We start from the raw sequence: 72,089 nt of genomic DNA, 5'->3' as shown, positions 1-72,089 counted from the left end.
GTTCCTCCTCCTATTGTAAATGACATGTCCTCCTTGGTGAAACACACTTTCTCATCTCTCCCTTTAGGCAATGGATGGTTCTTTCTTTCCTGCTCTTACTTCATGATGAACATAATACAACTTCTTTCTTTCTGCCTTACAAGATTAGTATATAGGTTACAAAATTTTTTTGAGGTCATACATTAGACACTGAGAGAAAGACCTTGTCTGCATCTCCACTGGATCTCCAAAATGGTGTATACCTACCTGTATGTACCTTAATGCGCTTGGTACACTCTCTTAATAGCCAGTGGAGTGATAAACTAACAGAATTTGTCCGCAGAGGTATATAATAAATGCTGAAAAACATGAAACCAGTATGTCTCCCTCATAAGACAAGACATGAATATTATCTTCATGAAACTAGAGGGGCAACCCTTCAAACTAGGAATCTCTTGGGAAGTATTCACTGTTTGGGTGATTTTCTCTATATCTACAGCCTTCTTCCACCCTGTGTTGGTGCATATTGTATCAAATTATAAGAAAGGATTCTAGTTCTCAAAAGTAGATACTTTTCAGGGCCCAGGGGGAGTGGCTCAGTGAGTTAAGTGCCTGCCATCTGCTCAAGTTGTGAACCTGGGGTCATGGGATCCAGTCGGGCATCAGGCTCCCTGCTCAGCAGGGAGTCTACTTCTCCCTCAGTCCTTCCCTCTGCTGTTCTCTCTCTCTTTCAAATAAATGAATCTTAAGAAAAAAAAAAAAAGAGTAGATACATTTTAACAAGTTTCATCCAAATACAAAAGAGCAGGATGCTAATTTACTCACTTACCATAAGACATATTATCATGAAGACCCAGGATTTGAAGTCCTCACCATCAGTAACTTTTCCTCCTCTCTTCTTTCACTATGAGGAATTACTATCATGTGCAAAACAAAAGAAAATGTTCTATAATTAACGGATAATTCTCTTCTCCAAGTATTCTGCAACCTTCTGTATCACACCGGGCAGAGAAAGCAGAGATCCCACCCAGAGTGTTTTGTTGTTCAGTGTTTGTTGAATTGATTTAATAAGCAGGACAACTCCTTCTCCTATTTTTTCAAAAAATTTTTTTGTAGTTGATCTTTCTGAATTGCAACTATTGTGCATTTTTTGAATAATCACTCATAAACATTGTTAGTGCTTGTAGCTATTTTCTTTACTCAAGCTAAAGGAATTTTGATGAGGAGGCCTTATTAGTGACTTCAGGAGTAAAGTGGGATAGACCACCAACTGTAGACTTGTGTACCGTGAGGGTTATAATTCTGCCTTTACGTGCATTTTGATACATTCCTTCATATTAGGATCTGACAATACACATACACTCATATATGTATATATGTAGCATTATTCAATAAAGGATAGTTACTAATACATATGCATTTACAATATATTCAAGATAATATAAATTATCAAATATAAGGCACACATTGCAGAAATTTCCAGCTGTAGCTAATACTTGCCTTTCAAGCATTATGTGTCACACCATTGCTCACCTTCACTCCCGGAATGTCTTTCCAACACCTGCTGATATTTTCATGTCAGTTTATGTTTCCCTAAATAGTAAAAGTAAGAGGACAGATGTCAAATGGGTAGAGAAATACATTAGCAATGAACTAAAAAGAAAAAATTACATTTATTTGGCTTCTATTCCATTCAATGTAGAGGCATCCATAGGAAAGCTAGTTAGAGTAGCTCCAGTATCTAGGGCAGAGTCAGAGACTCCAAAGACAGCTGTCACTCAGTCTATAAAGTCCTGAGAGATGCAAATCACAGCCAGGGGTTAAGAATCACTCCATCTTGATTGCATTGTACTCACAGATTGAATTTAAACGCTGTGCTGGAAGGAGGTAACTGGCCCAGGTGTTTTGATGAGCTCTTTTCTTCAAATCCTATTCTTGGCAAGGAGTCAGGACAATACAGATGAAATATTTGTGAAGGTATGAAGCCTGTTTGCCATGTTCTCTCCTGACGCTGCTGCTGGCTGGATTGTTTACCATGCTGTTGGAAACAAAACAAACAAAACAAAACACATTGAAACCAGAGAGGTTCTAAGTCTTTGCTGACTGTAAGGCATATAGATAGCACAGAACAACTGACATAGTGCTCAATATCTACATATAAAGTGGCATTAAAGCTCCAAGGTCTAGAATGTATGCAAGTTGTGTTGACTCTCTCTTCTTGCCCAACATGATTTATGTAGCTACCTCTTCAGTGCAGGAAACTTCCTCAAACTGCAACTGGTCCTGCATACTCAGTATTGCCCTTGTCATAATTCCAAGTTTTGATCTGGTTATTCACCCACCTCTGTCTAATGCCTTCTAAATTGCTTATTCAGAAGATTCCTGGATTTTCACTTGGTTGTGGGTCAATCAGAACGGAGTGGTTGATGCAAGTGTGTGAACGCCTGAGAGGGAGGCTGTGTCCCCAGGGGGCATGTGATAAGGAATGATAAATCTCCTTAAGCAGATTGAGCTAGAGATACTCCATGTTTTTTTATCTTATTTTTTCCTCACAGAAGACTCCGGAGATAAACTTCAGTTTCATCAGATTTATTGTTATGGTAGTTTTCAAACTTTCAAAATGCCATGATATTTTCCCAGGTCAAACATGTTCCTAGGGGAAACTTCTGAACATTCTGGTAAAATTATTATTAGAATAGTCCTAGTAGGCTGATCCCAGGAAACCCTACATAAAGAGCACAGGGCCTTCTTCATTCAAAATATTGCTTTAACTTTCTACTTAATTGACAGTGAACTGCATGAAGGACCAACCAGTTTCCCATGTGATTAGCAGCAAAATTTTCCTGAGAGGCCTAATTTCTGGCTTTTGAACACCTCAGATTCTACAAAACTCAATTCCCTAATGGAGAAAGGGAGTATCAGTGGGAATATGAAGGAAAAAGAAGGGGATTTGTTTTTCCATTTTGGGTATGATATTCACATTCAAAGCACTTTCTAACACATTTACTTTCAGAAATCTTCACATTTTCCTGAGGGGCAGGTAAGTGTTTTTATCCCAATTTTACAGATGAAAAACTTGAAACCCAAGGTTAAGTGACTTGCTTGCAGCAGCACTGGGAGCCAATGTCAAGATCAGGCTTCCAACATCAATGTTTGATTGCTTAGACCACTCGACCATGACTCTAAGTATAACACAAATGTTTGGAAAATGGTTTTAACTGCTCTTAAGAACATAAACATTCTGAACTGTGTTCTGGGTCAGAATACACTTTCCAGATGCCTGCCATGTTTCCAAACATGGAAATAGTAAAGGCAGAATGATGGCTGCTATATTTAACTAAGATGGCTATAAATGTAAATAAGTTGGTAGGTTAATTCATTCATTATTTATATTTTCATGCATCAATTCCACAAACATTTATTTAGCAACCAATAGCACAATTATGAGCTAAATCACAAACATATACACATGTAAATGTGACAAATGCATAACATCTACTTTTCCAGCTATTATGTATAGTAATTATTCAGTGTCATGTTATCTGGTGACTCGTATATGTTATTATATACATTCAAACATATACTATCTCATTTAAAAATTAAACAACATTGCATGATAGATGTTATTGCCCCAATTTTGTAAGTGAGGAAGCTCACAAGTTACACAGTAAGTCACTTATTAAGCTAATATTCCTACCTAGGTTGGTGTTGGAAAGAACACGGGCTTTTGTATCAGATAGACTTGAATTCCAATTCTAGTTTCACCACTTACTAAATAAGTTATAGTTGTATTATTTAAACTCTATGAGTTTAAGTTTCCTTGCTTTGAACATGGGAATGTTAATAACTAATATCACTGCCCAGCAATATAGGATTCTTGTGAGGACTAAGAAAAAGAAATGTGTTTTCAGTATCTAAAACTTTTTATTTTTTTCCCCAAGAAAGTGAAGGGTCCTCCTTCTAAAAATAACTTAAAAATACTCTGAATAAAACTATTTTAAAACATGTTAAAAATGTAAGCGATTAGGTCCCCTTTCATTCCTGAGAGCTTTCTCAGTATCCTAGCTTAATAAACTATTGCTTTACTCACTGTGCATTGTCTGAGAAATTTATTCTGCAACTCCACGAGACAAGAACCAAGCTCTCCCGTATCAGACCTGAGCTTTGATCTTTGTTGACTCATAAGGAAATGAGTGAATAGGTGACAAAATCTAGATCCTATACAAAGTGGACTGTCTAATAGGAAATCCTCTCACATACAATGGGGATGCTGAAAAGTTATATTTCATTGAAATAATGGACTAGATATGTTCCCCAATGAAAACAAGCAACAGAAAAAATATAGTATTTTGATAAAGAATGGGGGTTAAAATGTGACTGAGCATTTGAAATAAGTTCAACCATTAGTTTATGTTTACAACTTGGATGGTTCAAAAATTTCCAAGCTGAGAATTTAATTTAGAGTAACGTAAATTAGTAATGTCCCCCTAGAGCCAGTACAGACAAAGAAAAGCCAAATAGAACCAGAAAGACCAGATATGGATCTGTTAAATATATGCAATTTTTAAAAGTTGAACTTGAAAGTAGTTTCAACAAGAAACTGTAAATTATAGAGAAGTTGGCTGGAGAAATAACCAGTATAATTATTAGAAATAAACTAAAAACATAAATAAAGTTAAGATTTTTAAATTTAAATTTTGTTAACATACTTGAGCTGTAAATGTTAAGTAGGTTAGATCATCTTCTCACAGATAATAATTATAGATAATAATTATAAAATTTGGACAAAACATTTTAAAGCACTATTTGATTAAACTGGAAAGTAACCACAGTAGGCATGAAAGAAAAAATTAGGCAGGTGAGATTTACAACTCTGTGACTTTTACTTGAAGATGTAGATTTTTTTTCCATGGATTAGTAGTATCTGAGGATAGAATTTAAGACTTTCAGAGTAGTAAGAAAGTCAGAGGGAAATCTTAGAGGGGAATGAGCTACAAAGGGTTGAGCCTCAAATTTCACTTATAAAATCCACCTCAATCCTTTGCTGATTGCTAAATTATGCCTGGGATGACCCCTCAAAGCCCAACACAAAAGGCACCTGGAGAGTGCAAAGACATGAAAAAGATCAGAGCTGAAGGCCACTGCAGGTAAGACAGAGTTTAAATTTAAATCAAGTTAAATTAGTTACCTTGTAGAACAACAACCACAAAATTACTTTTAGAGAAAGTTAGAATAATGCAGAATCTCTAAAACGTGTATAATATGCCATTGAAAATCTAGATGAAGAGGAAGAAAGGACCAATCAATTCAAAGACAGAGTAGTAGTACTCATTCAATCGGAGCAGCAACAAAACAAAAGAATGAACAAAAGTGAAAATAGCTTAAGGGATGTCTGGGATACCAAGTTGACTAACATTTACATTATAGGGATCCCAAAAGATGAGGGAGAAAGAAAGAGGTAAGAAATTTAATTGAAGAGATAATAGTTGAAAATGTTTCAGGATTTCTTTTCCTTTAGTGCCCACAGATATGTTCCCCAATGAAACTTGGGGAACTTGGTCATGTAACTTTGAAGAATGAAGAGGTAGACTAGTTCACAGCAAAGCAAAGTTTATTAAGCGATATAGTACAAAACTCCCAAAGAGGGAGGGGACCCAAGAGGGTTTCTGTTTTAGTGTTTTAATCTAGGGTTTTTATTGGCTTGTTGGCAGGCTCTTTTAATCTGATTAACCTTCCATGCACCTGTTTCCCAATCAGATTTTTGTCTACTTGCTCATCTACCTATCAGGTAGTTGTTCAGGTGGGAAAGGGTGGAGGGCTCTTTCCAGGGTGGTGTAGGAAAGAGTCCCTTGTCCCTGCCTGCCTTTCTTCCAATTATGATTATCCTCCATTAAAAGGCCCTTTACCATGGAAAATAAACAGATGAGGGACTGCTAACTCATTCTGTGAGTCTAACATTTCTTGGTACCAAGGTCAAAGATACCACAAAAAAATAAAACTGTAGACTCCTAACTCATCCAGTCTGCTGTTGAACCCTTCTATTGTATGTTTCAGTTCAGTTATTGCATCTTCATCTCTGTGTCTTCTGTTTGGTATTTCTTTCTATTTTCTATTTTTTTTTAATTCTTGCCTGTTCATGTGTTGTTTTGCATTTAGTGATCATAATTTTTAATAACTTTTTTGGGTAAATTTCTTATCTCTGTTTCATTAAGGTCTTTTCTAAGGTTTTATGTTGTCCTTCTGTTTGGAACATAATCCTCTATTTCATCATTTCCTTTGGCTCTCTATATTGGTTTCTAAGCATTAGATAAAATAGCCACCTCTCCCAGTCCTGAAGGAATGGTAACATGTAGGAGATGAAACGTGCCATCAACCTTGCTCTAAGTCTTCCTTGTCTTTCAAACTTTTGTGATTGTCCAATCAGCCTACTTTATTTTTAATGTCTCTCCATGGTTATTGTGGCACACACAATACCATGTGTGCCAAGACATGTCAGTGTCAATGGGGCAAAGGATCTCAGTCAACAGCTAGATTCAGCATGATTGGAAGCCAGATCTTCAGGCAGTAGCATTTAAAGTATGTAAATATGCCTCTTTCAAAGGAAGACAAGAAGATCAGCATTTATGTCTAGTCAGCTAAGAATTCTTTCGTTGTTGTTGTTTGCTACTGTTCCATTGAAGCTATAAATGTAAGTGCAACTGGCCACCAGAGCCAGCTATCAGTTGATTTTCCCTGTGAGCAGGGCCCCAAAAGCTGGAGTCCCAGATATGTACACAATATCTTGTCTTAGAGACACTGGTAACCTGGGGTGGGACAGAGGAATAGCAGAAAGAGCCTGTTCTCTGAGATCTCCAGGGAGGGTTACACCTGGCCCTTGGATTTGTGCTCGATTATGTTTAATTTGTATGTAATTATGAGAGAAGTTAATAGGCCTTGTTCATAGAAAAACTGGGTGTTTCAGGCATTTGCCTCTTCCTTGTGTCCTGGGGTGTAGCCAGTTAAGAACTCTTTCTCCACTTGTTACAATCCCATGGGACCCAGGGATATAAGCCCCTCTGGCAGCCAGAGATAGGCAATTACATGGTGTCTCTGGGTGGCAAACACAAAGCCTGGGACACTTGATACCAATGCTCAACAAACAACTGGAGAAAAATGTAATATCCATAGGCATTAGAAAAAGGTAAAGCAAAATCATGAGATACAACTTCACACACACTGGGATGGCTATAAACAAATAACCAGAAAATTACAAGTGTTATGGATGTGAAAAAAATAGGAGCTCTTGCACACTGATGGAAATGTAAAATGGTTCAATCACTGTGGAAAACAGTTTGGTGCCTGCTTGGAAAGTTAGAATAGAGTGGAAGAAGAGATGAATAGATGGAGCCAACAGGATTTTTAGGGCAGTGAAGTTATTCTGTATGATATTATGATGGTAGATACATGTCACACACATTTCTCAGAATCCACAGATGTGAAATACCAAGAATGAACCCTAACGTAAACTATGAACTTGGGGTGATAACCATGTGTCACTATTGGTTGATTAATTGTACAAAGATACTGCCCTGGTGCAGAATGTTCACAGTTGGGGAAGCTACACATATGGGGGGATGGTGGGTGTATGGAGACTCTCCCTGAGCTTTCTGCTCAACTTTGCTATGACCTAAAAGTGCTACAAAAAATAAAGTCTATTTTAAAACGGTTAAACAAAATTACCATATGACCCAGTATTCTACTCCCAGATATATATCCAAAAGAAATGAAAACAAGTACTTAAACTCACACCTATACACAAATATTCATAGTAGCATTATTCTCAAGAGCTGAAGGTGGAAATTACCTAAATGCTCATCAGGGCATGAATGAGTAAACAAATTGTGGTGTGTACATATAATGGAATATTATCAATGAAAAAATGAAGTATCAATAGCATACCACAACATGGATGACCTTCAAAAACATGCTAAATGAAAGAAGCCAGACACAAAATGTCACATAATGTGTGATTCCAGTTGGAATGGAATATCCAGACTAGGTAAATTCTTAGGGACAGAAGGCAAATTGGTGATTATCAGGGGCTGGGGAGAGGGTGAAATTATGCTTATGGAGTTTTCTTTTTGAGCGGGAAAATTGTTTTAAAACTGGAAGAAGGTATTGATTGTATACAACACTGTGAATATACTTTATGCCACTGAATTGTACACTATAAAATGATTGCTTTTATTGTATGTGGATTTACATTTAAAAATAACTTATTATTTTTTGGTGACACAGTTGGTTAAGAATCTGACTCTTCGTTTTTGCTCATGTTGCAATCTAAGGGTCATGAGATGGAGCCCTATGTCAGGTTCCATAATGAGCATAGAGTTTGCTGGAGACTTTCCCTTATCCTCTGCCCCTCTCACCCATACTCTTTCTCTTTATCTCTCAAATAAATAAATAAATCTTTAAAAAAACTCATCATAGATTTGTTAGGCAAAAAAGAAGAAGAAAGAAAGGAAGAAAGAATGAAAGAAGGAAAGAAAGAAAGAAAGAAAAAGAAAGAAAGAAAGAAAAGAAAGAAAGAAAGAAAGAAAGAAACAGACAAGATGTGTCTGCTATTGAACAAATTATAGCTTGTCAAATCAGGAAATTTAGAGACATATTTTTAGACGATATGAATTTAAATGACATCCTCTTATACTTCATATGGGTTGTTTAAAAGAAATATTGAAATCATGCTTCTATTCTGCTTATTTACATCGAAAAATTGGAAATTATTAAGATGGAGTTTATTTACAAATAATTTTATAAATGCTGCAAAACTTATTTTAATTTGTTTGAGGCTAGCCTGATTTCTGGATTAGGGTAAGAAATTTTATAATTTTTTGTGAAATATGCTTTTTATAAGTGAATATTTTAAGCATACCTAATATTAAGATAAATCCTAGTTCGGTTCCATAGAAACTGCATCATTCAAATCATTTTATTATTACTAAACACAGGGATGATAGGCATAGTGAAAGTAATAATCATGTCAATTTTAGAAAAATGTTTCTCATTCCCTCGTTGCTTCTCAAAAGTTGACTATGTAATATAGGGCCTTACTGTATCAATATAAAACTTGATGTAGTACCAAATTCTGTCATGTTTCCATCTATGATAAACCCCCATGCAGTGATGCAATGTATATGTAAAGGTCTTATATCAGTTTATCTATTTCCAAGAATATTTTAATAATTAAATAAGATAACTTTTTTCCTATGCTAAAGTTCTGATAGGAAATTAATTAACAACATTTTCTTTCCTTGCTAGTTCATGTAAAATTTCCAAAAGAATACCAAACACTATTTCAATTTCCATGGTAAAACATTTGAGTTTATGTTGAATTAAATTGAGAATGGTTTGATGTTCATTTGACATTACTCAACTATTTCTTCTTATTTATAAAATAGCTCCTATTTGCTTTGTATTTCCTATATGCTAACCATTCTTAATATTTACATTGTTTTTACATAGAATCAAGGAAATTGGTTTTATTGTCCCTTTTTACTGATAAGAAAATTGAAGTCTAAAGAAGTTAATTAAATGTGCTCATGACCATAAAAGAGGTTTTTCAGGACTTAAAATCCATGCTTTTAAGTACCACATAATATAGCTTAATCTCTCATTAGCATATATATTTGAAGATTAAAAAGGAAGATTCTTCTGTCATTGAGAAGCTTTCAGCGTAGTTGGGGACATAATATTGATACCCATGTATTATTAGGTCATAGATGACCCTTATCATCCATGAGCCTTGATTTTCTTATTAGTAAAATATATTTAAATATTTAAATATCTTGTCAGCTCCTGGGGTACCTGAGTGGTTCAATTGGTTAAGTGTCTGCCTTCGACTCCAGTCATGATCCCAGGTTCCTGCATTGGGCTCCCTGCTCAATGGGAAGCCTGCTTCTCCTCTTCCTCTGCCACTCCCTCTACTTAGGCTTTCTTGCTTTCTTTCACTCACTCTCTCTCTCTCAAATAAATAAAATCTTTTTTAAAAAAAATCTTGTCTGCTTCATCCACAAATTTGTGTTTGCCAGTTTATGATACATCGCAAAATTAAAGCTATTGATTATTAATTTAAAAGGGACTAGAAGGCCATTCCTTTTAACTGAGATAAGTAATAAAATTATTCATTAAACATCTCCTGGTACCAGGCAATGTGCTAATATTAGCATCAATCTTCAAAATGATCATAGAAGGTAAGTATTAAAATATTAACTTATAGATACAACAACTACTAAGAGATGCGACGTAACTTGCTCTGAGTGGAAAAATAAATGGAGATGGTGATATTAAAAGTCATGTCTGTCTGGCCAAGATTCCCAAGCTCCTTCCACAGGCTTGTCTCCAATAGACCAAATATGCTTGAATCCGTGTTAGTCATTTTGGTGCTCTGTGTGCTCAGGCATTTACTGGGTTTCTTAAAGCCTCAGTTCCTGCATCTCTCTTAGCTGAATCTACTGCCATTTTATTGCAAATTAAAACCTGTCAAATAGAATGTTTGTTTGTTTGTTTATGATTTTATTTATTTATTTGAGACAGAGCATTAAAGACAGAAAACTTGTAGAGGGAAGGAGTAGAGGGAGAAGCAGACTCCTCACTGAACAGCGAGCCCAACATGGGACTCCATCCCAGGACTCTGAGATCATGACCTGAGCCGAAGGTAGATGTTTCAGTGACTGAGCCACCAAGGTGCACTCAAATACAATGTCCAAATTGTTTTTCTTTCACTGATAACAAAACATAGACTGGAGCAGTGAGATGTTGAAGATGGAGAAGTTAATTATAAGACTGTTGAAGTTACACATGAGCCTGAACTCAGGGGTGCGAATGTGAGCTCAGGGGCATGAATGTGAGATTGGGGCTATATTAGCAAATGACATGTAGAATATGAGAGAAGAAATGTACAACAAATACAACAAGATTCAGTCAAGTAAGAATTTGTATGGGGAATAAAAGAAAAATATGTTTTTAAGCTTAATCCCAAACCATTTTATTTAAGGAACGAGTTTAATGGTGAGAGGTCTGAAAGAAAATGTTAGGATGAAAAGAAATCTCAGTTTGAAACATGAAAGATCATTTCTAACTTCACAGAACTCACCAGTTTGTGGGGAAGACAGAATCAAGCAGTTAAGAGAATGTGATAATGCTGTTGTTGCAGAAAGGCTGGTTATGACGCCACTTCGTACGCTGCGTATCATCCCCCCTCAGCTGAGGAAAGGTCCATTAGCATGGTCCCTATTTGGTTACCCATTGGAACTGTGACCCACATGTAGGATGTGGGAGCCCACATACACAGATGATTCTAAGTAGACTGGGCCAATCAGCACCTCTTCTTCATTTTCAAGATTGCTTATTAAGTAATACATAATGGTTATCAGTGATGGGCTGATCATTAATGAGATGCAACCTCACCAAAGAATGGGTCTAGCATGACCAGCAAATGAAAACTGTAGAGATCTCATAGCTGATGACTTGCCTAACATGAGGTAATTTGCACACATTCAGGTTCATCCCTCGTGACTTGTGTGACTGCCAGATGAGCAACACTCAGCCTACCATGCTGGTCATGAGTGGGGCTGAAGTCTATTATATTCTGTGAGTTGTTGATTGAGCTCAAGGCTGCTGCTGCTGGTTAAGTAGAACAGGCATTGCAGACTCTTCTCATGGGTTTGCTGAAAAGCAATTATTGAAGATAGATTTATTTTCCATGATTAAAAAACTCAAATAGTCTGATCACACTTAATCATGAATGGATTGCTATCCATTCATCTCAATAATTTTCAGAATTTTTCATAAATTTAGTTTCAAGGGGGGGTGATGAACTTAATTCTCTGAGTTAAATGGGTATGGTGTCTGAATTAGGCTAGGGAATTTTGTTATACAAACTGTCAGTCTCAAGCACAAGGAAAATCAGCTCTCAAATCCTCCATTCCTCCATCTATAAAATATAAATGATACAAATAACTACCCTTAAAATTGTTATGTAGATTAAATGAGATACCATTAGTCAATGCCGAGCATAATGTCTAAAATGTAATAGGCTTTTTGATTAATCTATTTTTCTTCCCATCCCTTTTCCCACCGAAACTTAGTTAAGTCATAATCTCTTTTTCTTCTATTTATAAATTTTGTGGTAATTTTCCTTCTGAAACTAGTATTTCTTCTTTGAGGTACATAAGTAAAGAACACTTTTGTGTAGTCAAAAAAAAAAAAAAAAGGAGGGCAGTAGGTGAATAATCTGAATTGGAGACCCAGCTATGACACTTAGCAAGTTTATAGTCATATTTAAGGCAACCTATATAGCTCGATATGGGGAACAGTAATGCTTTCTTCACTGGGTTATTTGTGACTTCCCAGCTATGCAAGTTTTAGCAAGCAGAGAAAGGAAAGCACATGCAAACTCTCTGGTTCTTAAAGCACACCATTCTCATTTCCCTCATGAAAACAGGTTCAGTGGTGTGATATTACAGTGGGAATGTGCCTAAAAATCCCCTACTTTGATTTTTTTCATTTTTCAAATAAGGGAAATCACAGGAATTTAGCCATTTACTTGAAGTAATATAACATTTGCTTCAGAGGCTCTGACTACTCCAGAGCCCACCTCCTCTAATGTCCATGGAAGTGTTCATGTGACCTCTTCTTTCAGAGGGAAGAACAATGTGCCCAGTATTTACAACCCCGGAAATCAAGTCTATAGTGTTGGAAGATTTTTTTAAAAGATTTTATTATTATTTATTTATTCATGAGAAACAGAGACACAGAGAGGCAGAGACACAGGCAGAGGGAGAAGCAGGCTTCATGCAGGGAGCCTGACATGGGACTCGATCCCTGGTCTCCAGGATCATGCCCTGGGCAGAAGGTGGCACTAAACCGCTGAGCTACCCAGGCTATAGTGTTGGAATATTTAAGGAAGAAACATGTTTATTTTACATTTCTTTCTTGAAAATCATTGTTAACCTTTCCTATATACAAAAAGTGTATAATATAAATATGAATTAAACATTTTATAAAACAAATCCATGTAAGGACTACTACAATTAAGGAAAACTATGTTACCAGTGTAAGTCGACATGCCCTTATTTCTAATAAGTACTGCATATATAACCACTCTCTGAACTTATACATTTCTTGTTTAGTAAGTAATGGGTTCTTTGTTACCTATCCCTAAATGGCATATTATGTAACTTATTTTTTTTTTTAATTTGTAAGAATGGAATTATACTATACATATCTTCATTCAGATTACAGTATCTACTCACAATTATATATTAAAAATATATTCATAATGATACTAGTTTCTAAACCTTTTCTGTTGCAATGCTGTATTTAATTGTATAAAGGTAGTATGATTTATTTAGCTATTATTCTGTGAGTATACATTTGAGTAGTTTCCAAATTGTGCTGTCATGAATATCGTTGCTGTACACATTCTTCCGTACGTTTCCTGGTTCATGGGTGCAAGAGTTTTTCTAGCATATATTCTTGGAATAAAGTTGCTGTGACATAGGTAATGTACTTATTCAAAATGGTAACTTTGATATGCATTACTAGAAAGAATGAATTCATTCCTACTTATTTACAAGCTATTTAAATATCCTCTTTTGTTAAATGCCATCTGTTCTTTTGCTCATTTTTTTTCTGTCATGCTATTTGTCTTTTTCTTATGGATCTGTATGATATATATTATATATGTATGTGTGTATATGAGAGAGACAGTCTTATTCCAGAGGGTGGTGTTCTAAATAGTTATAGCCCAGAGATCTAGTCCATATCGTCGAAAGGTTTCAGGTACAACATATTGCTCATAAATGAAGATCAATGATGCCATTTTCATGTATGTGACTTCATATGAGAAATAATATTGTGACCTCATAGTAGGCAATATGCCTATACCAAAATTTTCCAGACCTTTTGAAATTAAGTGTGGCCACATGACTTGCTTTGAACAATGAATGACATGTAGAAACAATTTGTGTTACTTCACAGATGAAGTTTGAAGAACAAATGAATGATTTTCCATCCTTTATCCTTGCTGAAGGGATAGTGGTTGAATGTGTCAGGGTAAAACTCCTTCCTTCTTGATTTCTGAGTAACTATAGTGAGGAAATTCCCCGGACAACCCAAACTAATTATGCAAGAAATAAACTGTTGTTTTGTTAAACTAGTAAGATTTTGGAATTGATTGACTTATGTTTAAATTTTTGCCTTTTTTGTGGACTTGATATATAGTATTTCATTAAAATTAGAAAATTTGCTTTTCAAAAGACACCATTAAAAAAGCAATGTGAGCCACATAGTGGGGGAAAACATTGATAACATGTATATCAGAAAAACAATTTTTATCCAGGGGGTATAAATAACTCTTAGAAATAATAAGAGATGAATGACCTAGTATATTTTTTGAATGCCAGAATATTTGAACAGATGATTTATAATAAAAATACAAAAGACCATTTTAAACACATGAAAAGATTCATAACATTCATAAATAGAAATGTAAATTAGAAACATAATGAGATATCACCACACACACATTAGAATGGGTAAAATTAAAGAATAAAATGACCGTACCTCACATTGGCAAGGATGTGAAACAACTGGAATTCTCATAACTGCTGGTGGGAATGTAATATTTTATAACCATGTTAGAAAACAACTTGCAGTTTCTTAAAAAGCTAATAACATACCCATCAGAAGGTCATAGGAATAGCAATTCCACCCCTAGAGAGATACCTCAAATAAATGAAAACATATACATGCAAATACTTGTACATAAATGTTCATAGTGGCTTTCTTTATATTAGCATAACTGGAAAAAACTCAAATATCCATCAACATGTGAACGGATAAACAGACTGTGTTATATCCATACAATAGAAATATTACTAAGTAATATAAAGGGTAAAACTCGTGATACAGGCAGTAACATAGATGGGTTTAACAATCATTACACTATACTGAAAGAAACCAGGCCAACGAACAATATTTATTCAGTAATATTGTTTATAACGTCTAAGAGTAGCACAGTAATTTATAATGACACAAAGTACATCTATGGTTTCCTGAGTAGGAAAGGGAATGCCATTCTGGTTACAAAAAGGCATGAAGAACTTTTAGCAGCAATTGAAATGCATGCTATTTTGATTTTGGTGACTGATCCAAGGTTATACACATTTGTCAAAACTTACATATATTTTCAATTTCTTGTAATTTAATTATATCTAAAGTTACAAAGAAAACAAACAAAATATGTAAAATGTCTCATCTTTTAAGATATTGTTTGGAATTTCTTTGAATATTTAAATAAATCCAAGGTGTCTTAACATCATCAATGATATTAATTCTTCCTGTCCTGACTCATTCCTCTTCTTCTTCAACGTCTTTTAGAATTTTTATAATATTCTAATGAAATGGTTGCACACATTTGTTAATTTTTTTACAATGAATTCTTCCTATTATAAATTATATATTTAAATTTCTGCTTCTTTGCTTTTATTATTGGCATACATGGACTGTAGCAACTTGTACACGTGAATAGTAGTGCTATTTTAGATAAAAATAGCTATTACTGCAACTCTTTATATATTCTTTTGGCTTTTCTATGTGAACTATCTTATGAGAAAATAATGACATCTTTATGTAATCTACCTCACCATTCTTGTAGAACATTTTTCCTCTTTTGTTGTACAGGCTAGTGCTTCTAGTACAATATGGATGGATCTGTTACATCACCGCTTGTTATTCTTTTTCATAAGAATAGTTTCAATGTTTCACTGTTGAGAATAATGATTGATACAGACTTTCTGAAAATAAGCTTTATCAAATTAAGAAAGGTGTTTTATGTTTGTTTTTAAAGATTTTATTTATTTATTCATGAGAGACACACAGAGAGGCAGAGACATAGGCAGAGGGAGAAGCAGGCCCCATGCAGGGAGAGTGACATGGGACGCCATCCTGGGACTCCAGGATCACACCCTGGGCCGAAGGCAGGTGCTGAACCACTGAGCCACCCAGAGATCCAGTCTTTTATGTTTGTACAGCATTTGTTGTGTTTTATTTTCATCATGAATGATTGTGCAATTTTATCTAATATTACATTCTGCACCAATTCATATAATTATATAGGTTTCTCCTTTTTTTTTATAAGTGACAATGTATTTTAATACCAAAGAAACTTGCCTTTTTAACATAAGCTCTATTGATAATAATGTCTTATATTTTAAAACACTGTAAACTGAAAAATGGTTAGGATGGTAAATAATAGGTTATGCCTATTTTATGACAATCAAAAAAGTAGTTTGGTTACAACTAATATCTGCTATTTGAATGTTTTATAGGACTTCCCTATAAAAATACCTGTTCCTGATATATTTTTATATACATAATTTTATTAAGCAATAGAATAATTTAAAATTTCAATATTTTCTTGGTTAATTCTGCTCCTTGGTATTATTCTGTAAAGTTATTTATTTCTCCTGTTTTTAATTTTTTTACACAATGTTGTCATATCTCTACTATCTCTCTATTGAAATAGTGCCATCCTCAGAATATGTGCTGCCAAAACAAGCACTAAAGATTGCTGTCTTTAAATTTCTAATATTTATCTAAGTTTGTTCTTTGTTCTTGAACAATTCTGCCAGTGTTTTGTAAGTTTCTTTTAAGAACTAGCTTTGATTTTCCTGAATGTATTTAATACTTGTTTTCTATTTCTTTGTTTTCTGTTTCAACTTTCTTGTTCCTGATGTTATTTTCCCATTAAAAAAAAAAAATCGATTTTCCCTGCATTGATTTTCAGCGTTTCTTTTATCTCAATACAAGTTCTGAAAAGGCAAAATCCTGTAAGGTTAGAAGTATACTTTCAAACTCAAAAAACTTGCAGATATCCATAGTAACTTATGGTCCAGTGTGTTTTGAGCTTTCCCAACATATATAGAAAATTCAACTTACATTTTGTTATCCTTTTTATCAATTTCTTAATTGAATTCCTTGGCATCTGAAAGTATAATCTATTTGCTAAAAAAATCTCTATTATTTTCCTTTTTTCTTTTAGAGAAGATTGCAGACAGAGAGAGAGAGAGAATCTCAAGCAGATTCCTCGCTGAGCTTGGAGCCCAATACAGGGCTCTAGCTCACATCCTGAGATCATGAATGAGCCAAAACCAAGAATCGGAGGCTTAACTAACTGAGCCACTCAGGCACCCCACTACAAATGCTTTAAATTTATACAGAATTGTCATATACCTTAGAAGGATGTCAATTGTCATCTATTTTACTTTTTTTTTGAGAGTGATGTATATTTTTCACTTGTGGTGACAGTGTAATATACATTTGTTAGATAACATATGCTAATTGTCTTATTTAAATATTTTATTATTTATTTATAATATTTTATAATTTATAATTTTTTATAATATTTTATTCATGAGAGACACAGAGAGAGGGGCAGAGACATAGGCAGAGGGAGAACAGGTTCCCTGTGGGGAGCCCCATGCAGGACTCGATCCCAGGACCCTGGGATCTCGACCTGAGCCAAAGGTAGATTCTCAACCATTGAGCCACCCAGGTGCTCCTATTGATAAACTCCAGGTATATGATATTCAAGTGGTTAATACTTGTAAATAACTTCCCATATTATTCCTCTTAATTTTTGAATTTCTTTTACATATGTCACTATAATCAGCATTTGGCTTCATTTGCCTTTCTGAATCACACAGATTTCTATTTTCCTTATAACATTTAATATGCATATTAGTTGAAATATGAATTCACATATATACTCTTCCTTTTTTTTAATTGCAGATTTTCATGACTCCATTTTTTTTAGTCTGCTAATTTGTAAATCATGAACTGTGTTTCATTTTAGCAATTATATGTGGTTCATCAAATTCTAAAGTTAATCACCACCTTTATTTTTTTTCCCAACCAATAGAAGTGTCATAAAATAAAATGAATTATTTCCTTCTCATGTCGTATGATATGTGGAGTCTATCATTTTTTTTCTAATATAAGTGATTTAATAATTTTATATATTCTTTCATAATTATGTTTAAGCATTTATTTGGAAGACTTCAGCTTTCATTCTTTCTGCTGAAAAACTGAAGATATTAAAATGGGAATATATTTCTGCAACATGAGATTGATTTTTCGGACTCTACTTATTGCAGCTAAGGTAGCGTCAAACTTAGATTCTGATTTGTCTGAAAATGTGGGGTTTTTTTACATTCAATCTTGAAATATATTTTTACTGCCTATGAAATTCTAAATTAACATACTTTTCTATGTTGAATTAGATTATTCCACTCTCCTTTGAGTTCCACAATTGCTGGTATCTTTCATCAAGCCCTAATTCTAAAAATCCAAATTTCTTTGTTTATTTGTTTTTCTGGTTCCTCTCAAAATATTTCTTGTCCTTAATGTGTCTTGTAGAAATTGTGATCACTGGACTTTAAAACTTGTAGACCAGTGTATTTTTTTTTATCAGTTTTAAATATTTCTTAGGTATTTTTCTTTTTAAATTTCTAGTTCTCTTTTTTCAAGTCAGAATATAAATTTTACTATTTCTTATGTCTTTGTCATAAATTAAGCTACCATCTATTTTGTTATTAGTTTATTTAATGTTATATACATAATTTTAACCTATAATCTTTGTGAATCTGAGTTTGTAGTAGATTATTCTTGTTAATCCATATCTGAAATATTTTTTTTCTCTTCCAGAGTTAATGATTTTTAAATTATTTGCTCTTGTTCCTTGGGAAAAAGTCTGTGTTTAAAGAGAATTCTTTCATACAAGATTTCAGTTTATTTTTCTCAGGTGCCAGGGTTTAAACAAACCAAGTCCAAAAGATATTTTAGGTAACATATATAGTGTAGTTATGGCCCTATACATCTACACATCTGTAAATGCCAGCTCATAATAAAAAATATTCTTAGGGAAGAGTTTCACTTTTTAGCTCTCCATAAAGAATGAACGTCCAGATAGGCAATATAGTGCTTAGTCTTAGTTTCTGGTCTCCTATTGTATTCATTGCCTTATCGCATCTTAATTACACTTTAAAAAATTAGGTTACATATTATCCAATGTATTTAAGTATTTCCTGACAGAAGTTGTATCTCTACTTATTTGTACCATCAGACACAGCAGCCATATGTAATTATATGGGTCTGCTAAGGCTGCTGTAACAAAATACCACAGACTGGGTGGCTCAAATAACGTATATTTATTTTCTTACAGCTCTGGAGGCTAGAAGTCCAAGCTAAGGTACCAGAAGGTCTGGTTTCTTCTGTCCTTGGCTTAAAAATAGCCACCTTCTCAGTGTGCCCTCATATGTATTTTCCTCTCTGAGTATGCATCCCTGGTATCTGTTCTTCTCCCAAGGACACTACTCATATGGGATTAGAGGACCATGCATGCAACCTCATTTAACCTGAATTCCTCCTTAAAGGCCCTATCTCCAAATACAGTCAAATTGGTGGTTAGTGCTTCAACATGTAGATTTCGTGGATGAGACACAATTCAGTCCATAAGAGTAATTAAAATGTTTTTTACTGTAGTTCCCTCAGGCTTGGATTACTTCAATTATTATTACTCATGCTCACTTCCAAGTTAAGCATGTAAATAGTTTGGCAGTTGTCTCAATTTCATTAAAGATATTTTACTTTTATATTAAAAACTCTTAATGAATAAGGGAATATGGATATGTCATCAAATATTTACTGTCTGGAATGGTCAAAAGGTACCTTTTGTAAAAATATAAGATCGATTTCTTTGTTAATGCCACCTTAAGAAGTTTGTCAGTTTCACTGACAGCCTTGCCACCAAGTGATGCTAACCCTGTGTCCTCTAATCCCACATACAGTTTGTTGCTTGAATTTCAACAAGAGATTCAGGATTATAATTTTCCAAATGAGCCCACCCTCATAACCACTAAGTTTCAAGTTATATTTAATTAGAAAATATATCAGTGAATACAACTTTATCCCATATACTTTATATCCAAATTTGAGCAACAAAATATTCTTTGAAATCATAAACGTACTAAATACTTGAAGGAAAAGTTGAGAGTTATAGAAGTGAGAAGTCCCTGAAAATAAAGAAAGCCTCTGTAGTTTATTCTGAATTCTACCTTTTTGGTCAGACCCTCTTAGTTTGCACCTTCCCTAAACACTGATCTTACTTATGCTTTTACTTCTGAGTTGTTTAAATATCAGATACATATTAAAGCAGACTCTATTCCCTCATCACCAGTCTTGTTCTCTCACCAATCCATTTGAAGGCTCGATGGGATGGAACCTGCTAATAAAGAAAGAAACAAAATATGTGTCCTTCTAAGGCTGAGGGCACCAACTAGGTAGCACAAAATAATTCAACTTTCCCCATATCAGCCAAAACATTTATTTTCACCTTTCAACTCTGCCTTTGGAAAATTTGTCCTACATATTTCCCTCCCAACAGCCCTCTGATTGTCAAGGATTTTTTTTTTAAGATTTTCTTTATTTATTCATGAGAGACAGAGAGAGAGAGAGGCAGAGACATAGGCAGAGGGAGAAGAAGGCTCCCTGGCAGGAGCCTGATATGAGCCTGGATCCCAGGACCCTGGGATCATGACCTGAGCTGAAGGCAGACGCTCAATCACTGAGCCACCTTGGTGTCCCTGATTTCCAAGGATTTTAAGAATCAACTAACATATACTTAGTTTTGTCCCATGGTTAATTTCAATTAGCATTAGTTTTCAAGGCTGCATTTGGTTAACAAAAAAAAAAATTATGACAAACATCTCCACCTTTATTTTTACCATCACTTAATAGTCTCTGTCCATGAATAAATAATTCACTGCATGTGATGTTCTTTCTATTCATTTAATACAGTATCCAATCTACTATGTTGCTGTCTTAAGAATTAATGGTATGTACAAAGGATATCAAAGTAACTTTGTACACATTAGATACTCAATATAAAATATTACTTTATTTTATCCATGAGTTTTGTTTTGTTCATACTTCCATCTCCAGTACCTCAAGGAGTGACTGGCACATAGTGTGAACACGGGATATATTTTTTTGAATAAACAATAAATTGCAATTATTTTTAAGCCAATAATATTCTCTGTTTCTTTTTAAGGCCAAAAATCAAGGCTCACCTCCTCCATAAAAATTTTCTCATCAGTCTGGTTTCATATACAACTTAACATGTCATTGTAGATTCTATTTAATTTCCTTCTCGTTTTTTGTTTATAATAAACTTCTTTGAGTGCAAGTAATGTCTTTTATATTATAGATGTACTATATCATATACAGCACTTAACCAAGGACTGGGTATGTGGTAGATCCTCAAGAAAACAAAGCCTTGGAGTTAGAAGGAGATTTAGAGGTCATTATGCTAATAACCAACTAATGCAAACACACCACATGGATTTGAATATCTTTTTGCCCCCAGTCCCATGTTCTAGCTGGCCAAATAAAGCAAGAACTCATATGAGTCCCCTTAATCAGGACCAAAATTTGCATTCACTTCATCAGTGATGGTCAGACAAGGTTAGGCTCCATTGACACTGATAGATAGCTTGCAGGATGTTTGGACAGACCATGCATTAATCTGATTTCCCCTCCCATATTTAGCCTCAATGAAAGGAATTGTAAAAAGTTAGATAGCCACAGGATCCCCTGAAATCTGAAAGGCAATATGATATGAAAAATATGATATGACATATTTATTTCAAAATTATCTGAAAACCTTACATGCACCAATATTATTATTTTTCTTTTTCATCATATATGAAATCAGAAGATTCATAGAGAAATATGGAATGGAAATATTCATCTCCTTTTTGTGGCTTTCCTCCCTTGTGAGGCACCCTTCTACATGTCTAGCATGAGTAGTTACGTATAGTGCTTGGCTCTCCTGAGTACTTGCAAGTTGGTATTTTTGTGCCTTTCAGATCTTCCTCCTCATCCCCTACATAACCAGCACTAAATAAATTCATTTTATCTTTATTATTTACATAGTTCATATTTGCAAATTCATCTAATCACTAAAGTTTATTTGTAAACCCCAAATCAAAATTCAAGTTGCTTTTGCAGTCATTCCCAGATGTGCAGAGCCTCAAAAATTGGAGCTGTCCTATGAACATGTTCCCAAAGGAGGTCAAACCAGGTGATGCTCTGCCCATTTCAGCTCTTGCACTATTAAAACAAGTGTCCTTTTCTTAACGTATTTAGTGCTGTTCTTTTCCCAACATTTTTGTGCTTTTTGTTAATGATTTTGCTATTTAAAATGGCCTGCAAACTTACCTAGTATTGAATGCTGCCTCGTGTTCCTAAATATAAGAAAGCTGTGGTGTGCCTTATGGAAAAAAAATACATGTGTTAGGTCAATTTTCATGCTTTTAGTACTCATGGTAGTGAGTTCAATGCTAATTAATCACAGTATACATTAAATAAGATGTTTTAAAAATAAATAGATGTAAAACAAGATTGTGTTGATCAGTTGGTGAAAATGCATGCCCAGTGGCTCATAGGAATCCTGTCTTTTCCCTATGAGCAATGCTTCAGTTTTCATAATTCAGGGTGTGGCAAATTTGCAGAGCATAACTGGCACAGATAATCAGAATTGACCTTTTGTACTTTTGTTTCCTTTGACAAGTATGGTGGACACAGCTGGATGCCTTATGTGTCATTTACTTCTAAGTCTTCCTTTTTTAAATTTATTCCTTAATAACAAAACTGGAATATACACACATTCATATTGACCTCTAGAAACCCATTTTCTCAATGGATTTTACCATCTATGGTAAAATGCGACACAGTTCTGGTCAATGTGTATATTTGGTATAGGTGGTAATTCCTGGAGTGGTCTTCTTTGTCTTCCTCGACCCTTCCCACTTTCTATTTCTGGTTTGCATGAAACAGAACAGCTGGGGTTGGAAATGGCACAAACCATCCTGTAAATGAGAAGCAATGAGTGGAATGGTCAATTCTCACAATGAATCTTAGAGCAGAGCATTCAGCTGTCTGGAACTCAGCCTCTGTCTCTAATTTGATTGCTTCCTTTAGGGTATGTATTTGTGTAAGGCAAATGATTTTACATTTTTCACTGGACACGCTATTAGTGACGTATTCATCTGTCACTCTACTTCCTGAACACTCTTTTTTCCCCCTGAAATCTTGTACTATCCTTTTCCCTCTGTGTCTTCAAACCTACAAATATATGATATAAAGGTTGCCACCACTTTCCTCCTACACTGCAACTAGCCTTTGATATTTGGATAAATGGTTTTTCATTGCCTTGAGGAAATGATCTGAAGTTTTAGGCCATCTTAGAATCCTATTCTGCTATAGCACCTCAAAGCCTTACATTACACATGTATTTATCCTACTCCCTGGGAGTAGAAACCAAACGTGTAATATCTCTTCTTCCAAGTAGAAGGTATTTTAGAAAAAGCAGAGCTTTTCCCATAAATTAGGGGAAGTAAGGGCAACTTGCATTTATTAATTATTGCGATGTAGCAGGTCTTATTAATATACCAGGATATCTAATCTTGAAACAAAACAAAATAAAGCAAAATTTGTGAAGTATTACCTTGCCCATTTTGCAAGTAAGGACACCGAGCTAAAAAAAAAGAAAGAAAAAAGAAAAAGTAAAGAAAAGAAGAGAAAACCATATGCCAAAGTTCCCAGAGGTTGTATTAATTTTCTTATGTCTAACAAATCACTCAGAAAAGTAGTAACTTTAGAGGCACCTGGGGGCTCAGTGGGTTAATTATCCAACTCTTGGTTTTGAGTCAGGTTGTGATCTCAGGGGTTGTGATATGTAGCCCCCTTTTGGGCTCTACACTCAGTGCAGAGTCTGCTTGAGGCTGTCTCTCCCTCTCCTTCCACTACACCCCTCCTGCTTTCTCTTTCTCAAATAAATAAATTAATTTAAAAAATAAAAATAAAAGTAGTGACTTTCAATAATAATAATAATAATATATTATTATTATTATAATATTAATTATAATATAAAAACCAAAACATAATGGTTCACTTGCTGGATCTGGCAGGATAATGTCCTTACTCCTTTAGGCATTTTCACATATCAAATCTATAGGAAAATTTGCCATTTAGGTGGCAATCCTTTTATGAAGGTTGGTATATCTTCTGTCCATACTTTACACGTCAAATGTTCTACTTCCCTTAATTTTCTTGTGGTGATAGGACAGCATGATAAAATTGAAACAGGAAAATTTGGGACAAATAAATTAGATCTCTTTCAACTTTTACTGGTTATGCTAAAGGCATGTTTACTGGGAATTATGTTATTATAACACTGATTGGAATAAGATTAAAATTGATAATAGTTATTGATTTCTACTGTCACACCATTTATTTAATAAGAGTTTAAAAACTGCAACTCTGTTTTACATCTGTTATATGTTTCAAACATTTTTCCTCATAGAAAATACAGCTTATGAATTAAGTATTCTTGCTCCTATTATATGGGCAAAACTTTGAAATATTAAGGAATTCAGCTTACACAAGATAGTTGAAGCACAAAGCCGAGGATTTCAAAGCCAGAACCATTCTATTATATCCAAATGCTTCTCTCATCCATTGTTCATGCCCATATGGTCAGAGTAATTTTCTAAAGCAATTAATTCATTTTTCTTCATCATGTAAGCAAACTAGTACCTTGTTCATATGCCCTTACCAAAGACTAAGATAGTCCGCATAAAAGAATTTTCCAGATGGCTGAAAGTTGAAGTGCACAAAATTTATTTTAACCACTTTGGATAGAAGTCTTTCTCAGACATACTTCACACTTTCCTGACTCTTGAATGAGTATATGAAACCCACATAACCCTTTCTTGATTAGGTAGAGCTGACTGTAATTTCTACTCTTGCTCCAGCTTTTCATGCTGGGATACTATTAGGGGTAACCAAGGTATTTTTAAGATCGCTTATCCCCATATTTAGGGACTCCAGGTAAGTTTTTTATATGTTCCACACCTGGATAAAAATACAGAACAAAATGTTTTGTTTTCCTTTTGTTTTGAATGGCAGTCCCTTAATCTATCTCAGCATTATCCTCTCCTACACAGTCCCATATACACACCACAGAGTGGACTGGAAATATACCACACAAAGGCGATGCGGTTACTAGTAAGAGAAAGTATGAGGGGCACCTGGGTGGCTCAGTCAGTTAAGTATCTGCCTTCAACTCAGGTCATGATCCCAGGGTCCTGGGATCCAGCCCCTTCTCATCCAGCTCCCTATTCAGCAGTGAGTCTGCTTCTCCTTCTTCCTCTGCCCCTCCCCTGCTGGTTCTCTCTTTCAAATAAATAAATAAAATCTTTTTTTTTAATCTCTTTTTTTTTTAAAGAGTAAGTATTAAAATCTCTTCTACTGGAGAAGTGAAAGTGGGTTGGTACTAGCATATGAATTGATTACATCATCTATAATTTCTCAGATGCAATTTGCATATCCCTCATTGTTCTCTGCAGTATTTTCAGATGTGTTTGATACTTAAATAATCAGGCTTATATTGTAGTTAGTAATATCACTGTTGGACACCCATAATACGGAATATAAGACAAGTATTAAACATGCACTGGGCTTGTAAGGGACTGATTAACTTGTCCTCTGAGCATAAGGAAGGGGAATCATCATGTTTGCACATGACATTGTTCAATGCTCAAAACAATGTTCTGAATTAGTTAACTTGAGTTCCCAGCTTACATATGGATTTAAGGAAAGTGTTCAAGGACACAGAACCTGAATTCAACCAAAGCTTTCTTTGACTTCAAAACCTGTGCCCTTGTGAATTCACTATTATTTCTTCAATCAATATGATGGAGTAGAAAGCATTAAGTGAAAACAAAAGAAGCATGAGCCGTCTTGATTCTGAAGGGTTATCGGTTTTAAAGCTCATCAATAATTTGGCAACATTACGGTGGGAGATAAATGAGTTGGTAAAGTATCCGTTGATAGTAAGAGGCACCATAGATTTTAAAATATGTTAACATGAAAATACACCTCAGAAAATTTCACATTGTGGAAACATCATTGACATAAGACCATTATTTTTTTTAAAAGCGGTAATTAGAATAAAGCATGTATTCTATGACTTCAGAGCAGAGAATAAAGGAGGAATGAGTGCTTGGAGATGAGTTTAATTCGAGAGGCAATCCTGGAGTTAAGTAACTTTAGGACCAGAACTTGACAAAAGTCTGATAACAAATGGTTGTAAAGAGGAAATCAGAAAAACTCCACTCATTTTCACGTATGTGGTTATCTCCTACTCCTGTGTCAAGGCAAAGGGCAAGGTCAGAGGCTCTGGGGACTTTCTTATATTACTATGCCTCTCTTTTTGAGCTACAGGGACTTCAAAAATAATCTTTGGACTGTCCCCCTGATCAATTCAAGATGAGGACATGTGCTACGGGGATCATTGCTGGAAGGCAATGGAGCATGGATGAACATATGCATGTTTCCATCCCTCCCCCCACAGCAACACAGATACCTTTCTCAGACACTATCAGTAGAATTTCCAATTTGCTGTGCAGACAATAGAATCTCTAGAGTTAGTGAAGTTCAAACAGCTAGATGTTACACAGGTGGGATTATTTTAACAAGGCACAGTAAAGCCTGAAAAGATCTTCAGATACTTTCCAAATATACCCTGATGTGTGGGTAGAGGAAAAAAGCTTTACCAAAATAACAAAATGTGTCAAGCAAACTGAAACTTAGAATCAGCTGAGCAAATGGTAACTTTTAATTATCTGCTAGTTTTCCATGGTTCAAAACTAGTAATTTACCATTCTCTCTGATGACTTTCTGGAAACCAGTCCTTGTGGGGGATGTTTTCCTCTCTTTTTAGTAGAGATTTAGCAGCCAAGGTTTTGGACATGTATACTTGAACATGTGTGAAGTCCATACTTTAGTTTCTAAAAACAGATTTTCCAATCCTGGAGAGAGGAGATTTAACCATTCACCCTGCAACAGACCAGATGTTATTGTTTGTTTTAACTGATAGATCAAGAATAACAGCTGAGAAAGAAAAGAAGGAAGAAAAAGAAGGAAGAAAAAAGAAAGAAGACAGAAAAAGAAAGAAAGAAAGAAAGAAAGAAAGAAAGAAAGAAAGAAAGAAAGAAAAAGAAAGAAAGAAAGAGAAAGAAGAAAGAAAGAGAGAAAGAAAGAGGCAAAATGATGAACTTCTTTGTCATTGAGCCATGCTACGAAATGGTTGCAAAAAATAAAGATACTCTGAGGCATTATGGAGAATAGTAAATGCTTTATTCTGAGGTAGGAAAAATTTGCCAAAGTCAAGGCATCCACTTAGAAAGGCCAAAACAATCTGATTCATTTTATGGAAGTTTTAAGTCTTTTATTGTGTATAGGGGGGAAAAGTTAATATTTTAATTTAGAATCACTTTTACAGCTACTGCTAGCATAGATAAAAATTTATAGTTTCACAGCTGTAGAGTTTTTAGATTTAATTAGAGGAACTGTTCCCTTTATGCAACAACTTTCTCACGGAGGTAGGCTGTGCTGATTTGAATTAATGTGCTTTAAATAATTTTTACTGAGTTTCCTGCTGTGAATAGCTAAATAGAAGTTTTGTGGTGAGTGATTTTTAAAGGAGAATTTTCTCCCCCTTAACTGAGTTTGGGATATTTTCCTGCCCTTAGCAACAATAGTTGGTAAACAAACACTTCTTTATAAGGAGAGGAGAGGTCAATAGGACCCTGTTTATTAGTCAGTGCTTGGCTTTTTGAGATATGTGTGCCTTGTAATTGAAGACTAAGAGAGAAATTTCTTATGAGGCCTCACTTTTGAATTTATAAATCTCACAGATTAACTCTAAAAACAAAGGAAGGTAACAAAAATAGATGATTTGTGTTAACATGATAAATTTTGCAAAATAATCTGGAAATCCATAAATTAGAAGTGAAAGAGATGCCTACGAGGTGGAAGAGTCATGAAGTCAGAAACCCATTTGGAAATACCACTCAGTTTGTAAGAAAGCTGTTCTAATCATGGTGGATGGGGAGGATGGCCCAGGTTGTCTGTGCATGAGAACCCGTTAGACTCTTGAACTTTATAGAAACATCACTTTCAAATTCACATCTTTAAATGTGAAATGCAATTAGACAACCATGGTATACAATTTCTCTTGGTCAAACATTTCACATGTAAAATTGAATTTCTACCAAACAGTATGAGCAAGAGGGAATAGAGACATGTTTTGTAATTTGACATTACGGAAGATTTCTATTCTATTTTATTTTTTAAAGATTTTATTTATTCATCTGAGAGAGAACATGAGCAAATGGGAGGGGGGGGGGCAAAAGGAGAAGCAGACTCCCTGCTGAGCAGGGAGCCCAACACAGGGCTTGATCCCAGGACCCTGAGATCATGACCTGAGGTAACCAACCAAGCCACCCAGGCACAGAAAAATTTTTTTTTTAAACTGGGCTTTGTATTTTATTATGAAAGCCTTCTACATTGTTGTTCCTTTCTTTAGCATAATGATGCATGTCTGTCCATAGACATTCAAAAGTTCTATGGGACACGCAAAAGAAAAGCTATAATGTATTTCTGAGTTATTACAATCGATAAACTACTGCTCTGTATTACAGTATGGTATGCAATCTGGCCTTTATACTCTTATTTCACACTTCTAGTTAGTTACTGTATTTTCTATCAAGTCGATATATGGAGTTATCATCCACTATTTTAAGACCGTTTTAAGTAGAAATTAAAATGACTAATTTAAATGATTAAAAGTAAATCATTTTACTTTATTCCAGTTAACTGACACACTTATATATACTATAAAAAAAGAATTTTAAAAACAAAGTAAACATATGAATGTTTTATTATTGTTACACCAAGTCCGTCCCTCTTTATTTCAAACTCATTCTTTGTCCTAATTCACCAGCATCTTTCTCCTCAATCCTTTCTCTCAGCTAAGAGGGTCAGTTGTTACTTCTCTGAGAAAACAGAAACCTGACAGGAGAAATCCCACAAGTTTCCACTACCAGGTTCATCCACCTGCATGTACGAGGCCAATGTTCTCTGTCTTCTCGCCAATTATTATGTTTATCTTCATGTGTCTAAATAATACATTGGTATTGTTGCTGATTTGTAAGTTTTATTCACCAGTTTTCTTCCCAATATGAAAAGCTATATTTATATTTTCTGCCTCATTATACATATAGTTTATATTCATCCCCATACCTCCTAAGTGTCATATTGTTAATTGTGTAGAAAAGTAAATATACCAATTTTAATATTTTATGTCTATTATATTCTATTTACCACTGAGCTCAGAATTGAACTATGATTACATTCGCTTAATTTCATTTGTATTATGGTGGGTTCCTTTTATGCTGTTTCATCATTTAGATTTCTACATTCACAAATTCAACATGATTTCTCTGACAAATATCAGAATCTCCTCAAAAGACTTTCAGATGCTTCAAGTATCACATTCACATTGTCTTTCTGAAGAGATAAGCCCCATAACTTTTGACCTTCTTCAGCTATGCAGGATGTCATTTGCTCCTTGCCCATAGCAGGCTTGCAGAAATGTGGCCCGATGCTCTCCTGCAAGTATTCTCTCTAATGCCTATGTTGGATCTCCAGCTTCCAGAATCTCAGGTCTCCACGAATTTTATTAATTTTCTCCTCCCTTTTAAAGATTTTTGAATACTAACTCATTTAGTTATTCAATAACTCAATAGTTACTCAATAGTAACCCAATAACTTGCTAGAAAAGAATGCACTAGAGAGAGTTGTGGTTTTTTGTTTTGTATTGCATGTTAATTTTATGTTTATTAGAACTTCATATCTGATTACTTCTTCACTCATTAAATACTAATTCCCACTTTCCTCAGGTCCTGACAACTACCATTCTATTCTCTGCCTCTATGAATTTCATTACAACCTTTTGTAAGTGGAATTGTGCAATATTGGTTCTTTTCTGAGTGTCTTATTTCACTTGGGAAAATGTGTTCATGATTCAATCATGTAGTGTATGTCAGAATTATGTTTATGTATCTATGGATGGGCACTTAGGTTGTTTCTACTTTTTGGCTATATGGAATTATGCTGCTATGAATAAACATGGACAAATATCTATCAAGTCCCTTCTTTCATTTCTTTTGGGTACATTTCCAGAAGTGGACTTGCTAATCATATAGTAATTCCAAGGTTAAGTTCTTTTAGAAAGTGCCATACCAATTTCCATAGTGGTCACTCCATTTCACATTTCTGCCAGCAATGCCCAAGGGCTCTAATTTCTCTTATGAATGTTTATTTCTGCTTTTGTTTGTTTATATGTTCTTTGTTTCATAATAGCCATCCTAATGCACATGGAGTGGCCTCTCATTGAGGTTTAGATATGTATTTTCCTATTAATTAATGACTTTGAATATATTTTCATGAGGTTATTGTCAATTTATACATCTTTAAAGATATTTCTGTTGAGTTCTCTGGTAAAGGAAAATGTATGGGCAAATATAAAAAAATGTAACATTGTAGTTTTGATTGGTAACTCCGCTTTTATTACAAAACGTTTAAAAGATAACTGAATAAAAAGAATTATAAATTTATGTTCATGTGTACACAATATACAAAGATGCAATCTGTGACAATAACATAAGGAGACAGTATAAAGGTACTGAGCTTTTGTATGTGACTGAAATCAAGTTGATATCAATTTAGGATAGATAATTACAATTTTTGGGTGTCATATGTAATCTCCATCATAACCACAAAGAAAATATCTAAATATATATAAAATGAAATGAGGGGGAGATCAAAATATGTCACTACAGAAAATCAACTAAACACAGCTACTGTAATGTGACACGATAGTAATGAGGGACAGAAACATATAAGACATATAGCAAACAAAAAATGGCAGGGGTTTGTGTCAGTAATTACTTAGACATACATAGATTTAACTTCCCAAGCAAACGAACAACTGATTGGCAGAATAGATTTAAACACAAAAACAGGATCCAGGTATAAAGGGACTCACTTTAGACCTAAAGACATGCATATGTTGAAAATGGAAGAATGGAAAAAGATATTTCATGCAAATAATAGAAAACAGTAACCAAAAGAAAATTAGTATTCGTATATGAGGCTATACTAATAATTCGTATATGAGGCTATACTAATAATATCTGATAAAGTAGACTTTAGATCAAATACCCATGCAAAGACAAGATTTTATATAATGGTTAAAGAATCAATTCATCAAGAAGATACAGCACTTGTAAATTATATACGCACCATACCTTAAAATCCCAAAATATATGAAATGCGGACAAAATTAAAGGGAGAAATAGATATAGTTCCATAAAGTACTAGGAGACTTTAATGGCCCACATTGAATAATGATGATGATGATGATGATGATGATGATGATGATGATGTCTGGTAGAAAACCCAGACAAAAGATCAGTAAGGAAATAAAAGACTTGAGCAACTCTATAGACATTTTGGACCTAACAACTGTAGATAGAACATTCTGCCAAATAACTGCATAATTCACATTTTTCTAAGAGCATATAGAAACTCTCCAGGACAGCTCATATGTTAGGCTACTAGGTAAGCCATAATGCCTTTAAAAAGATTGAATTCATAAACTCTATTTCCAACCATAATGGAATGATAGTAGAAATCAGCATAAGAAAGAAAACTAGAACATTCCAAAAATGTAGAAATTGAATTACACACTCTTAAACAGCCAATGAATCAAAGAGGAAATCAAAGTGGAAACCAGTACACACCTTGAACCAAATGCAAATGAGAATACAACAGACCGAAACATATGAGATGAAGCAAAAGGAATGTCAAGAGAAGAGTTTATAGCTTACACTATAAAAAAATAAAGTTATGGGGGCACTTTGGTGGCTCAGAGGTTGAGTGTCTGCCTTCGGCCTAGGGCATGATCTCAGGATCTGGGATCCAGTCCCTTTTCAGGCTCCTTACAGAGAGCCTGCTTCTCCCTCTGCCTGTGTCTCTGTTTCTGTCTGTTTTGGTCTCTCTCTCATGAATAAATACATAAAGTATTAAACAAAATAAAGGAATAAAGGTCTCAAATCAAAAAGTACACTTTATACATTAGGGAACCGAAAAGGAACAAATTAAACCCCAAATTAGCAGAGGAAAGATAACAAAAAAATTATAGTGGAGATAAATAAAATAGAGTCTAGAAATCATAAAAACAAACAACAAAAGAACGGGTTGGAGAAGAGAGCAACAAAATGGGAAAATCATTAGCTAGGCTGACCAAGAAAATTCCTGAAGAGTCAAATAACTAAAATCAGAAGTGAAAGGGAGGGAGAGCCAAACTGATTTTACAGAAATGGAAAGGAATATAAAAGTGTAACATTTCAATGCTAACAAACTGAATAACAGATGAATGGGCAAATTTCTAGAAACATACAATCTGTCAAGACTGAGTCAAAGAAATAGAAAATCGGAGTAAACCTGTAATTAGTAGTAAGATGAGTCTAGTGATCAAATCTCTCCCAAGGAAGAAAAGCCTAGGACCAGAGTGCTGCATGGGTGCTTTTGTACCAAACATTGAAAGGAGAATTAGCCTTCATTCTAATCAAGCTCTTCAAAAAAAATAAAGGGAGGGAACCACTTTCAAATTCATTCATGAGACCAAGATTGCTCTGATAACAGAGCCAGACAAAGATGTTACAAGGTAAGAAAACAACAAAACCAATAACCCCTATGAATACTGAGGAAAAAACCCAAACAAAAGACTAATAAGTTGAATTCAACAACAAATTAAAAGGATTATGTACCATGCCCAAGTGATCTTCCTAGTATACCTTCTTGCTGACTAGATTCTTTCCCTTCATTTTTGAAGGAATACACTAGATTCTAGTGTTTTGAAATGATTGAAATCAATCTAATTTCTGTTAAAATTCCTAATGTGATTTTTTTAAAAAAGATTTGACTTATTTATTTGAGAGAGAGAACACCCACAAGCATGGGGGGAGTGGCAGAGGGTGAAGCAGACTCCCCACAGAGCAGGGAGTCCTAGCGGGGCTCCATCCCAGGACCCTGAGATCAGGACCTGCCAACGGCAGATGCTTAATCAACTGAGCCACATAGGTGCTCCCCAATATAATTGTTATTTAGTATTTATTTTTGTTTCCTTCTGAAAAGATTAACAGATTTTGTTGTTGTTGTTACCTAGTACTATAAAGTTGCAGAATACTCATCACTGGTGTGGGCCTGTTAATCAACCATATTGAATACTTTGCATATTTTTTTAGTCCAGAAACTTGTCAATCTTAAAATGTTTTAAGTAATGGGATTGATAACCCACTCTGCTCTTTGTTTCTGATCTTTCTTTCTGGAATGCTATCATATTGAATTATGATTTCCTGGATAATTAGATGATTTCTTTGAATGCATGTTTATTTGTTTACATAAATACCTATTCTTATCTTATCCCTTTTTCTCTCTTATTTTCCTTTTTTTTCATTTAGAATTTGTCCTCATTTTAAAGGACTTAAAGTTTTCATTTTACCCTGCTGTATTTTTAAATTTTAAAAAACATTTTCCTGTTTCTTGGATATTTCATTTTCTTATTCAGCTGTTCATTTTGCATAGCTTCATATTGTTTCTTATCTATTTAAAAATAGTAATTTTTTTAAAGGTCTTCTGCGACATGGAAATTGCATTTATTTTGTTTCTTTCACTTTTCACATTAGGGATTATTCATTATATATCTATCATGTTATACACATACAAACATGAGATAACTGACAGTGGGACATGTTCAGTATTACCATGTGGATTTGGGCTGGCCAGCATCATCAGAGGACATGTAATCTTTACACCTCCTGCAGGAAAGTGAAGGCATGATGTTGTGCCCAAGATTAGGTATCCGAGAAACCACCAAGGAGCCATCACCGATGCAAACACACGAGGGTTGATTTACAAGCTCGAGCTTGGGTCCAAGTATACCCGACACAGTGGAGCAGGGACTTGGACCCCAAGGTGGGTTCCAGCTTAGTTTTATGGGCTGGTCTAGGGGACCTCCAGAAGGGCTGGAGGAATTTCTCAAGTTCTGTTTGCATTCTGATGTGGGGCTTTCAAGGGCATCGGGCTCTGTTCTCATTCTAATATGGGGCTTTCTAGGGTGTTAAGCTGTAAGCTGTGTTTTTTTTTTTTTTTTCCTGTAACTGAAGTAATGTAAATTTCAGCTCTTATTCACTGGGGCCTGGGATGGCTGTACTTGTGCTAATGCTGAACTTAAAGTGGAATGGCCTTAATTTTCTCGGCCTCCACACATGACATCCATCCAAATTTTGAGGCTAACTGAAGGAGATGACTGAAGTTTTTGGTATGTCTTACATGCAGGTCTGTTTAGTCCTTCAGACTTTCAAAACATCTCTCCTACCCTGAACCATATATGGAGTTATATGTCTGGGCGAACTCCCAGAAAATGAACCTGTATCTGAATGGATCTGTTATTAAGTAACATTTCAACTAGGTCCCCTTCTTTTTGTTTTTTGATATTTCTAGCATCCTGTGTCAGAGTATTATTGCCTTTTCCAAAGAGTATGACACATAAATTGTTTCTCAGTTATCCCTACAGGTTCTATTTCTTTTCTTTTTTTTTTTTTTTTCAGGTTCCATTTCTTATGTGTCTGTTCAGTCTTTTACCACAGGTTCATTTACTTTTCAGATTAACTGTTGTTCCAGACCTGCTGCTTCCCTTTCATTTCTTATCTTTGTGTGATTATGTCTTTTAAAAAATTCCTTTATTGCCATGAGTGATGCCTGGGGAGACAATGATTATAGATAAATATTTTCTCTCTACAATCTCTAAACAAGAGACTTGCTTCTATTTTTTTCACTTATATATCCAAGAAGGCTTTCATCCCTGCAACTCCATCAAAATTTTTACTTGCACAACTCCACAAGGTTACCAAAGACTTTCACCTTGCCAAAACCAAGGGTTAATACAATGCCCTTCAAAGTAATGTGTTAGACTCATTTCTGAAGCGTGAATTTGGCACAACTTTGGGCCTGAAAGATGTGTAACACAAGAGCCCATTGTGGACAGTTGGAGTTCATTTATGAACACACAAAATTGCAAACATCAGATATATAATTTTTCAGAGTTGTGCAATAGAAAGAAAAAGCCAAAGTCATTCAATTTTATAACCAATTTTAAGAGCCCATTATTTCAGATAAGTTGCTATCTATTAATGACACACAGATGTGAACATTTCTGAAATTCAAAACCTTGAGGAGAAACACCTATAAAAATATAAAATTAGATAGTATCATAGAAACCTGGAAAATATGTCAAAAAAATCAAAATTCAGGAAGAATTTATCATTATCTGGAAGTTAAAGAAAACTTCCTTAAGATGATTCTGGGGGTGAGTCTTAAAACAAGAGAAGCCACATGTTGGGTATACCAGAAGGAAAGAAAGCACATCTGCATTAGCAGCAACTCTAAAGAGGGAGCACTTGTGGCACCATTGTGTGAGAATCACACAAATTACCTCGTGAGCTGACATCATGCAAAGGGATCCTAATACTCAATGGGGCAATTTATTAATCTTATATGACCTTTAAAAATGCTATGTCAAAACCTTGAAAACTTTACTGTTGGTTTTACATGTAAAGGGGGATTTAGAAAAAATTAAAACTAATATTCATTTAGTGCATTGATTTAAAACAGAAACATTGAGAATTAAACAGTTTATTTCTTCATAAAATCTTTATAAATAGTACTTGCCTTTTTCTAGTCATATAACTTAGGATCCAGAATAAGCATCTTTTCTGTGCCTGTGCAAATTGTTATACTTTCAATGTTTGGATCAGCTTCCAGATTTTTATCCTTCCTTCTTTAATTTTGTGAAATAACTCTGAGAGTTCCTTCGATGTGAAGTTTTTTGGCATCACCACTTTCTTTGAGATATCTTCAACCTTTTAATTATAATCACTTTCCTCACTTCTGTTGATAAATACATTTCACTAAACTCCTCTAGCTAAATCTCTAGAATCTTTCAATAATTTTATGGTTAGCTATTTCTTCTATAATGGATTTTATGTTTGTTTCAAATTTCTGTTCTAGTATTACCACTTTTTTTTTTTCTGAACTCTCATCATTACTGGTCAATTTTTCTTTCAGTGATATATTTCCATAAAATATCCCATGAGGCTATCACTGAGAGACAAAGAGGCAACACAACAACGTGCTTTGTTGTACATGTATTAACTGAGGAACAGATGTGCAGCAACCAATCACCACAGACTTTAAAAGATGTTATATGGCTGGTCACTGACTGCGATGTAGGTCTGTTATTTACATAGTGATTTAGGGACTAAAGAGCTCGCAGCAGTTTGTACTTCACCTGCTTACTGTTATTATGTAATAGTACGATGTAATTGAAATTTGAACTGTGTAGTTGGGAATTGATGTTATTTAAATAAAGTGTTGTGGAGAAAATTCATGCCCGTTAGTACTGTATCAAGGGCAGACTGCCTGTAAGAATAGTCAAATGAATGGGATAGAAGTCTGGTACAGAATAGAAGAGGTGAGGGAGGGTGTACTTACAGAAGTACCAGCCCTCTGCTTATTGGGTCACTGCTCTAACCACTTAGAGTAGCTCTTGCTCTTAACATGTGGATACACATCCTCTCATGGACCTTTGGATATTCACTTTATACAATATTCTGGTAGATATAATCTACAGTATTTCATAACTTTTTAAAAATTCATTTGAGAGAGAGAGAGACAGAGACAGAAAGCACAAGGAAGAGGTGCACAGGGGGAGGGAGAAGCAGTCTCCCCACTGAGTAGGGAGCCTGATGGACTCTATCCCAGAACTCTAGGATCATGACCTGAGCCGAAGGCAGATGCTTAACCATCTGATCCATCCAGGTGCCCCTATTTCATAACTTCTTTTTTGCTCTTAAATACAGCCCTCTGCAACTAGCTCTTCTATAAATGATGGTTATTAATGGTTTTAAACCAGTAAAATTGTGTAACACATCAGAATAGTTGTAATACTAAAATATGCCAACTATAAAAAATAAAAATATTATATTTTATGTTAGATTACATTACTTTAAATATCCAGTATATTTATCTGTCAGAGAGAAAACATAGGTATGAAACTACCCACTTCATAGTGGACATCCCTCACAATTGACATCCCATTGCTATTTCTTAGAATCTACTGGCCATTGAAAGTCCCTTCTAATTTCTTGCTTTTAAGGGGCTCCCCCCATGTAAAAAGTCAGTGGACCACCTGGAGGAATATGCCTTTTCCCTGAGCTTCTCCCTTCAATAGACAGTGACATATTTCTGAGGTTGTGATTGTTGTTGCTGATTTAGGCTTTTGGAGGTGAGAGTTTTGAAGCACTGCAGGACACATATTCTTGTCTAAGGAACTCTGCAGGCTTCTTAAATTCCAAGCAAGGCAAAGCATTGAATGATATATGAGATCAAGAGCTTGCCCATCAGTCAGAAGATCTAGCCCAAAGCTAACAAAAGCAAGTGAGATAGACAAGGGTGCCTGTGGCTGTTTCTGTGTCTGTCTGTCAATCATTGATCTAGCCCAGCAAGTTGAGACAGGATCAGAAACAAACCCAGAGCCGGTATTCTTCATGATTTTGAATTTACACTTTAGAAAGCAAACGAATCCATTTTCTCTTATACTATCAATTGGGAAGGAAGATGAACCCAATGTGTCAGTGCAGAATGATTATAAAGAAAAAATGAGATCGATACACAGAGGATTTTGGTGTTTGTTCACTTCCCTAAAGGTTTAGAAATAGCTTCTAGAGAGACAGAAAAAAGAAAACTGAAAAAAAAAAAAAAAAAAGCCCAATCCCCCAAGGGTAAGGGTAAAATGAATGGGTTTTCATGGCCCCTTCACAAACAAGTGTACTTTTATGATTTTTCATTAGTCACACTATTTTTCATATCATCTTTAGCCATATCCCAATACTTATTAGTTATGTGTTCCTGATCTGAATCTCCATGCAGGTATGAAGAAGGAGAGGAGTAAAATGATAACATTTGCCTAACCAATGGCCTGGAAACCTTCGCCTTGGCCAGACTGTTAAAATTATGAAATAAATGATGTGTTTTATATTTCCATTCATATGTGCGGTGTCCTGTCATCTTTTTCATCAGAGGTTCTCTTTAAGCAGCTAGTCCTGGCATTTCTATATATCTTCTTACCAAATGAGCATTCATCTTTTTGTATCACTTGCAAGAAGGTAACAAATCAGCATTTCTCTCTAAATAAATTGTAGCTGAGAAAGTAATGTGGTATCTTTTTTTTTCCTCCTTCCATTTCCTCATTGTGATAGCACCTAACAGATACCATTCTGTGCAAAGTTTTCAGTTTTTTTTTTTTAAGATTTTTATTTATTTATTCATGAGAGAAACAGAGAAAGAGTTAGAGACATAGGCAGAGGGAGAAGCAAACTCCTCACAGGAGCCTGATGTGGGACTCATCCCCTGACCCAGGATCACTCCCTGAGCCCAAGGCAGATGCTCAACTGCTGAGCCACTCAAGCATCCCCAGAGTTATTTTTAAGAGGCATTTTTCTATTTTTAATCAAACTTTTCAATGCTACCAAAGACTGTTGTATATAGTAGGACATCCCTAAAACTTAGACTAGCATCCCTTCCTATCTTTTCCAGTCTTTTATACAAGCGTACATTTTATCTAACTTTCAGATATTATTTCCAAGACTATGTGGTTAAATAAGAGTATTGATAGGAGATCATTAAGTGTTTTTAGAGTTCTCCCCCCGCCCCCAGTTTTAAGCTTTTTTTTTCATTTATTATAGTAATGAAATGGGGGGCATTTTGTGTTTTTTTTTTCCTTTCATACCTATGTAGAAATTTTTATTGTGATATCGATATGCCTCCTTAGATGATTCCAAATGGATCATGGACATTAATGAGGGAACAAAAGTGTCTTCCAAGTACAAGGACTTCTCAAGCCCTCTTCACTGTTTGCTGAGGGAAAGGTGGACTGAAAATTATTCCCTGAAAATGTGGTGATCAAACTCAAAGAGACCAGAGTTTCTTTGATTCCAGAAACACCAATTTGTCAACAACGCTGCACCGAGGCTTGAGGAAATTCCTGGAGACTGGAAGGGAAGTAAGACACAAGCTGTTCACAGGAAAAGCTACTTAACAGACAATCATAGATCAGAGTGAGACGTGTTATCAGTGGAAGACCAGGAAAGACACCACAGATAAGAACCTCTTTCTCTTCCACTTTTCTATCGCAGATTAGTTTTACCTGTTCTAGAACTTCATGCAAATAGAAACATACAGGATGTACTCGGTACAGGATGCCCTCTGGTACATAGCTTATTTTGTAGAACATTATGATTTTGAGGTTTATTCATATTGTCATGTTATAACTATAACTTGGTTCCTTTTCACTGCTGAGGAATTTATGTATCCATTCCCTCTTGCTTTATACTTTGATTGTTTCTAGTTTGGGGCTAAGAACTACAGAATTCTTGGCTCATAAAGACTCCATCCACACCTTTGCATTAAGAGATGACCAACTTCCAGCATGGCTTCAAGCAGCGTAAGGCAGTCATCCCTAGAATGACCCGAGTTCCCCTATTAAGACACTTGCCTGAGAAAGTTGAAAGCTTCCAGAAGAATTGACTCTTCCTTCCAGTCAACACCTGATAATAGATGACCTCTTTTTCTTAAAGCATTTACTAAAATTACAATCGTAAATCCTTCTTTTCCTTTGTGGTGTGTATGTGTCTCCTACCACTCTCAAGGATTTGAAAGCCGTTCTTTTAAAATGTAATCATCACTCAGCTGTATGAAAACCAATCAACCATAGTAGTGTAGAGTCATTTCTAGATCCTCTAGTATGTTCCAGTGATCTACTAATTTGTCTGCCCTTAAGGTAACACCATACTGTGTTCATTACGGTAGCTCAATAATAAGTATAGAAATCAGGTTGTATAGTTTTCCAAATTTGTTCTTTTTTTTCCCTAAGGTTAGTTTGGCAACACAAGGTCACCTGTACCTCCATAAAAATTTTGAGGGTTATTTTGTAATTTTTTACAAGTATTATGACTGGGATTTTTATTCTGATTTCATAGAGTTTAGTGGATGTATTAACAATATGGATGTTTCTAACCCATGTCATGAACTAAGAAATGTCTGAAGGCTTAGAATCATTCTGTTCAGAACCTAGAAGAAGCAGAAAGAATTCTTCCCCAGAGCCTACTGAGGGCTGCCAACAAGTGGATTTCATATTTCTAGCCTCCCGATGTGTGCCAGGAAAATTTTCTGGAGTTTTAAGCCACAAAGCTTGGGGTAATTTCTTATAGCAGTCCTACATATTATCATGAAGTATAATCCTAAGAAATAGGACAGCCTAGAAAGAACAGACTAAATGTGTAATGTGTCTTCCTTTTTAGATATCAGTTCCCTCATTTGGAAAGTGAGGGGCATAACTAGATCATCTCTAATGTGCTTTGGCATATTCTTTAATTTCCAGCATAATGGTGAAAATGTGATTTCAGTTCTTCATCGAATGTAATCTGAATAACAGTTACTAGACTTTCAATTACAGTCCTGTTTTTTTCTAATTTGGAGAATAATGAATCCCAACCTTTGTCCTATATCTAATCATATGGCCAGATATGAGATTCCTTCCTAGCTCACCTATTTCCATTTGTGTTTGTAGCATTTCATTCCAATGAACAGGTAGCAAGGACATCTTAAATTATAAATAGTTTATATATTTGCTAGGATCCAGGATCTAGGCCAATCCTATAAGTCATAGTTCTGTTAAGAAAATTAAAGCTCATGAATAACAAAGAAAATTATAGAATTTAGTTCATCTTTGGTGAACATTCTTAGAGCCAAATGTTCACATTACTTACTATGGTACAGCAATGGAGAGATGCCTGTAGGGGAACTTTCCCATTATCTCTTATAAAACAACCACCAGCAGCACTTGTAAACAAAAAGAAATATATTAAAGGTCAAGGATTACACAGAGATATATCCAGTCATGCTCATCTGGAAACAGACATTTGTGCTGCTATGTAAACAGTTCTCATAATTACACATTTTTTACCTTCTAAAAAAATGATTACCTTTCAGAGTAGCATTATAAACTAAATCTATTAATAAAATGATTAGATTTAATGTCTGTTTTTTTAAAGATCTTATTTATTTACTTGAGAGAGAGTAAGTGAGAGAGAGAGAGAGAGAGAGAAAGAAAGCACAAGCATGGACAGAAGGAGAGGGAGAAGCAGACTCCCTAATGAGTGGGGAGCCCAATGCAGGGCTGATCCCAGGACCCCAAGATCATTATCTGAGCTGAAAGCAGATGCTTAACTGATTGTGCCACCCAGGCACCCCTAATGACTATTGTTTATATATGTTTGTGCATAGAGTGTATATGTACCTATATATTTTGAAATTGACCTTTCACAACTGAGAAACAAGAGACAATAGAGCAATATTCAAGGGGCTGTGAAGTTATGTTCATTGGAATTCAAAGACTCTGTTTTTGTCTTTACAGCAAGCTGCTCAATTGGTTTATTTATTTATTTATTTATTTATTTATTTATTTATTTATTTAAGAAAGATTGCACAAGAACACAAGCAGAGCAGGACAGGTGGAGGGAGAGAGAAAGACAATCTCAAGCAGACTCCATGCTGAGCATTCAGAGCCTGACTTGGGTCTGGATCTAACAATCAAGATTATGACCTGAGCCAAAACCAAGAGCAGGGTCTTTAACTGACAGAGCCACCCAGTGCACCAAGCTGCTTAGTTGGTTTAAGGGAAACCTATGAGTATGCATATAATTTTAAACCCAGTTCCTCAGACTGAGCCAACACAGGATAAAAGAGAAGATTGGCTTTAATTTTCATTGTACATCAGAATTTTGAGGAGACCTGCTAAAACACAGATAGTCAAGCCCCACCTCTATAGTTTCTGAAATCTGGGGACAGATTCAAGAATTTGTATTTCTGATAAATTTTCAACTCTAATTGGTGTTGACAGTCTGGGTGCTTCCCTCTGAGAACTAGCAATAATGATGTGCTCCTGAGCATGTTCAAGATCCTAAGATGTCAAGAGGCTAGTGGCTTTGACTTGGACATGGCATCCAAAATATAAAATAAGTGCTATGTATTACCCATCTGGAAGGTAGGGTTAAGACAATTGGTATCTCTGTGTCCATCAAGTACCATGTAAGAAACTGGAAATGGATATCATCTGTAAGCAGTGGGGTGAAGGGCATTGATTTGAAATCCAGCTGTGGGATCTTGCAGAGGGAAGAGGTGTTTGAAGGAAGCCCAGTGGCTTGAAGGATTGTACTCCTTGATTTGTAGGGTAAGAGTGACACATGGTTCTTTATACACACAAATTTCAGAAACACTGCCAACACACAAACTTGACGACTCACTAAGCCAGAGAGATTATTAACTACAACAAACGAAATCTGCAGTAAGAAAATACAGCTTTCCTATGAATGATGTAACAGGAAGGCTTAACTTGCAGGGGTGTATCCTGATGTCACTTGTGAAAAAGCTAGGAATTAGAGACAGAGGGTGGGTTACGAAGTCAATATTTCCACTCTATCAGTTGGGTGGTCTTGGGCAAGTTGCTTGATCGGTCTAGTTTTTCAATGTTAAGTGAAAACTCTTTGTACAATGCAATTTACAGATTATAGGAATAATGAAACATAGTAAAGAAGGTGAAGATAGTTTAAAGTTCAGTAGGAGTAACTAAAACGTTTCCCTATTATTTGCCCATATTGCCATGTAGTATTTTTAAATGTCAGGAGTTAGGGTAAGTAGCCATAGCTACAACTACCCTGTGATTATATTAGTTCTTCTTCCCTTCTTAACACTGAGAAGAGAGAAGATTAAGGACATTTTACAGTTTATCTTTCTTCATTCCCAATTTTCACAAGGAGTCAATACCATCCTTTAGTGGAGTAATAAAAAGAAAATCAACATGACATCCACAATTTACTAAGCAAGCCAAAATACCTTCCTAGAGGGGTTTCAATAATGAAATACTGTCATTCACTTCATCCATTTCAAAATCAAATTGAAGGCCCAAGGGAAAAACTCCCTGAAGAATTAACATTATTCATGTTGCATAAATGTATAATACAATAATTTTTAGAGTGGAAGCAGTTTTTTTCCTGAGTGTCAAAAAAGGGGAAGAGGGTAAAATGATAATTTAGAATGAGCCTGAAAAGCCCCATGTTCATATTTGCATTTTCTGAGGTCTATTTACAATAGTTTGTAATCCCTCACTACAAGATGATTGGCTTTTTCTTTTACTTATATGGTGGTTATTGGTTCTTCTAAATGATTCTTATCTTGTTGAAAATAGGCTCAAAAACAGGTGCTTTCATTTTTTTCTTTCATTTGATTGGGATCCTACACATAGTAGGCATTTGATACGTAACAGCCCGAATCACAAGACCAGAAACAACAGCAGATAACAAATGAGAATGCTGTACTATTTCATTCAGTCTGTTTTGTGAGAGATTCTGATCAAATAAATAGCCCCTTAAATAGCCTGTTTTCATGTCCTTTAGAAAAGGGGAAATCCTTTTGTTTTTTTAAATAAAAAATTATTGCAGCTGATGTTGGAGTGCCTCATATTAGCAGAGTGAGGAAGGGACACTGATATTTTTTTTTGTTTTTTCTTTTCTGGATTTGTCTACAGCTGATCTGTGAGGAAAGTTTCCATTTCAGAAATTTTAGTTGTCTTAGAGTATAATGAAAGAAAGAAGACATGACATCTGCCCATGAGATACTCATAGATATTATGAAATCCTCTGGGAAATCCATCGGTTATACTATAGTATCTCACGCGCACACACACACACAAACACAAACACACATGCACACACACACGAGCAAGTGCCTGGCATTCTACAGAGTGCTCCTTTCTTTTGTGTAGAAAGAGAATAAAACTTATCTAAATTACCAATTACAATTATCTCTTCACTTACGGTAATATCTAATTTGTATTTCAGGTAGCTTTCCTTCATATGCATCCATTATAACCTTCCCTAAAAAGACCATCACTGTCAAAAACACTATCTCTCCTCTGATCCATGTCTTACACCTATAGCACCATTTCAGACTCCTTTTCAACTCTACAGTCAGAGAAATTATCTTCTCCATGTAAAAGACTCTTTCTTGCTCACATTTTAGTGGTAAAAAATTAAGCAATAATAAAAGACTAATGAAAGGCAGGCCCCTTTTCATCCATCTGCTGTTCCAGTCCCATCCCTCCCCCCCGCCCCACTCCCTGGGAGGAAGCCAATTTTTAATTTGTGAACACTCAATAAATATTCATTAATATTCATTAACTAACGTTTGAACCTTCTTTCCTTCACTTAAAATATTGCTTGAGTCGCAGGTGTGTGGCAGCCATCATTCTAGGCACTAATGATTTGAACTTGAAGTAAACCAAAGACAGATGGTAGCTAAATGCTGCAGAGCAGTGCTTTCCAAGCTACATATGGTGATGGACAAGATCTTTTGCCTCCATTCCATCATAGGCTGATACTTCTATCCATACAGCACTAGAAAGATAAATGAAAACCATAAAAATTACAAACATTTCATAATTTCATTCAACAAACATGAAATTACTCTGTCAAAGTGCTATGCAAGAATCTAAAACCTTATTCTCCGTTTCTTCAAAGATGCCAACGTGCCATTTTGGTACTGGCAAAGTAATTCTCTTGAATTGAATTGTAATTCTCTTTAATTGAAGAGGCATTTGTATTGGTTACAGGACACAAACACAGGAGGAGCCATTTTCCTCTAATTTGTCTTACCTATGAGTACCAAGGATATTTCTTCCACCACCCTCCGGGGTATTGAGGGTGCCTTCTCTTTAGGGGCGGGGGTGATAAACTTCCTTGTGATTGTCCTGGGTCATTAAGTGAGAGGGTATATTCAAATGGAGTGTTTCAAATGGGGCTCACAGGAATCCCTAGCAGAGCTTAGCATCCTTCTTCTAGCGATTCATGGGCAATGAATTGAAGCCTTTTAATTAACTGCAAATAATATCTTGTATGGCTTTTTAAAAATTCATTAACTTTAGCAATTGTTATGGCTTTTCATATGAAAGTTGAAGATATAACCTGCTAAAACATCCTCATCTCCTTTTCTCTACTTTCCAAATGTGTAGCTATATCTCTACCTTTTCTTCTTTTGGCTATCTTCATTACATAGCACACACACGTGCACATACACTTCAACTGTACATATACATAATTAAGCCTATATTTCCTATTTCATCAGTTTTTAAATATTCCTTTACTCTTTCCATTATAAATTGGCATACTACCATCCTGACATACATAAAACCCTCTCATTCCATTTATACCTGTTAACGCTTGTGATCTGCATTTTTAAAAAAGATTTCATTTATTTATTTGAGAGAGAGAGAGAGACAGTGAGCACAAGCAGGAGCAGAGGGAGAGGGAGAAGCAGACTCCCCACTGAGCAGGGAGCCCAATGCGGGAGTCCGTTCCAGGTCCCTGGAATCATGACCTGAGCTGAAGGCAGATGCTTAACCCACTGAGCCACCTAGGTGCCCCAGTCATCTGCGTTTTTATAGGGATGACATTATTTATATTCTTCTGCTCTGTATCATAATTAAGTTTTCTGCACATTATTCTGTATTTTATTTATAACAAATGGAAATCTCTAAGTGGTGACTTATTATCAGTTTTTTTTTTTAAGATTTTATTTATTTATTCATAGAGATGCAGAGAGAGAGAGAGAGAGAGGCAGAGACACAGGCAGAGGGAGAAGCAGGCTCCATGCAGGGAGCCTGACGTGGGACTCGATCCAGGGTCTCCAGATCACGCCCTGGGCTGCAGGCGGCGCTAAACCGCTGCGCCACCAGGGCTGCCCTATTATCAGTTTTATATCAATAATGCTCATGATAAAGCAGATGGATTCCTAGGATTACGTTTCTTTTCTTATAATTCCACTGTGAAAACTCTGTGATAATCAGTGGAGAAAATTGCAAGTATTTTAGATGGTCCTTTCACTCCATCAAATACTCAAAATATGACACTGTTCAGTTTACTTTATTTGTGGAACAATTTCTGGTGGCTTTCTTTTATTTGCTAGTTTCCCTATGAGTTTTTTAAAATTATTTTTCACTTTTATTATTTTTCTTGTACTCACCATATTAAGGATATTATACAACATTCTTTATGTTATATGCTTTATTGTAATCATTCCATTTTTATCCTGAAAAACATGTTCCATGTAGGTCTCCAATTTGGTATCCTTACTCAGACCAAATAAAAAACTTGCCAGAGTTATTGGCATCCTGAGATTTCTCTACTGAACTGATATTATAAATTACATGTTTCACTTTTGGGGTAGCTACTCTTCATTGCTGAAATACATCTTCAAGTATCTTCCTCAGAATGAGTGTATGAAACACAAATACATTGGTTCTTCCCAATGGCAACATTTTGACTACCTATTTTAGTAATGCTTAAGCTGAAGCACATGTTCAAAACTATTTTTACTCAGAATCTTCTGTGCCCTTTTCTGCTCGTGGTTATTAGGGAGTGGAGACAGAAACTCTTAGCTCTTACTATTTATCTTAATACTAATCTTAATGTTACTGATAAGACATAACAAAATAATTCACATTGCTTTTTTTAAAAAAAAGAGATTTATTGGGGATCCCTGGGTTGCTCAGCAGTTTGGCTCCTGCCTTTGGTCCAGGGCGCGACCCTGGAGTCCCGGGATCGAGTCCTGCGACGGCCTCCTGACATGGAGCCTACTTCTCCCTCCTCCTGTGTCTCTGCCTCTATGTCTATCATGAATAAATAAATAAATAAATCTTTAAAAAAAGAGAGAGAGATTTATTTATTTAATTGAGAGAGAGAGAGAGAGCATGCACAAATAGGGGGAGATGCAGAAGGAGAAAGAGAGAGAATCTTCAAGCAGATGCTCCACTGAGTGTGGAGCCCCACTCAGGGCTGGATCTCACAACCCTAAAATCATGACCTGAGCCAAAACACTTAATCTATGCCTGGGATGCCTAACTAACAGACTCCCCATCCATTCCTATTTTATCCTATTTTATCTAGAATCCTTTAGAACATTGTTTTAAATTGTGTTAATGATGTTAAGTTTCATAACAGTATGTCTAACTGTGGCTCATTAAATTATTTTTATATATCCTGGTTGGTATTCAGCCTTTGCAATCTGAAAGGTCATATCTCTTTCAGTTGATAAAAACTTACTTGTAACTACATATAAATTTACTACATCTGAGTTATTTTAACCACATAAGAATTGTTGTTACTGCATATTAATTATTTTCTTTTTGTCTTTTCTCTTACCACCACTTCCTTTAAATTCACATGTTGGAATCATTCCTGGTCCTGGAGGTTTTCCTTTGCTCTCATATTCTGTCCTGTTCTCCATCTTCTTCTTCTTTTTTCTTATTTTTTGGAAAGAATGTTCTTTGTTGTATGTTCTCACTAAAGTCTCTGTTTCTTTAGCTTGTGTTCAAGCAATGTTTTGACAGAGACTTCATTTTTTTGTGCTAAACAGTTCAAAGGGTGTTGACCAGTGGATAATGTCAGATGCCCACACTTACAAACTATGCAAATATAGACTCTATTTCCTAATTACAGGTCATACAGAGGAGTTCCATTTCCCTAAAAATCCTTTACATAGTCGTGTTTTTTAAACTCTTGTGTTCCTTCATTGCTGTCTAGCCTCTGGAACAAGTTTTCCCTTCTTTTATCTTAACATTTTCTCTTTAATGATTTGTGCAGTAACCTGGCTGAACTAATTCAGTAAAGTTTATATCCCCTGCAATGTCATTCCCCAGAGGCATTGCTTAGGTTTGTACAGTCTCTAGCCATCAGGGAATACTGTGGTCTGTCAACTTCTTGGATTATCTCTTCCTGAATTCCCTTTTAAGCTTAAATTTCTAGCTGGTCTGCCTCTTTTGGTACCATATCCAGCTGTTCCCCTCCACTAATTACTAGCTGATTGTTCTATTGTTTTTAACAATATCCTGGGGGCACAAATTGCCCCACAATGTTATTCATTTAAAGTGGGCAAGAGCAAGCATTGTCTTTCTCAAGCTTCTTCCAGTCTCAGGAGGGGTCTTCCTAGTTGTCTCTTTCCTTAGTTATCTCTACTAAACTTTGAGTCAATCTATTGTTTTGCTTGTTGCTACTACTATAATTGATCTACTAGCCTCCTCGTACTTGCTTACTACCAAGGTGTTCTTCACGCATAAACTTTGCATGCTATGTACCAAATAAAGGCAGTCCCCTTAGGGAAAGCTGCAGAAATCTCTGTTCTTATAGGGTAACTCATCCCTGGGCAGAACATTCATGCCATTGCACTGGGCCTGGGCAAAATGGCCTACTTCCAGATGGAAGTAGTAAGTAGGACACACCTGCTCCATGGGTTGGAAGTTATATGGGGATGGTAACCCTTGGTCTTCTTGATTTGGCTCTGTCATCATGGAGCCAGCAACCTGTAAGCAAGGAGGAGAAAGCTAAAGAATTCCCAGTATTCTCAATCTTCTGTGACTGGGGTATAGCTTCTGCACTATGAATGGGGATTTGGTAGAAGAGGAAACTCCAATTATCTTGGCCACAGCTACCTGGAATAGAACTTCTGCGACATACTGCTAAGGAGGAGGATGAGAGACTCTGGCTGCCTACACCTACTAGACTAAAAGCATATCTTCAGATAGGCACTAGGAGAAGAAAATACTCATCGAATACGATGAGTATTTTCTATCTTGGCCATAGATATGTAGTGTAGAGTTTCCTTCACGCTGAGTTGGGTATGAAGTGGATGCAGGAGCAGATCATGGATCATTTGCCATACACACACAAATACACAAATGTACACACACTAACACCCACACATACACACGCATACACGTAAGAAGATTCTTGCTGTTCTTAGTAATATTGATTTATAGTAATCTTAGTAATATAGCTCTATAATAATAGGTTTTCTTGAATAAATATTTCTTCATTTTCTATGTGCTCTTAGGAAAAATTCCAGATACATTTATTTTTTAAATATATTTTCTATTTTACCAATGAAATGGTTGCTTCACTGGGGAAAAGTTCTGCTGAAGTCCTCACATGGTCATTTGGGAAGTGAGAACACAAATTTTTGCCTGTAAAATTTATTGTAAGTGCAGGGAAACTTTAGTAAAAATAAAACCAATCTTTGCAGCCTTTAATACAACATGTAGCAACCAAATGATTTATAAAGGGCTTAGGACTAGAGCAGGGCTTTGAAATATGAGGGAGATTATGATATAAAGATGCCTATGGCATCAATATATGTAGGGGTCTTTAAAGTACTGACTGAATAGAGCTCCTAAACCTTTCTCTTATTGGACATCATTTATTCAATTTATATGAAACACTTGTGATACATGCAGAGGTAACACTTAATACTACTAGAAATTTAAGGAAGAAATTAGCTATTATTATTTTTCTAGGGTATGAGCAGAAAGGACATATATTTAGACAGTAGAGAATGGGTAAGTACATATTTCATTCATATTGGTGCTTGAGGATGGTTCATTTAAATAAAAAGAGATGATCATGTCTGATCACAATCCTGAGAGCTTATTGTATTGTGTAGAGGGCACAATAGACAGTCTCTTGGATAAAAATGAACCCAGATTAATTCCTTAACACTTCATGATAAAATATGTGAAATAAACTTCTTTTATTTCCTTTTGTTTGCAATTCTTAGGATGTATCATCTATTATTTTAGAAACACAGGTGCTTTCACTATAGTTTTGTAGTTGGAGTTTGTTGTTTGGAATCATAGCAATCTTTTTTTTAGCAGGTTGATAGACTATTTTTCTGAGATTTTTCTTCTCTCATTATTACCACTGATTCATCACGAGAAAAGCTGATTTTTCCACTATCATGATTTCTTCTCCATTTTTATGGTGGCCCAGCCATTGACATTGCCATCTTTGTGACAGCACCGAAAAACTCTCAGGTGACAGTTATCTAGTAAACTGGAATTGGGTAACTAGTGGCTAAGTCGTGGCATTTTTCAGAGCTCCCACTGTGCTTCCTCAAGCTCTTCTCCCTTAGGCGGTCACAGTTATTGATTCTAAAATACTCAGTTTTATGGATTAAGATCAATACTTGATTCTTCATCACGAACTCTGACTCTCGACTAACTCCTATTGACTACTTTATTGCCTTCACTTGCCACTATTCTAACAACAATAACAAAAACCTTGTCTCTTGTAGCTACCTTTGAACACACTGAAAATTGGATAAATAAATGCATTCTTTTTGTAGTTTCTTTGCCTACTCTGGGTAGAATTCTCCATCATGTTCTAGCTATAACTTGTCTGAATTTATTGAAACTGTGAAGTGGAAGTTGGACAACTATAACCTTTCAAAGAACAATTCTCTTTAGATTCATAACAATTGGAGAAAATATTTCTTTCTACACTAAGATACAGGTGACAGATAAGGCTTTAGGCCCTCATAAGTCCCTAACTGATCAGGAGAAAGGCTTTAAAATTAAGTGGGTCTGAAGTATATATTCTGATATGCCATATTAAAATTCATTTTGTATCTGGATGAATTTTTGTCATACCTTCAATAGTGAGGTCAAGGCAATGACTAGATTGGTTATCTTTGTTATACAAACTATGTTCCTCTAAATTGGCTTTTAGGTAATCCTTTTTATTTTTTTTTATTATTATTTTTTTTAGGTAACCCTTTTTAATAACTACTATACTTTATACTATGTATCTTCTTTCTTACCTGGCACCATGTTTTTTTTTGTTTTTTGTTTTTTTTTGTTTTGTTTTTTTTCATGCTAGGAGTCAATGTCACTGTCCTGCTTAAGGCTCCCCTGGAAAACCTCTGGCTCAGTCTTTATAATTTTACATTATTTCTATTTCCTTATTATCTTTTGATCATCTGACAAAGTCAATATAAAACCCAGCTTATAGCAAATGTATAAACTTCCAAAACAAACAACAAACAAACAAACAAAATAGTGTGAACACAGACCCGAACCAAGATAATTTTCTGCTAACAAGTTAATTTATTTTCTAGTTACAGAAATGGGTGCACTGATTAAAAAAACGAAACACATAAATTTGTAGGTACCCTAGAAAGGAACTGATCTCCCAATGTTAAGTCTAATCTTGACAAGATTTCTGGCAATAATGAAACTTTATCAGCAAAAAACCAGTAATCTGTCCTCTAATTGAACTCACAGGATTAGCAGACAGGAAAGTGTCTTTCAGATTTGTTAATATTCTGGAGAGGCTTTACAATTTACTCCTGGAATTATTCACATTATATAGAAGGTCAAATCTTCTGCCAGAGGCAAAATTTCCCCCCATACTTGCAAGAGGAGACCAGCCTCACATTTAATCTCTAGCTGGGCTGTCACTTAGCCATTCTAAATAGCTGTGCCTGGAATCACTTCTAACCTCTCTTTTTGGGGACTGCACTAGACAGCTCAGGCTGTCATAACAAAATACCATTCTGTGGCTTACATAACAGAAATTTATTTCTCACCATTCTGAAGGCTGAAAGTTCAACATGAAGCTACAGTCAAGGTTCCTGGTGATCTATTCCTGGTTTGTGGGTGGCCATCCCCTTGCTTTGTCCTCACGTGGACTTTCATGAGGAGAGAGAATCTTTGGTGTATCTTCCTCTTGTTATAAAGACATCAATACCATCAGATTAGGCCCCCATCTTTGTGATCTCATTTAACCTTAATTACCTCTTCAAAGGCCCTATCTCCAAATACAGTCCCATTGGGGGTTATAGCTTCAATATACGGATTTGGGGGCACAGAGTTCAGTCCTTAATAAGATCCCCAGCTGTACATGGAGAATGGCTCTCTTCCTCAGTTCTCTAGTTTTTGGTCAGGTAGAAAATAATCTAAATCCATTTTCCTCTGATTAGGCAAATAATTAAATGATCCCCAAATGACCCTTAATTTCTCCTTCCCCAACCTTTATCTGATTCCTATTGCTAGGGCTCAGTAGGCAAGTAGAGAAGGCTGGGGAAGCTTACCAATTAAAAACAGCATGGTAACCTATTTATAATCTGTAGTTAGACTCAGACACAGAGTTAAATTTTAAATCACTGTGTGCCAAAATCTCACATTATATTGCAAGCAAATTGTATATGCTACCACAACTTATAGAGTCTCTAGGCTCCAAGAATGTATGTAATCAAAGGAAGATGGTAATACTACAGAGTGTTGTTTACTTTGGAGCACTACCTGGGAATCACCACCAGGTAGGTGCTCAAAAGATAACTCTTGGTGAGAATGGTGCCTCCTATTACAACATCTGCAATGAAGAAACAAGAACTGTAGTTCAGATGAGAATGGCTTGGTGTGATTAAACTGGGATGCACCAATCGCTCATTCATTCAAATGTTTATTCAACACTTGGAAATTGATTTTATTCCACCCACTAAATATGCCTATTTAGTTTCACATATAGCTGGTAATACAGTTTATTACTTGAAGTAATTGTTAGTATTCTATAAATTGTGATTATCCTCAGTTTTAAATTTGCTCTGAAATCCACCACAGTTCAGTGGTTAAAGATGGGAATTATTAGTAATACAAATGCAAGAAATTAAAGATGAGCATAAAGTTGATACTTGTGCAAACTCACTTCAAGTTATTCTAAAGATATGCTGCACTCATTCATTTGATCAAAGTCATTTACTCCTTAGGATGACTCCAGTACTACAAAACCCTGTGCTAAACAGTGAACATAGACTGAGGATTATAGCTAAACTTTTTTAGTGAGAATATAATTATCAAACCCATAATATGTTAAGTAACTTCTTATAAACACTAATCAGAAAATATTTATTTTCAATATTCACGATTTATAAAAACAACTCAAAAAGTTAAAAGAACTAAAAAGACTGAAGGCAGTTTTTGCTCTATTGGATTAAAGTTTATAGTTTAACATGTTTTGGATCATCATGGCAAAATATTTTATAGTTAAATGTATTTCTTGACAATATATGTTCCTAGAAAAAGAAATAATTTAAAATAGTGCTTATAATTAAATAGCATATGCTACTTCTTAAAAAGGGAGCATGTATTTTTTTGCATTATGAATATCAGAAATAATTTTATTTAAGTGAACTTTCTAGAAAAATTGTTGGTCTTATAGTTAGCTTAAATGCTATTTATTTATTTAACTCTATGTGATAGACACTATATCAAATGCTTTGAAATTTAACAAAATGCATACACTTAATAGTATTGTGAGATATTATTTTAGCCCCATTTTACAGTTGTAAAAAAGAAGAGATCTTTAAAAATTCAATCCTTTCTGTTCCTGCAATAATAATATTGTTAAATCCATGAGATATTTATACGTAAGATGTTACAGTGAGAGGGGCTTTGGAGACAAAATTATTAGGGAAAGTTGGATTTAGATGATCTCAAATGCTCATTTATTCTAGCCAGGAAATTTCATTATGCATGGATTCTCTGAACGTCTCAAACCAAATAAAATAATGGCGAGGGTGGGTGGGGACTACTCAGATATGGCATTCTCTGCTTTCTTCTAAAATGTTAGATTTCAGATGGTGGGTACTCTGTTTCTAAGAATAGGTTCCTGTCCTTTATTTTTAATAGACATTAAATATGTAAGTAATGCTTTTAACCAGAAGAGAGATAGAGAGATTAGTGACTTTCCCAGGAGGAAAAGAAATAACTATCATGCTACAGAAGCGTTTAACTCTAACTTGGGGGGCACACATAGGATCCATATTTAATAAAAACCCTCAAGTTGAGATCCAAGGAATTAAAAATAAATATAATAGGATGCACAAACAAATACATTACATACAGAAAAATAGAGATGGCACTTATTCCTAGAGGACAATAGTCCAAAGTTTTAGTTCTCCACTGTCCTAGGAGGATTGATTTTCCACTAAACACATCATCTAGTCTTGGTGCTTTAAAAAAGACTTTTTACCACACCACCGCCACTGACAGCAACAACAATCAGCATCAACAAAAAAATAGAATAAAGCAAAAAGGACAAATAAATATTTGGGTTTTATTTTGGCTGTGTTTCATTTAACCTAAAGAGCGCACACAATACATTTAGCTACCAATGTATAGAGCTAGTAGGCATGTTACTGAGTGATGAGATGCTGTAAAAGTGTGTTTGATCATATCTATCCCTTCAATTGGCTGACTGCTGTGTTGCCTATATTACTTAACTTCACGGGCTTGTTTTCAATCTCTCACATAATTATATGAAAAATTTACCTCTACTTTTTGGTGATTTTATGTGGATACAGAACAATTTGGAAATTACAGTGTTTTTTTTTTTTTTTTTTAAAAAAAACCTTAACAAAAAGTATCACTTAATAAGTACAAGCACTAATTTCTCTTCAGTCTTGTTAAATCAGCTTTTGTTTTAATTGAAACCTGTTTGGTACTAGTTGAAATTTGTACAGGGAGATGGACATGTTTTTGTCTACGATATGTAATCAACCACCATAGCACATGGATATATATACAGGAAATATTTTAAATCTCATATCTACAAACATATGAGTCTCCTTATATTCATCCATTTTGAACGAATAGTTAGGGCTATCCATTTTCCACACTATTCCTAGTCAAATCAGAAAGTCTCCAGCTTCTGAGAATTTACAAACATGAAAATCCCAGAGATGAGTTGCTCTAGTATGGGTCAGTACATAACAGGTAATATATGATATACAGAAGGCCTGTCTTGTTCACTGTCTGAAATAGGAGTCAAATGATGACTGTAAATATGTCTAGTGATCCATACTTACAGGAGAAGAAACAGGAATTTTGAAAATCCTCATGAGATAGGTGAGTATTGGGCTGTAGAACTATTCCTTGAAGGATGGGGAAAATTTAATAAAACACGTGTGAGGGGGCAGTTATGTCATGCATAGGCAAATTTGAGTGAAGACCCAGGCATATATAGAGCACTGTAATGTTACAAAATCTTTGAATTTGCTTTTATATATGTAGGCCTCTCTCTCTCTCTCTCTCTGCCACTCGTCTTTCTCTCTGTGTATATATGTTTGTGTGTCTGTGTCCTTGAATTTGTCATAATCTCATGTTGGAACACATTTTATGTTAATATCCACTATCCAATTTGACTATCAAAGCATAAGATTCTCAGAATCCTTCAAGGTAAACCTCTTGTTTGCTTCATCTACTCAACCTGTATCTTCTATACATTAACCTCAAAGGGAATTATTTCTCTAAGGTCCACATATGTAGACCTGACAGAATCAAAATTAGATCTACCATGAGAAGTGAAGGTGTGGAATTAATATCAGCATCAGCATTAGTATACATGTAGTATTTTGTGAGAAGTGGCAAGAAAGTATAAGATCAATTAATTCAGAAATTTATATTTATTAATTAATGCTACATCTTATTTTTATATATAAAAATATTATACCAATTGGCTTAGTTTTTCAAGAATTAAGTTCCTGTTCTTTCCAACATATAGTCCTGTAACTGTCAGAAACCAGATAACATTATAGATCTTTGCTAACACACATCAATTTATTTTTTTGTAAATGATGCCATAGATAATAAAAATTATTGTCTAGGAGTCACTTATAATATGTGGAAGAGAAATGTAGAAGTCTCTAATGGTTTTCTGAAGAGTTAAAAGTTAATAGCATGGCTTTACTATGCTATCCTGGGTTTAAATTTTTGTTCTGATAAATTCTAGCTATGTGACATTGGGTAACTTCATTTTACTTATCTCAGTTTCCATATTGAATTCCCATCTGAAATGAGAATTTCTGTGACATTTGAATAGAATTATGGAGATGTATGAGACCTTTGGCATAAAACCTGTATATAGTAACGACTTCAAAGGCTGTGGGCTGTGTGTGTGTGCGTGCATGTGTATGCACACACAAACATGTGTCCTTATCCATAATATATTTAGGACAGAAAAAAGTGTGGAAAACTATAGAGAACACAAAACAGGTCCTCACAAAGAAATCAACAAATGTATGTAGCAGAAATGAAAAACTTAATATAAGTCTACAATTAAAGTAAGTAAAATGAACTTGAAAAAATAAATGAATTAGTGTCTTATAAAGAGAAATAACAGGAGCCTGAATTGTAATCTACGTGTCCTCCCTTTTTTTTTTTACTTTTTCTTTAATCTCACTAATCAAAACTCCACATTAACATTATCATCCATGCAAAAAGGTCTCACTAAAAATTGTGATGAAGAAGAAACAGTTGAGAAATAGGGTAATGTAGGTTGGGACCACAAGCTATGTTAAGTTCATAGAAAGTTTTCAAACTTTGAGTTACCTGTGGTTTCTCAGTTAGCAGATGCAATTTTATTATTACTACATTACTCTATTAATGGGAGTATTTAGATATGACCAAGGACTCTGTATTTTTAAGAGTTTTTCCAAAGGATTCACTACAAATCACCAAAGTACTGCATTTTGAAAAACAATGATGTAAATCTCATCCAGAAAAGTAATCTGTAATATAAAGCCCAAGTACTACTGAGAAAAATTATTTTCACAATGCATATGCACCTGTTTGGTTGCAGACTCTGTACCTCACCAGACAGAGATTATTAGATGCAAGTTGTAGTAAAATAATTGCAGCTATCTGAGCTGATCCATTGTAATTGAGGACAATTCAGAAATCATGAAGCTAGGAGAGGAACTGAGACAGATACATTAAAGAATACACAGTGAGGGAAATATTACAAATTATAAAGATATAGTTCAGTGGAAATACTCAATGCAGGAATAAACACTATATAAATTTGGAGCCCTTTACTGTCTTCAGTGTCTTTGAACAAGCATGCTTTAGTCTTAAAAACATAGCAGCAACTTTTATCAGTAAACTTTGAGTTTACTAGATTTGTTAAAACTTTGTTGGCTAGACAAAATCTTAAGAGACAATCCCAGCTTTTAAGATGCTTACAAATTAACAGGTAAAGAAAGTTATCAACAGTTAATTTGAAAATCAAGCTGCTGATTAGCAGTACAAGAAAACAAGTGATGTCATAAGGCAGGAAGTGATTAATTGCCACTTGAATTACATGGACAGTAATTGATAGAGGACTTCAAAGAAAAGGGGGGTTTTCTGATGACCCTGAGTAATCCAGAGGTGAATCTGTGCCAGGTGCCTCTTAGTTAAGAAAAAAAAAAAAAAAAGCAGGCAGAATGATAAAGCACTGCAAAGATCCTTAGAGAGCTTTCAGAAAAATAAAGTAGACAAAGAAAGTTGATCCTTTCTTCACTCAGTTGAAATGTAGTAGGTGTTCTACGTACACTAGTTTTTTAAAATTTTTATATCCTGGGAATTAGGATGTTAGGGCCTATTTATGAGCAAATAATTGATCCAAAGTCATTTAACAACTGAATACAGGATTTAAATCACGGTTCATGATTACAAATCTAGTTCATGTCATATTACATCATACTAATAATATCTGGTATACTTGCTTATTGGGTAGAGATGATAATGTAAAATAGGTGACGATGTGAGAGCAATAAATTTTAACCATAACTAGTCCCAGTTGTGATATACTTTGATGCTATCAATTTCAATACTTTAGAAGTCTGAATTTTCTCTTTCCATATTCTGTCCTCAACTGACTGGCTTAGTTTTTCTTTTGGGTCACCGATCTAACTGTTGTTGCAATTGCCTACAACTTCCACTTCTGATTATGATCTTGTTGAGATGATTAAGAACTATTTTGCTTTGGAGCACCTGGATGGCTCAATTTGGTTAAGCATTCGACTTTGGCTCAGGTCATGATCTCAAAGTCCTAAGTCCTAAGACCTTTGGCTCAGGTCATGATCTCAAACTCCTAACATCAGGTTCTCCACTCAGCAGGGAGTCTGCTTGTCTCTCTCCTTCTGCCCCTCCACTTGCTCATGCTCTCTCCCTCTCTCTTCTCAAATAAATAAATAAAATATTTTAAAAAATGAACAAAAAAGAATTATTTTCAGTTTTCTTCATTTCTCTATTGCGGCATTGTTCACTATGATTGAGGAGACAAGAATGTATTTTCCATTGAGGTTCTATTTAGCTTCTAATGTTAATAAAAAGTATTTAGTTTAAGCAAGCCAATTTTCTCTAATGTAAGATAGATGGATATTTTGTAATTACTAGCACTAGGGATTTACATCAAAGTTAAAAATGTTTCCAAGTTTCATCCATGTTGAGGACATTATGTTAAGTGATAATAAACCAGTCACAGAAGGACAAATACTGTATGATCCACTTATATGATGTATTAAAAGTAGTGAAACTCATACAAACGAGAAGTAGAAGTGCAGTTTCCCAGAGATGGCCATGAGGGAAATAGGGAGTTGCTTTTCTTTTTTAAAATTTATATTCAATCAGCCAACATATAATACATCATTAGTTTCAGATGTAGTGTTTAGTAATCCATCAGTTGCATATAACACCCAGTGCTCATCACATCACGGGCACTCCTTAATGCCCATTGCTCAGTTACCCCATCCCCCCACCCATCTTTCCTCCAACAATCCTCAGTTTGTTTCCTAAAGAGTCTCTCATAGTGTTTTTTTTTTCCTCTCTGATGAATTCACACTCAGTTTTCTCTCCCTTCCCCTATGATTCATTGTGCTGTTTTTTATATTCCATGTATGAGTGAAACCCTATGATAATTGTCTTTCTCTGACTGACTCATTTCATTCAACATAATACCCTCTAGTTCCATCTATTTCAATGTAAATGGCAAGTATTCATCCTTTCTGGTGGCTGAGTAATATTCCATTGTTTGTGTATATATATATATATATATATATATATATGTATATATATATATACATATATATGCCTTGTGTGTGTACGTGTGTGTATACACACACACACACACACACACATTTTCTTTATCCATTCAACTGTTGATGGACATCTGAGCTCTTTCCACAGTTTGCTATTGTGGACATTGATGCTATAAACATTGGGGTGTAGGTGCCCCCTTGGATCACTACATTTGTATTTTTGGAGTAAATACCTAGTAGTGGAATTCCTGGGTCATAGGGTAGCTCAATACAAATCAAAACCATGATGAGATACCACATTGCACCAGTCAGAATGGCTAAAATTAAGAAGTCAGGAGACAAAAAATGTTGGTGAGGATGTGGAGAAAGGGGAACCCTCTTATACTATTGGTAGGAATGCAAACTGGTACAGCCACTTTGGAAAACAGTATGGAGGTTCCTCAAGAAGTTAAAAACAGGGTATTTCTTTTCAATAGGTATACAGTTTTGGTCATGCAAGATAAAAAAAAAAAAAACTTCTAGAAATCCAGTGTAAAACTATAATCCTTGATTATAGTTAGCAATAATGTACTGCACACTTAAAAATTGTTAAAAGGGTAGGTGTCATTCTACTTTTACTACACTAAAAAGAAAGTTAAAAAATAGAAATTCACATAAGAGAAGTATTCCCTTCAAGAATTTATGTGACAATAAGGATAATCAGAGTTGTCTTTAAAGCATTCTTTATTATCTTTGCAAGTTAATGGACCTGATGAGTATTTAAAAGTAATTTCAGGGAAACAAGTAGGATTCTCCTCAATTGTCTTAACTTAGAAAAATGCCAGTCATGCTTGTCCTCTAATGTCACTGACTCCTCTGGTAGCAGCTAACCTGAAACAGAAATCCAAAAATTAATAAATAGTATGTATTTTTGAACTTCCATTTGTTTATTTATAAACGGAGATATTTTAGAAGTTAAATGTTGACCTATTTTATTTTTCTGGAATTTACACCAAAAAACTCCAATATAGAGTTGTAGTGCTGCCTATAATCTAGAAATCCACAATATTGTTCCTGTCCTATCCATGAGAAAAATCTTAATTTTTTCTTAAGTCCATTAGAAAGTTGAGCCTGCAGGGCAGCCAATGAATTACCTCCTAAAGAGTGAGGATGCTCCACACAGAGAGATGGGATACCAAATAGTTTTCTGGTGCCTCAGCACAGGAGAAAGAATTGGCCTCTGTAAAATTAAGTGAGAATAAAACAGCTATTGTCCTAATGATTTCTTGTAGGCTGAGTATGAGCTAGCATGACATTTTGAATAACTGAGAATTCCCAGTCCAAGAGTTGTCTGTATTTACACATGAGCTGTTTTCCATAGGCTTCCACTGAGTATTCAAGGGAAAGTTTGGGGACAGGGCTGAAGATTATTGAGGGTCCTCTTTGGTGATTCAGAGAACCAAAATCCCAACCATTCCCATGGCCTTCATTTATAATAAGTGAAAGACTTATGCTAGTGGGGAAGAAGCAGAAAACTTGCAACCCTAGGGCTCAGGCAAAATTATACTACTAAAGAAAAGGAAGAGAAAAAGGATCTCTTTGGCACTGGGAGTCTGGATGAGAAACCCTACTAGGGACATGATTATAAATAATAAAAAGAAGTCAACAACAACCTATCACTGGCTGAGGGGTAGAAAACTCCCTTCAAAACTTCTCTCCCCTTCACAAACATAAGGCAGTCTTTAGCTGAAATAAAGTGGGAGAAACAGTGAAAAATTCTCACTCTGGAATATGCAGTTCACAAAGCCTCCATAAGACTGACACTGTACCTATAGAGCCAAGCAAGGACACCTCCTCCATATAACTTGATACAAAGCAATAAGCAAAAGCAGGCTGGTGCTAGTAAAAGGAGCAATCACGTGAAGGGAATACCCAAGGGGCAAGCATGAAAAGTCAGCTGAAAGCTTGGATGATACTGACATTCTAATATATACAAATAAAATGGAATCCTGCTTCCCACCCTAAGCATTGTATACCAGGATCCTACTGCTAGAGATGTTTGGAGTCTATGGTATCCTGAATATAACCATAGCAACAACAAATTCAGAAAGCAGCTAAAGTATTGACAAGGGAAGTTCAATTCCCCACACAGAAGATGCCTATTTCCAGATGTAAAACAATCTACCTCAGTCTTTATTATTCTTCTAAACAAAAAATCCAGAATTCACATACACAGCCTTCACCATTTTACCTCCTCCATGTTTTATGATCTTGGTACCACAATTTACATCTTTTTATATTGTGTATTCAAAACCAAATTGTAGCTATAGTTCTTTTTAATACTTCTGTCACCTACCTTTTATAATAGAGTTAGTGAATTAGTATTTGGAGTATTCTGAATTTGACTACATATTTACTTTTTATCAGTTCATTTCATATTTTCAGTTTTTGTGTTTCCGATTAGCATCTGTTACTTCAGCCTGAAAAACTCCTTTCAGGCATTTCTTGTAAGACAGGTTTAGTGGTGATGAACTTCATTGGCTTTTGTTTGTCTGCGAAAGCCGTTATTTCTTCTTTATTTCTGAAAAATACCTTTGCCAGAAAAAGTATTCTTGTTGGCAATTTTTTGTTTTCATTTCATCACATTGAGTACATCATCCATTCTCTTCTGGCCTATAAAGTTTCTGCCGAGAAATCATCTGATAGCTCTTATACATGACAGGCTTCGTTCCTCTTGCTGCTTTCAAGATTCTTTGACTTTGAAAAAAGAAAATCTTTGGAGAAAATCTTTGAGTTTAATTTGTTTGGGGACCTATGGACTTTATGAAGTTGAGAAACCACACCTCTACTCATATTTGGGAAATCATCAAATAAGCTTTCTGGCTATTTTTCTTTTTCTGGGACTTAAATAATGCACAGATTCTTTCTCTGAATGGTGTCCTATAAGTCACATAGGCTTTCTTTATTCCTTTTTACCTTTTCCTTTTTTTTCCTCCTCTAACTGCTTAATTTCAAATGACCAGTCTCTCAGTTCACTGATTCTGTCTTCTGCTTGATCACATCACATGTTGAAGCTTTCTACTAAATTATTCAATTTAATTGTTATATCTTTCAGCTCCAAAATTTTGTTTCTTCATTGTTTTCTCTTTGTTGCCTTCTCATTTTCTTCTTGTATTATTTTCCTGATTTCATTATATACATATTTTTTCTGTGTTTTCCTGTTGTTCTGTGATTAGCTTTAGAACAATTATTTTGAATTAGTTGTCAGGTAATTCATGTATCCCATTTCTTTGTGGTTAATTACTGGAAGTTTACTGTTGTTTTTTTTTTTGGTGATATTATTTTTCCTTGGTTCTTCATGATCTCTGCAGCCTTGTGTAAGCATCTATGCCTTTGCAGATGCAGTCACTTCTACTTTCTAAGCTTATAAGAAAAGATCTTCATCTGTGGGTGGGGCATGCTGGAGAGTGCTGTGATCCCGATTCTAGTGGTATGGGGTACTTGTGTGGGGGCATGTACTAGCTGTGGGCACAAGGCCTTGGTGTTTCATTGGCCCGGGTTGCTAGAATCCATGACGTCAATTGTCAATTGTATGATTCTTGGCAAAAGTTGTAGAGCACCTGTAGTAGAAGCAAAGGCCATCGGTGACTCTAACGGCACCTCTTGCTCCAGGTACTAGAGACTATAGCAAGCAGCAGTAGTAGCCAGAGATCATGCTTGGCTCCAGGAGCTGGGTTTAGGTGACTATGTAGTCAGGGCTAGCTGCGGACACTATGTAACAATGAGAGCTGGGACAGAAGCAAGAGCCAGGACAGACTGTGGGTACACTAGCAGCTTTGAGGTTCCTGGATGATAGTGTGCACTTTTTGTGGCTTCAGGAACCAGCCATAAGTACACACACATCAATGGAGGCCGATGGTAGAAGTCAGGTGATTGTGTTTATAATACTAACACATTCAAAGATCACTGAACTATCTAACTAAAAACTGGTGTTTTTTCTCAATGTAAAGTATGTCTCAATAAACTTAATTGAAAAAATGACACAAGACTCTTTGTCACACTCAGAGCCTCAGTTGGGACCCAGCTGCTCTTTCTTCCAAGGTTCCTGAGGGAGACTGTTTATTTCCCAACCAGTGTTTATTAAAAATGATAAGTCTTCTTCAGGGACTTGATATTAATATAGATGGATATCATAATAGAATTTCCATTAACTTTCAGATTACCAAAAGACCTACCTAATAATTGCATGTGTTGCACTTTAACCTAGGAAAAAAAAAAAACTTAGCATCACTCCCTTCCTGAGATACCTTAATATCTATGCAAATTATTTATATGAATCCCTGTCTCAGTCCTCTGTCCTTACAGCTGCCATTTTCAAACACACTAGTTCACAAAATGCTCATCTTGAAATTTCATGACCTTTAGTCACTATTGAAAGCTGCTTCATATTTGTGTAGGTCTGACCTGTGTGTATGGTTTTCTTAACTATACTCTAAGCTACTAACAGGACAGGATGTAGCTAGAATATTTTATATGTATGTATATACATAGATATAGTTATTTCTATACCACCTTACTTTCTCAAAAACAGTAATTTTTTCCAGATGCTAAAACACTGATTTAGAAAACAAATTTGCTTCTTATTCACAATTTTGTGAAGGAAGACTCAAAATCAAGTAACAATTGCTAAGAGAGCTACTCAAAACAGGGACTAAAGGACATCGAGGCAGTAGAGCCTATGCATCCTTCCTGTTTCAATTCTCAGAACACCATGGGTTTTTGACTTTATGAATTGCCAATGGACCATCCCTGGATAGAGATAAGATAAACTGTTAGCTAAATAGTCAACTGTGTATTAGGTAGTTAGTTTAAACTCTTCTAGCACCAATCATAATCCTTTCAAAATGAGTTATGTAACCTTGTAGATTTTGCTTTATAAGCCTCCCTTCCCCACTGCAATTCAGAGCACACTTTGATTCCTATCAGCTCTGTGTCTCCCAGGCTACAACCCCTAATATCACAAATAAATGCTTGATTAATACTTTCAACAAGAGATAAGTTATGGGAGAAGTAAAGTAATGTTAAATCCACTGCAAGTTTGACCATGTTTGGGTCATTTAATAAGTGTGTTATATGATTAAGAGGTAAAACAGTTTAGTCTATGGAAACAAAACATAATTTTACTAGTTTTTCTAATTTGTGGTATCTGGTCTAAGGTGAAGATTTTTGACTCTTCTAAAATTTTAAACATGATACAAAAATATTAAGAGAAACCACAGAATTCATGATCAGGATGAGGTTGGTTATAAGAATGAATACAAATCACCGTTTGCTTGTTGGTGTTAGCATACCTTCATATGTTTTTGCCATTTAAATGTGTTTTCTATAAAATTTCCATTTAAAAATTGTTTTCTAATTGAGCTGATTATTTGAAATAATTTGCAACACTGCAAAATGTATAGACATGTATTATCAAAATGTTTCTAAAAATTTTGCTATGGAGAGTTATATTTTTCATAAATATATATGTTCCATTTTTTCTCAGTCTCTTATTTTAGTTGGGATGTTCTTCCCTTTATGCATTGTTAAACTTTCTTTCACCTTTTTAAATTTCATATATTCTTATTTCTATTTTTTTGTTAAGATTTATTTACTTATTTTAGAAAAAGAGACTGTGAGAGCTAGAGGGTGGTCAGAGAAGGAGGGAGAGAGAGAACCTTAAGCAGACTCCCTGCTGAGTGCAGGGCTGGATCTCATAACTCTGAGATCATGACCTAAGCTGAAATCAAGAGTTGAATGGTTAACCAATTGAGCCATTCAGGTGTCCCTTATTTCTAATTTTTAATTGAAATAGATTTAATGATTTAACTAACACGAGAAAATCATTGGTGGTGATCTTCATGAAATAGTCTCTTTTTTTTGTGCATTTATCTTATATTTTCATCTTATGCTAATTTTTTTCTTTTTAGTGTGATCTACTGGGTTTTAGTGAATACTTTCCAGCATATATCAGTATGGATTTTTTGTTACTGTTGTTTTATATTTGCTGATGTTAACCTTGGAATCCATGTTGGTAGTATTTTATTTACCTAGTTTCATAAAGTAGATTCTGTATACAAGAACAATAAATAAAATATGACCAAGAAAATGAAGTGTTGTGTGCATTCCTCCCTATTGATATCCAATCCCTGTTCTACCCATATTTCTTTTTAACAAATTACATAAATATGCATGTGTAGGTGTACAATTTCCAGTTTACTTGAACTACCAATTTTGTGTAAATAGAACAGTGCTATATGTATGCTCATGTGACTTAAATGTTTTGCTCAACATGATGGGCTTAATACATGTTAATAGAGTCAACATCTTCTCTTATGTTTATGAACCATTGACTGTGTGCTCCTCTCTGATGTTTTTTCCATCTTATTTTATGTACTTTTTCTTTTATGGGGTTGTGTAGCAATTCTGAACATTTCATAGGAATTCTGTTATGTATTTCCAGGATGATTCCTCTGTTGGTTATTATATTGCAACTATCTTCCATAAATGTGCTGCTTACCTTTTGGTCCAATGGAATTGTTCTTCTGCCATTGTTCAAATTTGACGTTAACAGTTATGTCTACAATCCAGCTTCTTCATGATGAAAAATTATATATAAGGATTTTGAGGTGAGGCAGCAGTTGAAGTGTATTTTATTTTTAAATATGAGTATCAAATACCAAGCATGATTCATTGAAATGTCTATCTTTTCACCCTAATCTACAATGTTAAAATTCTGGGCTTTCTTTCTGGATACCCTGTTTTGTCTCATAGGTTTTTTTGTGTCTGTTCTTGTGCCAGTATTTACTCTTTTAAGTGCTATAGCTTAGTAATTATATTTTGTGTATATTAAGGCATATATTCACAGTTTGTTTTGTCTTTGTCCACAAAAATTAGAGAATCATCTAGTTAAATTAAATACACAGACCTATATACATACATGTGTGATACCTGCACACACACATAAAACATCATACCTCTATCATCTTTTCTTAAAAACTACAATTTCACTAAATGTTTACATATGCATTTGGGGAACTCAACATCTTTATACATTGAGTCATCCAACCTATATATTATATAGACAGAGTATCTTATAAATGTTTTCTTTAAAAAAAATCTCTATTTTCTACATGTATCTACATTGCATAGCTTTTGATAGATCTATTGGTAGATATCTTAATGCCTAGAAGCTAGTGTAGGTACCATTATTTTATTTTGTAAATATATTTAAAGTAGTGGATAAAATATATTTGATTTGATGATATTGACTGTTTATAAATATATTTTAATTTTTAGGACACTTTTAGTTTATAAAGAAAGTGAGCAGATAGTACAGAGTTCCTATGTATTCCTGAGCCCATGGCTTATCTTAGCATTAATACTAGAATATTTACATATTGGCCATATTTACAGATGGTAGCCATTTGTTACAGTTAATGAACCAAAAATAGTAGATTATTATTAACTAAAGTTGTTTTTATTTAGATTTCTTTAGTTCTCACCTAATGCCCTTTTTCTGTTTTAAGATCCTACTTAAGATACATTATGACAATTAGTTGTCATATCTTCTTAGGCTATGACGTTTTTTCAGACTCCTTGTTTTTGATGACCTTGATATTTGTGAAGAAAACTTTGTCAGATATGTGGTAGGATGTCCCTATACTGCAATGTGTGTGGCTTTTCTCATTTTTATACAGAGTTATCAGTTATTGAGAATAGGGTGCCAGAGATTAGGTGCCATTTTCATTGCCATATATCAAGGGAACATACTATTTACATAATTTATGGCTGTTGACATAAACCATGATAGCATGATCACCAGTAGTGTTGGTCGGGTTTATCTGCTGTAGGTTACTCTTCCCTGTGCCCCTCTCCCCTTGCTTTTTATATAGGACTCTTCGGAATGAAATCACTGTGTATAATTACGTATAGCCTGCACAAGAAGTGGGGGGTTATGCTCTACCTCTTTGAGACCAGACTATCTATATAAATTATTTGGAACCCTTTCTTTTTTCTTTTAGATTTTATTTATTTATTCATGAGAGACAGAGAGAGACAGAGAGACAGAGACACAGGCAGAGGAAGAAGCAGGCTCCATGCAGGGAGCCTGACGCGGGACTCAATCCCGGGACTTCAGGATCAGGCTGAAGGCTGCACTAAACCGCTGAGCCACCCGGGCTGCCCTATTTGGAACCCTTTGGGTAGAGATTTGTCTTTTCCTTCCCAATTATTATTCATTTACTTAATAATTTATTTGCATTAACATGGACTCATGGGTATTTATTTTGCATTTTAGGTTATAAATTGGTATTAGTTTATTTTCTTGCTCAAGTTGTTACAGCTTTGTCCATTGGGAGCTCTTTCAATTGGCTCCTGTGTCCTGTTGGCATGGCTCCATTATAGAGACTTGTAGGGTTATTTTTTAAGAGTACTTTCTTCCATCATGGCTCTACAAGATGCTAGAGGTTCATCTTGTATATTTCCTTTCTCAGTCTGGAAATAAATCATTTCTTTAAGGACTTCTGGTTACTTTTTGAATGTTTTTAGAAACTAACAACTAGGAATGTAGGTACTTGCTCCTACTGAGAAGTTATTTCTACCCACTCAGTTGACAGAGAAAGAAAATGTATGTCTGTGCACTAACTTGTGTACATATACCTATTTATAAATATTTTCTCATGTAAGCAACAGTATGTACATTAAAGTAAAAGTGTGTTCATATAAATCTCACCAACTGTAACCCATTACCATATGGATCATTTTTAGCCTTCTTTCTCTGCTAATCTCTTTCTTTTTCAAGAGTGATATATCTGGCTTTGGTCAACATTATATATTTACTAATTATTCAACTCCACTAAATATGTATAGCAGGACCAAATTGTTAATCAATACCCTAATGGAGAGTAATTTTAAACTGGATAACAGTGTTTAGCATTTTCTTTTTTCTTTAGTCTTGCAGATGCCACTCACTTTCAAAGTTATTTAGCTCAGCTCTTTTCCATTATTCCCTTTATAAATCTGTGGATAATATTGACATTTTCCTGTCACATTCTGCATTTTCTACTAGAATTCTGTAACTTCTGAGATAAATTTATTATAAATTTGCACATATTAAGGTTCATTTTGTTTTATAATTCTATGGGATTTATGAAATGTGTAATATCACATCTTCCATTATCATGTAAAATCTTTTCACCACCCTAAATATTCCCTGTGCATTATCTATTCTTCCTCAAATCATCTCCCCAAATGTAGCCAATCATTAATTTTTTAATCTCTATAGTTTTGTATTTTGTATAAATATATATATAATGAATATGTATTATATATATAATGAATATGTATGTATGAGTATATGTATATACTTATACAGTGTGTAGTCTTTTTGATCTAACTTCTTTCATGAAGAAATATGCTTTTAACTCTATGACTGTTCATGGCTTGATAGCTCATTTCATTTCAATGATGATTAATACTCCATTATATAGATAGATCATTGTTTGATAGATCATTCATTTACCTCTTGAGGGCCATCTTTGTTGCTTCTATTTTTTGGTGATTATAAATAAAGCTGCTGTGAACAATTGTGTGCAGGTTTTTAGTAAGATATACATTTCCAGCCAATTGAATAAATACCTACGAGCAAGAATGTTGTATCATATATTAATACTATGCATAGCTTTGTAGGAAACTGACAAACTGTCTTCTTAACAGGTTATATTATGTTTTGCATTACCAAGAGCAATGGATTATACCTTCTGTTGCTCTTCATTCTCAGCACAATTTTGCAATGTCAATTTTGAGGATTTGAGCCATTCTAATAGTTGTGTAGTATATTTCATAATTGTTTCAATTTGTAATCCCCTAATGTCAAATGCCATTGAGTGTTTTTTATATGCTTATATGTCATCTGTATATTTTCTTTATTTAGGTATCGCTCTGATATTTCCCTATTTTTAGTGGGTGCTTGTTTTCCTATTATTGGGCTTTATGATTCCATTGTATAGTTTGGGTACCAGTATTTTTTTTTAAAGATTTTATTTATTTATTCATGAGAAACACACACACACACAGAGGCAGAGACACAGGCAGTGGGAGAAGCAGGCTCCATGCAGGGAGCTCGATGTGGGACTCAACACCGGGATCACACTTTGAGCTGAAGGCAGACACTCAACTGCTGAGCCACTCAGGCATCCCATGTGTTTTTAATTTTAAATTTTAAATTTTCCTTATTGGTGTACGTGAAAGCAACTAGTTTTTATATATTAACTTCTTAACTGCAACTTTGCTATCATTGTTTATTAGTTATAGGAGGTTTATGTTGTTGCAATTTCTTTCTCTTTGAGAGTATTTATTTCTCTTTGACTTTTCGAAGGGTAGTTTTGCTGGGTATAGAATTCTGGTTTTGTTTTGTTTTACTTCTCTCCAAACTTTAAATACTTTACTCCATTTTTTTGTTTGCGTGTTTACTAACAAGAAGTCTTAATGTAACTCTTCTTGTTCCTCTATACATATGATGCTTCTCCTCCACTCCACCCCTGGCTTTTCTGACAATTTTTTGTTTGTCTTTGATTTTCTGCAGTTTGAATATGATAGGCCAAGTTGTAGACACTTAAATATTTATCCTGCTTAATATTCTCTGGGCTTCCTGGATCTATGGCTGGTGCCATCATTAATTTCAGAGATTCTCAAGCAATATTACCTTTTTTTCAATATTACTTTAAATATATCTTCTTCTTTTTATTCTTATCCTTCATATAGTCCCATTACATGTATATCACAACTTTTATAGTTATCCCAGTTTTGGACTATTTTGTTCAGTTTTTCTTTTCATTCTTTTTTCTCCTTGCATTTCAGTTAGTGGCATTTCTCTTGACACATCTACAAGCTTTCTAATTTTTTCCCATGTTCATTTCACTGATGAATCTACAAATAGCCTTTTTTATTTTCATTATTTTGATTTCTAGCATTTCCATTTGATTCTTTCCTATTTGCCATTTCTCTGCTTACACTATCCATCTGTTTCTGTCGTTGTCTATTTTTTCCATTTTACTTTTTATGTATTAGTCATAGTATTTTAGATATCCTGTCTAATAATTCCAGCATTTGTGCTCCACCTGAGTCTAGCTTTGATGCCTACTCTGTCTCTTTCAATATTTCCTTGCCTTTAGCACACCTTATAATCTTTGTTTAGATATAGATATGATGAAATGGGTAATTGAATATAAAGTTAATAGATCTTTACCATGGAGTTTTATATGAATCTAGCTAAAAGCTGGGTTAGTGTTTGCTGTAGTTAAGAGTGCAAGAGAGTTAATTTTCCTGTAGTCTCTTTTCTCCTCTCTCTCCTATTATTTTGGGTTTCCTTAACTCTTTCTTAAATAAAATTTGTGTTTTGTAGCTCTTTTAGTTCTAATTTACTGTTATTATACCAATGCCCTACTGATATGATAATAAGGTGTTGAGAGAAGGAAAGTGGTCTTTCAGTGAGTCTGATTTCACCTGTGCCCTTCAGAAGTGATCCTCTGTCTTCATTTCTCCTCATGGGGGAGATAGGAAACCTGGGGGAATAGGGAGTTCTGGATAATTGCCCTTATAACCTCTGATAAAGGACCTTCTTTTGTAAAGTATTTTCTTTGCAAAGCAGGCCATTGTTATGGAAAACATTTCAGACATTTTTTTAATGGTTATTTTTTTCTTTCCCTTGCATGAGATAAAAAATTTTTCTCAGAACTTTACTATAAGAAGCAGGAGTAATTCCGGAAGTGTGAGGACCCTGCTCAGACTAGACTCCTGGAATTTTTTCACTCTCATGCTAATCTACATTCAATCTCGAGTGCTTCATCATGTCTCCTGCTTCAGGTAAACTATCTCAGTTGTTTTTCTCTTTAGATTTTGGAATATGATCCATTGTCTGATAGATTCAGTAAAAGTGTTGATCCTCAGTAGCCCCCCCTCCCTTTTTTTTTTGGCTTTGAGGAAGTAAGAGATATTTTGCAGCCTATTTACCTGTCAGAGTTCTGTAGTTGCCAATACTGATTTTGCATGTTGCAAAATGTTACCTTCTCAAAATAAAACTGGTAACTTATCTTTAAATTCATTCAAAGTTTCTTTATATATGACCATATAACTTTTCAATGATGGTAAATAGAATTAGTGATTGTATTAGCTTTCTATTGCTACTGTAAAAGATTATCACAAATTTGGTGGCTTAAAACAGCACAAATTTATTATCCTACACTTCTGTAAGTCAAAGGTCCTATGCAGACTTCACTGGGCTAAAATGATGGTTTTGGAAGATTGTGTTCCTTTTCAAAATCTCTAGAGAGAGAATTGACATCCATATTGGGCTATGACAGAATTCAGTTTCTTGTGGTTGTAGAATTAGCTTCCATTTTTTCTTAGAAGCTATAAAATGAGAGCTGTTTTCAGCTTTTAGCTTTCAGTTTTTCTACATTCCTTCTCTAAGGTCCCCTTCCTCCATCTTTAAAGCCAGAAAAGGCAGGTCCAGTCCTCATGTTACATCTCTGACTCACCCATTCTTCTGCCTTCCTCTTTCAGTTTTAAGTATTCATTACTGATTACTTTGGGTTTACCCATATACTCCAGAATAATCTCCCCATATCAATATTCTAAAACTTAATCAACTCTGTAAAGTCGCTTTTGCCATATAAAGTAAAATATTCAGGTTCAGATAATTAGGGCATGGAAATCTTTGGAATCACACTATTCTGTCTACCACAGTGGTAATGGTCATTCTTCTTTTATTATGAGTATATATATGTGTGTGTGTGTGTGTGTGTGTGTGTGTATACATATGTATATATATATTTTTTATTTCAGAGAGAGAAAGCAGGTAAAGGAGCAGAGTGAGAGACAGAGAGAGCGAGTGAGTGAGCGAGAGAGAAAATATCCAAGAGACCCCGACTGAGCATGGAGCCCAAAGTGGGGCTTAATCCCTCTACCCAAAGATCATGACCTGAGCCAAACTTAAGAGTTTGTGGCTCAGCTGATTGATCTATCTAAGCACCCTTTTTACTAATATTTTTAATGCTCCATTTTAATATTAAAGAAGACTTTCTTTTTCTTTTTTTTTTTAATTTTTATTTATTTATGATAGTCACAGAGAGAGAGAGAGAGGCAGAGACACAGGC

This window comes from Vulpes lagopus, chromosome 24 (genome assembly GCF_018345385.1).
Source record: "Vulpes lagopus strain Blue_001 chromosome 24, ASM1834538v1, whole genome shotgun sequence".
NCBI classification, from domain to species: Eukaryota; Metazoa; Chordata; class Mammalia; order Carnivora; family Canidae; genus Vulpes; species Vulpes lagopus.
This window is presented reverse-complemented; position numbering follows the sequence as displayed.